At 38.2% G+C, this 72,089-nt stretch overlaps 3 protein-coding genes across 6 annotated transcripts; 1 reads left to right on the top strand and 2 right to left on the bottom strand.

Moving 5' to 3' along the window:
• Positions 1–17,039: 17,039 nt before the first annotated feature.
• LOC103720393 (B3 domain-containing protein Os02g0683500) lies at positions 17,040–18,928 on the bottom strand. The gene has a single exon (XM_008810075.4). It carries the CDS (start codon positions 18,469–18,471, stop codon positions 17,455–17,457), a length of 1,017 nt encoding a protein of 338 aa, XP_008808297.1. The 5' UTR covers positions 18,472–18,928; the 3' UTR covers positions 17,040–17,454.
• Positions 18,929–40,065: 21,137 nt separating this feature from the next.
• LOC103720380 lies at positions 40,066–57,381 on the bottom strand. Of its 4 annotated transcripts, none has more exons than XM_008810053.2 (7): positions 57,008–57,381; positions 56,786–56,929; positions 49,459–49,596; positions 47,760–49,363; positions 41,926–42,144; positions 41,672–41,834; positions 40,066–41,586 (listed from the first exon to the last, which is right to left on the bottom strand). In XM_008810053.2, exons 1-7 carry the CDS (start codon positions 57,279–57,281, stop codon positions 40,271–40,273), a joined length of 3,858 nt encoding a protein of 1,285 aa, XP_008808275.1. In that variant the 5' UTR covers positions 57,282–57,381; the 3' UTR covers positions 40,066–40,270. The 4 variants fall into 4 exon arrangements, with proteins under 4 accessions (XP_008808275.1, XP_008808276.1, XP_008808273.1 ...); XM_008810054.2 differs by having other exon boundaries at positions 49,483–49,596; XM_008810051.3 differs by having other exon boundaries at positions 56,786–57,381.
• A 7,293-nt stretch (positions 57,382–64,674) lies between these two features.
• On the top strand, positions 64,675–65,926 carry LOC120109891. The gene has a single exon (XM_039123503.1). The coding sequence runs from the start codon at positions 64,917–64,919 to the stop codon at positions 65,097–65,099; it is 183 nt and encodes a 60-aa protein (XP_038979431.1). The 5' UTR covers positions 64,675–64,916; the 3' UTR covers positions 65,100–65,926.
• The last annotated feature ends 6,163 nt before the right edge of the window (positions 65,927–72,089 follow it).

Below are 72,089 nucleotides of genomic sequence, written 5' to 3'. Positions count from 1 at the left end.
GCCCTAATCTTGGGCTAAGCACAGTCTCGTAGAAGAAATATTATCATGTCAGGGGCCAAGCTGTCCCTGGAAATGCAATGGTGGACATGGTCTCATCCACGTGTAACTTTTGTAATATGCGATTTTAGTCTGTGCCGTTTCATAAGGTTGGTTAAATCTACAAGGAGTAGGATTGTAAGTTGAAGTAAAGATCCAGGCTTGAACTTCTGAATAGCTTTGTGGACCATCAAACAAAGTTCGAAACATGAAAGATTATGTGCTTGGCCCATATCCACTGAGCACTGGATCAAGCTATGGATAAGATATGCATCAAGCACGGCCCAAACTTGAACTGATCCCGACTATTTTTCTCAAACCACTGAGTTCTAGAAGGCGCTGTACGATCTTTGATCAATAGTGTGGGAGGGGAAACATACAAGTTCAAATGGCAATCTATCATCTCATTCATAAAAAGGTGATGCCGGCGGCGGCGTGCAACTCCTTCATTGGCCATTTTGTTAGCCGTTGTTTCCGTGTGAGGTATGTTCATTGCTGATTAGTGGTCCAATAAGGGAGTTAGGCATCAATCGTGTCACTTTTTTGACATGAGAATTCTCTGTTACACAGAGGCATTTTCCTTCATAATAGATTCACAAGCGTGGACCCAACCCTATACCTTCCCCATATTAACATCCACAAAAGGTGGACATGTCTAAATCAACCAAGAACAAGACCTTTTGCTCTAAAGCAAATAAGCGATAGCCGGGCATCCATGCACACCGACTCAATTCACAAAATCATGCTCATGATCATGCTTCTACAACACCACCACGACCCTCATTGATAGCACCACCTCCATCATAAAGAAAATCGAAGTTAAATTCCCTGGAATCATCTTGCAAGGAATCCAGCACACAAAAACCTCGCTTTAGGTGGCCGGTGCCAAACCAACTAACCTGCGAATATTAGGCTATTAAAACTGCACTTGACCAATGAATTTAGGCCCACACCCCTGTTTCCATCACGTCACAACTACAGAGTTTACAGTGCTATCGTTTTGTGGATCGAGACGAATCCAAACTAGTGACCCAGGATATGGTCGGCACCTGCCAAACAACAGCCAATGGAGTTCCAATGTCTTGCTCAAGCCCATACCTCGCTTTTCACTCTCTCTCACTCTCTCTCTCTCTCTCCACACATGCGAATCATTGGGACTTCCATTGGCTGAAAATAATGGGAGACAAGTTGGGATGTTGAAGGCATATATATCTGGACTCGTTTGATTCAAAGCCTTGGAAATAGACCGTTCACAACTCCAAAAGCTAAGGGATAACAAAAGAGGAAGAAGAAGCAGTGGTGTGATACCAATCAAAGTCTCCCGCAGCTTACTTTTGACCGAAATCCGGCGGAACAAATTCGCAGAAGGCTACAGCATGCATGTCGGCATCAAAAGACTTAGAAACTCGGGAACCCATCCATAGCAAGCATGTTATTGGAACAGTGCTTGTCACTGTATCTTTAGTGCTTGGGAGCTTTTTGAAAGTCTTTCAAACTGATCACTGTTCTCACCACCTGGCAAACAGTGTTCTCACCTGGGCCCTGTTCCCCCAATGCCAAAAGAATACATAAACTGATCTACTTCGAAATTTTAATCGAACTTGCGGACTATAATTTTATAGTGTAACAAGTCGAAAATTTAAAATAGGTCTATGAGACCAAGACTGAGCCATGATTCGTTAAAACTACCTTGCTGTTGTTCATTAGTTGGATCTTGCATCACCATGGCGATCATAAGTAAGAAGCTTTATATAGAGGTTCTCAACAACTCAGCGGTCAAATTTATCGCCAAGCTTTTTAACATTAGCAACTGAAATCTTATTGGATGTCCTATGCTCTTCCGCCCCGCATCGGATGTCATATGCCTAGGATTGGGAAATTAGATGAAGAAACTAGTTCCACCGATATCAATGAGTCAGCTACAACTAATCTAAAACCACCATGCCACATATGATAGAGTATCAGAAAATTTGTGAGATATACCTAACCACATCCGACACAGAGTGAATTCATAGGGGCACATTTTTGAATTCGATGATAATTATGTAGGAAATATGACAAAATAACTAGAAAATCTTAAAAGAAATTTTCTGACAAAGAACTTACATATTCTTGTATGTTTCTACTGAATAAGTTTCTTCTTCCTTTCCCTCAAAAAAAAAAAAACACACAAAAAAGAATTGTCCAGGCTACTCTACAAATTCTTGATCTCTGTAGTCGGACAAAGGCTTGGCCAATCTTGACAGATAGCTCTTGCGAGTATTGCGGGGTGATATCTCATAGGGATCCACGAGAGCCGGTCGGCCGTAAAGCACAAGTGCGGCTTATGGAATATCGGTCGGATTAGATGTATGCCTTAGAGCTGGGCCAAGGATCAGGGTCCTAAAACCTTCAGTGTATATGCTGCTTGTTTTTTTAATCCTCGAAATAATTTCATACTTGCCATCAATCATGCAACTCATTTCTATTCTTTTATTATGAAATACCAAATCTGAAAAATGCTCCAATTCTTGAGAATATAAAATAAATACTATACAAGTACTTGTTAATTAGCCATTGGTACAACCAAAAGTAGAACCCAAGTCATTGTTGAGACTTCCTAATCTAGACATCCCTAGGCAAAGTACAGCTTTTGTAGCCCTTCCACGGGCTATGAACCAAACAATAACAACTCATTCAGAAGAGTTCCTGCCGGCCCTTGCGGGCCACTAAGCAAGGCCTTTTGATCAGCAGGGTCTACAAGTTACACCAAGATGGAAAAGAAAAGAAGAGAGCATCCAGCGCTCGTACAGCCCAGTGGGTGGACGTGGGAGCCCACCCACGTCCCAAAGGTGCCAAAATCCTCCTCCCAGCCCTTTTCCCTGGCCCCTACCATAAGGCTTTCAATGCCGCAAGCGAGGGTACCTTACCCTAGATGGGGCCAGGCTTTTGGAGACGGGCCGCGTTTCCACTGGTTGGATCTATCTCCTCCGTGCCTCTGTGCTTTATTTTGAAAAAGAAAAGTTTTAGGTAGTTATATTTTCGTTTTTTACTTTTTCTTTATCACTTTACGGCTCAGACGTGGGAGCCATCATGGTGCATGAAGGGTCTCTATCGCATTATGGGATCGGCTGCCATGCTGCACTGCCGTTGTTGGAGCCGGAGGAAAAGTAGAAGACTTATTTAACTAAGATTTCTACATAATATAATAGTGATGGAATATTATATTTCTTTTTATTGTACGTAACAATATATTCCTTTAGATAATTGTTTTGACTATATGGAAATTGTTGGAAAAAAAAACTAATTACTAGATTTTTTTTTTTTGTAACCACTCATAAAAGTTTTTGTTAAGTATGAATTTAATTACTTGTCTTGAATGCACATTTATTTCCGATATATGTGCATTGACTAAGACAAATATGCATTCATTTAAGTGTAAGAGCATGATGGTCCAGTAAAATTCTAAACATATCATTTTTGCTATATATATATATAAAGACCATAGCAACAAATACGAAAATAAAATTATTTTTTATTGAAAAAACACCCATATGAGTACCCACTATTATATATATATATATATATATATATATATATATATATATATATATATATATAAGCTTCAAGAATGTTGCACCCAGGCCAGCAAAATTTACTAGTAGGCAAGTTAGCACCTTAATTATTTCATTCCTTTTAAATTGCATAGGTTTAGAGGCTAACACCTTAGTTATTTCTTATTAATGATCCATATATAATAGTGTATTTTTTCAGTATGGTGCCTTTAATTTGAGAGTTGCATGTAAGATCTAGTTCTAGTTTTATGCATAGTAACTAGTGTGAAAAAAGAAAAAGAAAAAGAAAGTACATAGTTAAGCTTAAAACATAGTTAATAACTTAAATTTTTGGATTCAATTAGTGTAACCATCTAAGACTTCATCTTAAAAAGTTAGCTAAAAGGTATTATTTGGATTCTTTAGTCATGTATAACTATTTGAGATATATCCATTGAATAGTTGATATGGGATTAAACACATGCCTACATGAGATTACACATATTTCTCCATTTAAGCCCTAGCGTTTTCGCTAGCTTAAGAAAATTCATTTGAATGCAATCATGAGTACCGTAGATGCAATTATAAAACATGACAATAGGCCTACGGCCATCAAAATATTCTCGTCCTAGAATATTTTCTTAATCTACATGGACTATAGGCCGGATTTGCTCTAATACCATTCGTAACAATTCAATATATTACCCAAAAGATTATCTGAAAAGTGTTATTTAGGTTCTTAGTCTTAAATAAATATTCAAGATCTGTCTAATGCATAATCGATGTGGAATTAAACGAAAACTCCATATGGGCCTTATAGTTAGATTATGATACATGCATCATATTAAGATTTTCAGCGTACAATTTCTATTTTTATATAATGAGCGCTTTCAGAACAAAGACACTAGGACATTGGACCGAAAGGCTTAAACTTCTGACGCAAGCCATATATCTGTGAAAGATGAACTTATAAATGAGGAAATCACTACAGACAAAAAGTACTATAATCATGAACCTATTAGCCCAAGCTTTTAGAAACCATAAGCGGCAAAAATTAATTTCTATATAGGGAGAGACCGGTTAAATTCTTCTATTAACGGGGGAGTTGATCATAGGTCAAACTTGGGGTCAGAAAATATCAAATTTTAAATAGGCACGGCTCATAGTATGATTAAAAATAAATATAATTTAGGTCCGAAGTTCGGCTTATGATCAGCTTTACTTGCAATAAGTTAATAAAATATGTCCTATAGTTTTTTCTAAACATTAAATACAAAAAAAATATATGCTCAAAAAAATATTTTATAATTGAGTTAAGAAGAAAATAATTTTTTACATTAAATCTATTAATGAGTTTTTTTTCTCATTTAAGAGGCAAAAAAAAATCCAAGTCGAGAAGCATCTGAGATTTATCCTCATCCCTAGAAGTCTGATATCAGGCTGAATGTCCGGGAGGAAGGATTTCTTGATAAAGACGACCAATAAGAATCCACTCTACTTTGCGTTTCTTGGCTCATTGAATCGTTTCGTCCCAACTTGCTTGGTTCTTTTTTCCAATTCCGTCTTGCACACTACTTTTTTGTTAGCCGTACGTGTGGAAAGGGTAGGCTTTTCCACAACGACGTCGAGGGATGAAGCTGAAGAAGGGGGAAGGAGTGTTTCAGACGCGTTGGAAAATTCAACGTGGTCCCATGCAAACCCTCGACGTATTCATATCGATTCGCACGCCTTCCCTTAGTCCCTCCATTCCGGTCCACTTCTTTTTTTAAAAAAAGGTATGGAAATATTACAATAAAAACAATATAAATGTCTGGGAGAGACAAAAGCCAAATGCTAAAATCCCAGCTCTCTCTCGTCAGTGTTTGTCACAGTGTGGAGAGAGAGAGAGAGAGAGAGAGAGAGAGAGAGAGAGAGAGAGAGTCGATTAGGTCTAAAAGGAAAAAGTAATGGTAGTCACGTTACCCACCTCATCCAACAGTATTAAGAACGGTCCCATAGGCATACCCTGTCCTGCAGAGTCATTATGTACGAGCTATATGTCGTTTTTTTTATTGGAGAAAGAGTACGTCGTTATAAATGGCCTGTTACTAGGTTTACATCATAATTTTACTTATCATACCGTGGTAGATACCATAATAATGATCAGCAATAGTACGCATTTATTTATTAGACTAGATATAGAGATCATTATAATGATTCTTCATGATGCTGTTCTGTATGCTATGCTGCATGATAAAGGCACCACAAAACCGATACAAAAGATTAATTTCTCAAGACTCTGTCTAGTTTATATTCCACCATAGACTACTATATATATGTGGCTGTTTAGATTATAGATTGACTTGCCTTAAACATGCATGGAAACTTGTGAGTTGTGAGTGTTAAATGAAAAGTTTGTTGTGATTGTTGGTTTATGTACGTAGCTCTCCAATCACTGCAGACTTTTTTATATAATCTGCTCCATAGCTATTGGTCTAATAGCTAAGTATATGTATTAGCCCTTTTTTTTTTCTTTTGGTTGTGCACTAGGTCAAATATCTCAAAGCAGATAGGACAGTACCTTCGCAATGGATGCCATCACGCACTGACTTGGGCTATTAGGTTCCTCACTTTAAATTAGATGAGCCATAGAGTTCAAGAGTTAAGATTGGATGGTCCCTACTTAACAAGGCTTGCAGGTGGGAGATTTTCCACAAAAGTCTGAGAAATCGACTTCATGCCCTAGAATTCTGACTTATGACCTCTGAATTGTTACCTCTCTTTTCTCTCCCACGTTTAGAAAGAAGCGCAATCGACAATTCCTTGAGAAGCGTGTTCTCTGCGCTTTACATAGGGTAGTGTGTTGGATTTTGAGCTGATTAAATGTCAAGTAAATGATACACAAAATATTGGTATAGTTGAGAAGCGGACGAGAGATGGTAGATATAGACATCATAGTCCATATGTATTACCTCATGATCACTTGGGCTCCATCTGGTTGATTTTTTTATTTAATTTTTTGGAGCAAAATACTCTTGGAATATATAGCTATCCTAGTTTCTGTTTGGCCAAAAATTCTTGCCTTTGATTAGAAGACCATGTCTAGGATTTGAGAGAATGCTAAGATCAGACTGCAGCTAGCCTCGACTTTTTGTGAGGTATATGGCTTGCAAGTGATCATGATTGATGCCAAATCTCTTAATGGGAGATGTGAGATAAAGCATAGGAGATAGTGCTTCACATGCTAAGATTAGGGAGTTGATGCTAACCCCCACATTGGAAAGGGAGAGTCCTTGTCACGAACATGTGGGTGGAGAATATGGTGGGTTCGACGGAAAGGGAGGTGCAGGCATCAGGCGGTGGGTGGGGGGCCCTCGCCCGAATGCTCGAATGCTCGAATGCTCGAATGACATTTCCCTGTGATGGACGGCAGAGAGGCGTGAGATAAGAACGGGTGCCAAGGCTCTATCCCTCTATAGGTTTAGGACAGCACATGTACCACCTACCTTAATGACAAGGACAGACTCACGAACCCTGTGTCTTTTCTCATCAGCGTGCACAGATTTAAGGCTCCAGGTGTCATGGAGATGCCACATTGTGGACCTTGATGCTATGGCATATATGTGGATCGACTTGTAATTATGCTTGGTAAAACTTTGTATTGCTATGGTAAAAATTACTGTGTTATCTGGTTACTCTTTCTCTGAAAAATAGAGGAATTAATATATACAGCATAAAAAGTTATGCCAGGATGGAGGCATTACAATAATGGAGGCTAGTATTTGGCATGCACCTTCTTGAACATAGCGAGGAGCCTCCTAAATTGCTGTGATCTCGGAATTATTTGTTGATCCCATTTTATTAGAACCATTTTTCTTGGAGAAGAGAAGCGATGGGACACTGGTAGGATGTAATAATATTATTGGTCAAATACAACGGTGAGAGATTAGCAAGGAGTTAGAGATCGGAACCTCCATTCACATTTTGAAGCTATACTGTTCTTTTCTCTTATTTAGTTGCCTTAACTCGAAGACTTCTTCTGATGGGAGAACAAGAAAAATGAAAATAGGAAAAGTTACATCTTTGAGAATAGTTAGGCCATGAGTTATGCTAATTTTTATTTGGTTCTTCCGGTGAATAGCAAAAGGTACCTTTTTAATTTTTGGAATAAATTTTGAATAATAACTTTTTTATTCATACAAAGGTAAAAAAAATACGCATAATGGTATATATCTTTATATGAACAAATAGCTTACGTCAATCATTTCTTGGAATAGGCATGTCTGTCATAAATAACTTTGACCAGGACAACTATTTCTTGGTTATGCGTCCTTCTCTAATACAATTTGGCAGGTTCAAGGCTTACTATAAGCCTTATGCTTATTTTAGACCTGGACCAAATGCAACTTAGGTGCATTTACGGTTCGATTAAAAAAAAACAGAAATTTTTTTTTTAACCTACTCAACTCAAATTTTTTAAAAGATAACCAGAAGAAAGTAGAATAATTGCAAAGTAGAACTTAAAAGCTCTTTTATTTCATTGAAGATTAAAAAAAATTGAGATGCATAGTTTCTATTTGTAATGGTAAGGTCCGCTCTTACATAATTTGAGTTAGATTTCTGTTCCTAATTCTAGTAGGAATTTATTTCTTAAAATAAACATTACTATTAGAAATCTTCTAGAAAAAGCTAAAAAATTTGAGAAGGTAAATCTCTGACTTCTACATCAACTCTACTTTTTATTGCTCCACCTAATTCTTTTTGGATAGAGAGCTATGCTCGATCAAAGTCTTACTCGAAAAAAAAAAAAATTCGGTTTAACCGACCCATTTCAGGCTCCAAATGATAGAATTTGGGACGGATTGCTAGAGGCGCTGCCCCCTAAAGGCGGTGCATCACATCGTCAATCTTGAAAAACTCTTTGATTTTAAAAAAAAAGAAGATCAACTCAATTGGATACAGTATGACTAAGTTATGGCCTCTAGAAGTTTAACCTGTGATTCGGCTTTTCAATATAGCAGATCTTGCTCCTGGACCCTCTCAAGTCGTATTCGTAGTAGCCAAAGTGGTGCACATCGATCTGAAAACTACTTAGATCAATTTAGTTAATGATCATAATCGGAATGGATTGAAATAAAAATCAGGATGACCATATTTCTTGACATGTTTGGTTCATGATTAGAAAATTAATTTTTTAAGTAAACCTACTGGAATGGGATTTGAATACTAGGATGAGAGACAGAATTGGGTTTTGGAAGATTGGGGCATTCCTATTCCTCTTGAAATTGGAATGAAAATGGAATTTCTTCCAACCAAATAGGTATAGTGGGAGTCATATATTTCTCTTCCTATTCTAGAGTCCAACTCCCCCCAACTAAAGATATCCTTAAAGATTTAATTACAAACAAGGAGTTTGGTCAAACAAGGCTGTGTTCCCATCTCAATCAAGAGATATATATTCTTTTATCTCTTAGCATGAAAAGGGCAAGGTGCATGAGGAGTTGAAGAGTAATGGTAAGGTCCGCTCTTACATAATTTGGGATAGATTTCTATTCCTAATTCTAGTAGGAATTTCTTTCTTAAAATAGACATTACTACTAGAAATCTTCTAGAAAAAGCTAAAAAAATTGAGAAGGTAGATCTCGACTTTTACATCGACTCTGCTTTCTATTGCTCCACCTAATTCTTTTTGGATAGAGAGCTATGCTCGATCAAAATCTTACTCGAAAAAAAAAATTCGGTTTGACCGACCCATTTCAGGCTCCAAATGATAGAATTTGGGACGGATTGCTAGAGGCGCTGCCCCCTAAAGGCGGTGCATCACATCGTCAATCTTGAAAAACTCTTTGATTTTAAAAAAAAAGAAGATCAACTCAATTGGATACCGTATGACTAAGTTATGGCCTCTAGAAGTTTAACCTGTGATTCGGCTTTTCAATATAGCAGATCTTGCTCCTGGACCCTCTCAAGTCGTATTCGTAGTAGCCAAAGTGGTGCACATCGATCTGGAAACTACTTAGATCAATTTAGTTAATCATCATAATCGGAATGGATTGAAATAAAAATCAGGATGACCATATTTCTTGACATGTTTGGTTCATGATTAGAAAATTAATTTTTTAAGTAAACCTACTGGAATGGGATTTGAATACTAGGATGAGAGACAGAATTGGGTTTTGGAAGATTGGGGCATTCCTATTCCTCTTGAAATTGGAATGAAAATGGAATTTCTTCCAACCAAATAGGTATAGTGGGAGTCATACATTTCTCTTCCTATTCTAGAGTCCAACTCCCCCCAACTAAAGATATCCTTAAAGATTTAATTACAAACAAGGAGTTTGGTCAAACAAGGCTGTGTTCCCATCTCAATCAAGAGATATATATTCTTTTATCTTTTAGCATGAAAAGGGCAAGGTGCATGAGGAGTTGAAGAGTAATGGTAAGGTCCGCTCTTACATAATTTGGGTTAGATTTCTGTTCCTAATTCTAGTAGGAATTTCTTTCTTAAAATAGACATTACTACTAAAAAAGCTAAAAAATTTGAGGAGGTAGATCTCGACTTTTACATCGACTCTGCTTTCTATTGCTCCACCTAATTCTTTTTGGATAGAGAGCTATGCTCGATCAAAATCTTACTCGAAAAAAACAAATTCGGTTTGACCGACCCATTTCAGGCTCCAAATGATAGAATTTGGGACGGATTGCTAGAGGCGCTGCCCCCTAAAGGGCGGTGCATCACATCGTCAATCTTGAAAAACTCTTTGATTTTTTTTTAAAAAAAAGATCAACTCAATTGGATACCGTATGACTAAGTTATGGCCTCTAGAAGTTTAACCTGTGATTCAGCTTTTTAATATAGCAGATCTTGCTCCTGGACCCTCTCAAGCCGTATTCGTAGTAGCCAAAGTGGTGTACATCGATCTAGAAACTACTTAGATCAATTTAGTTAATGATCATAATCGGAATGGATTGAAATAAAAATCAGGATGACCATATTTCTTGACATGTTTGGTTCATGATTAGAAAATTAATTTTTTGAGTAAACCTACTGGAATGGGATTTGAATACTAGGATGAGAGATAGAATTGGGTTTTGGAAGATTGGGGCATTCCTATTCCTCTTGAAATTGGAATGAAAATGGAATTTCTTCCAACCAAATAGGTATAGTGGGAGTCATACATTTCTATTCCTATTCTAGAGTCCAACTTTCCCCAACTAAACATATCCTTAAAGATTTAATTACAAACAAGGAGTCTGGTCAAACAAGGCTATGTTCCCATCTCAATCAAAAGATATATATTCTTTTTTCTCTTAGCATGAAAAGGGCAAGGTGCATGAGGAGTTGAAGAGTGAATGACACCTCCTTGTTAAATCACTAAGGCATTTTTCCCCTTTCCTCTTCTAAACTCTGGCCATATGTAATCTAAAAACTTCAAGTGGATAAAAGGGTCCATTCGTATTTTATTAAGAATTCAAAAAATTATCTAATTGTCATTCATATAAGAGAGGTAATGCATAAGTAGTTTTTATCCGAGAATTGTTAAAAGCAGTTAACTGCTGAGAAAAATGGCTAATGAGAAAAAATCACCCAAAATAACTTATTCTCTAAAAATGCCTTTCTCTCCTTCCACTTTAAGATAATGCAGTATTTATCTCTCAACATATTTAACTGTACTGGCATAGTCATCCTCTATGTTAAGTTAGACATTCCTCGAACAATCTTTTCTACTCCAAGAATTTCAGCAAGGTTAGTCTTATACGAACATGTAATGAGAGTGATTGCTCATGCCATCAATTACTCACTACATAGGGTTTGTAGCCTTCCCAAAGAGTACTATCAAGGGAGCGACTCAACCATTGTTTATAGGATAGATCTCTAATTTGTTTAGTGTGGGGTTTTAGAAGATCCAAGTGTCAATTTTTTTCTTAATTTGTATACACCATATCGTACCTTCCAAAGAGCAGCTCCTATCATGCTAGTGAAGTTGTTGCCAAGCACACTTAGATGTGAACAACTCTTTTGCAATTCAAATGGATGTGTAACATTTTCCTTCCCTACTAAGATTGAGTATAATCTTTAAATGTATGTTAAGGCTTAATTACCATTGTTGATCCCTTCCGAAATAGCGTAAGCTTTTGGTGGCTAGTAGATAATTAACATGGTTAGAGCCAAAGACTAGAGTTAGGTACAAATCTCCATATTGTCGATCCCTTCTTTTTAATATAATACTAACAAAAGGAGCTAGTCTACCTCTTTCTCTTTCTATATATGTGTGTGTGTGTGTGTACACACACACACATACATATGTACATACATATATACATACATACAGGTAAAGGATATGAAGTGAGATTAATTTATAGCATTCAAAATGAATCTTGTCAAGTTTTTCCTTTTTCATGAAATATTGATTCAAATTTCTCTATGATATAATTCAAAGATAGTGTAGGACAATTATTGATGAAAATACTACAACGAGTATTTTCTATTAGTTGCCCTACCTATTGTTCTCTCTAACTCTCGATCCCATGCGCCCACAACTTCTATTCTTCATCTTCTATGCCATTCTCTCTTTATTTTTTTTCTTTTAAATTTGTCAAGCTTTTCCAGTCGCTTGCCTTTTCTCTTTAGCTCAACAATTATGACACTGCATATAAGATTTTTTAAAGAAATGTAATTCGTAAATCTTCCATGATGAGATATATTCAAACAAAAAAAGGATCACAGTTTAACAAAACCAAAAATATCATATCTTTCTCCAAAAGTGAATCATGCTTTTCTCAAATATCTTTATCCTATAAATAGAGAGTGCTTAATTAATTAGTAGTAAAACTAGAGAGGTTGGAGGAAAAGAAAATTAAAATTTGACTGGATTAAATTTTTCTCAGTTTCTCTTTCAAGCCAAAATATATACGTGGGGTCTCTGTGCATATATGTTTAGTTCCACATCAGTTGTGGGGCGAAGGTTTTGGGTACTTAACAAGACCGAGCTCTTATTAATAAATTACTTGCTAGTTTTTCTGGATGACGTCCTATGTCATTACAATTTGAAAGCTTTTTACTTGTGCGGTCCACCTTAGGATTTCATGTCCATGATGAAAATTATCACATTGGTAGGCGATCGATAATTTACTTTACATTGTTTTGCGTGCAAGCTACTAGAATAATCCTTCCAATGAAAATTCTTGCTAACTAGTTACCTGTATAAGACAACTCAGCTAGCACCCTTAATCTTTTCTAATACATTTCAAATCTTAATTTCATGCTTATTGCTCAATACAAACTGTAAGCATGTTAATAACAATACCCATGGAAACAAACAAGAGAAAAACTTTGAGATAGAAGTTAGCTTCAGCATAAGTTTTCACGTGCACCGGTTCGACGGGTGAGTCTACAGAAAGATAATTTATATTTCCAACAAGTTGACTATAAAGTGCTATAACCCCAACTTCACAAAAAAATAAATAAATCTAGTTGTTGAATCATTTTCTTGTTTATGAAAGGAAATCATCCTTTTTATTACTGTTATGAAAGAAACAATACAACTTAAGTTCAAAAGACGGACTATACTCGTTAAGGTCTCACAATAATCATTTTTACATTCATCATCATCATTATCCAAGCTTCTCCTATTAAATATAGGTCGTAATTTGGAGCAAATCTTCTAAGCTTAAAAGGATGTTTGAAAGGAATGAGCTACAGATCTTATGACCAGCTTTGAGCTTGACGTCAACCCTTCATTAATTGGTGAAGGATTCCTATGTACGGCAAAGTTTAGTAAGAAAAAGTCCAGTGAAACCTATTCAGCTATTCAGGGAAATCCATTTTTCTGGTCGCATTTTAAGCTCATGCAACCAAAAAGGCAACTTTTTTTAGGGTTTCTCTATATTTATAGAGAGTTCGAATGGAAGGATAAGATGATCATTTCAACATAAAGAGCTATCTTCATCTAAAAGGCATAAACAATCCAAAGAGCAACATGGAACATGGTTCCCACAAATCCTTCTAACACCTCAAGTCAAATAAACAAAATCACTTCAATATCTGATAGGCTAACATTGAAAGGTCGATCGTACTCCCTAACACATACCACATCGGTTCTTTACGTGCACCCATTTGATTAGTGGTTTCGGAATTACCTACTTAGAAAGCAGACATAAGTTCTCCTACCTACCTAGTGAATAACTATGATGTGAAATAGCCTAATATTCCATCTTTATCACGCCATAAAATTTTCATCTAGATAGTAATGTCTACTAACTTCCCTACCTTACTTAAACAATTTGTAGGGTAAATCTGGTGGGCTTCCACTTTCAATTTTTATTTGTCAACTGTCTCCTGCAACAAAATATTTCATTAGTTAAGACTGATTGATGGTCTTGCTGCAAAAAGAAGCAACCGATCGATTTCCATCATATCTGAAGGATATGATCTCACCTTCTCACTCCAACTCCAGCTTCAAGCATTATTCGATGAACATGGCAGTAAAATGTTTCAGTAATTTAAAGGAAAAAAATGTTAAGTTTATTATTTTTTTGGTGCTTTTTCCTTCGCATGGAGCTATAGAACAGAACATGGAAACTACGAAATACAAGCCAACCAGGTTATCAGTAGAGGAAACCCACCTCGGGTCTTGGTTCAACCTAAAAGACAGCAAGGGTATCTTTGCTTGTATGATTCAAACTATTACCATCTTATGCGCACACTTTGACCCAACTTTTTTCTACAGAATAACAGATCATGAAGCAACTGAACTCTTAAGCGTCATAACTACAAAAGAAAACTAAACACGCAAGAGAAGAATTACACGTTTTTTTTTTCTGACTGAAAGGGAAGCAGTGCCACCCAACTAGTATTATAGCATAAGATGGCATATATAATGCAAAAGGATAATTAAGTTGTAAGTTTATGTGATAATCCAGGTAAGGATAAGGGATTTTTCTCGTCTTTTCGAGAAATGTTATGTAAACTATGTGATAGTCCGTCCAAGTAAACGAATGGAACGTGTGAGTACATAATGGACAACAGATGAAGTATATATATTAGACATATACTCATATAGAAAATTCTCTGAAATGGCACCCCGAAAGCACTTAACAGAAGCTAGGATGTAGAAGGGTCTCTTCTACCTATATTTTTTCTTCTTTTCTTGTTGAAGAAGTACTTGGCTAATGTGCTCTAATCAATATAATAAGGTAAGATGATTTTGAGAATTGGACATATTTATCTCAAAGCAACTTAATTTTATTAACATAATGTTAATGAAAATGGTTTAGCTATACTCTGATTAACATCTACCCACCTAAAAAAAAATTAAGATATTTTTTCCCCTCTTTTCTGGATGCAAAAGATGGGATAACTATCATCTTTCAATATTTCTTAAGATGTCCTTTCTAAAAAAATTTTTTATGATACATGGCCTATCGTAATAAGATCCAAACTGATGATCTATATTGTACTAATGAGTGAACAAACTCTGTAGATATTATCAATATTCTAACGAGTTAATCATCTACATACGGGATGAATGAGTAAATTTTTTGTTCATTAGATGTAACTAAAAGAAATAGCCAATCCCACTATTGGCAGCTTTAGCCTTCTCTATCTTTGAGGAGCACCCTACGTCATGGCAACCCTGAGGAACAGTTTCCAAATATAGTGAGGTATAGTGTCATGTACAATGACTATTTGACCATCACAGAATTGGTGCATTCAAACAATGTGATAACTAATTTATGCACGGATTCTAACTCTAATGTTCTAAATAATGTGGATAAGTACATCCAGAATTGATCAAAAATACAAGGAGCTTGCTAGATCAGTGTCTAAAATCTTTGAATGCTCTTCTCCTCTTTTTTTCCTAAAAAAAAAGGAGAAAAGGGTCGAACACCCTTCTTATATTCAGTTTTCATAATTAAATGCCTAAAAAATCTTTTCTCCTTCTAGTTGTAATTCCATCAGTTCCACCCACTGTTTTGTTCAAAGATAACAAATTCTATCAGTGTCTTTACTCTCTTATCACAAGATGTACCAGATGTTATTTGCACAAAATTATCTTGCACATTGGAGTATGACTTAGTACCCGACTCCAACTAGTTTGAGATTAAGGCTTAGTTGAGTTAACTACATTGGAGTATGACTTAGCACTAGAGATTGAAGACATGGCAGATATGGACTTAGTTTCTTGAGACATCTAAGCCATCCAACTCAGATGATGTGCAGATTTTTTTTCCCCCAGAAGGAATACTAAACTTTTAAGGGAATTATTCTGAATTAATGGTGTTCAAATTTGTAGATTATCAAGAAATGGGCACAAAAAAAAGGCAATGAAACCTATCAATACGAAAAGGGATAAGGAGAATTTAAAAGAACCGAGTCTAAAACATTTATATATGTCGCATTTTGGATTTTGTTGCAAACAATATTATGTTGTAATAACAGCAGTTTAAGCTCACCTAACATGCCTGAAGATAAAATGAAAAAAGAACAAGGAAGATTCAGTATTCAAAACCAAACTAAATAAGAGAAAAGAGAAAAAAAAATGACTAATAAAAATAAAGGGTAATCTTTTCCTTTTCCCCCCCTTTTTTTTTTCAGGACAAAGCCATAAAAGAGGGGATCGGGGGTTTGGCTAGGTCCCTACCTGTCTATAACACGGGCAGTCATGAAGAATGACTTTTTTCATTCGAATTATATTCTATCACAAAAAAACAATGCCGTAATCATATAAGCACCGACTTTTCTTGTGCTATTCTCTATATGTTTTATTTATTGATCGATTTTCTTTTGTTTGGTTTCTTCGTATGTGTTATAAGTACATGAGAAAACCAACTGAACCTTGCATCGAAAATTCTATGTCGCTCATTCCCTATTATGGCCTGGTACCTCTCACTGAGCCTGCTGCAAGTGCACCCAGCAGCTTAGCTCGTGCCACATATGCCTCAGTACAGCTAGATTACTACATGCAAGCTAAAAGCTTAGCCAGTTTTGACCTTCAAGTTTCTTAAATGAAGTACATGAGCATCTTGGCACCAATCTTCTTTACTCTCTGCCACCTTAAAGAGCTCTTTGATGGTATTCAACACACATCCTTACAATTCTTACGACACATTAAGCAGGGCGTCCCAATCTTTACAGCAGTAGCTGTACTCTTCTTTCATGAATTGGAATTCGTTACTAGAGCTTGACCACCTAAAAGAGTATAATTTCTTTTTTCGAAAAACAGAAAAGAGAATTCTGCACATATTACTCCTATCATAACCCATCATGTATGAATGACAGCATACGAGGTGCTGGCACAGCAGGCAAAGATAAAATCCCGATGCACAAGAGATAGGGAATGGATGGAGAGGGATTGAGATCTGACCTCTTTGGCTCCATAACTGTCTGTCCTCCATTTTTAAGGCATGTCCAGTGCTTTGGAGCTATGCGAGGTGGATGTAGCTGAAACAACCTAACATAACACTGAGCAATCTGAAGGCGATAATAGCTAGCAAAGCATGAGAGCTTATATCAATGCATGCAACCAAACAAGAGCAAATCCCCAAACTAATGTGGGTTCCACGGATGGAAGACGTTTATCATATGTAGGGCGTGAGGGGGATCTGTACCTATATAATATATTTACAGTTGGAATAGGGAATTTAAAAGAAGGAAAAGGAAAAGAAGATTGGTTTGGATACATCCTTCCCTTCTTGCCACGCCCACTCGTGCCAAGTAGCCCAATGCTGTTTGATGCTCCAACCAGCCAAGTAAGCGCAAAAAAGGAAAGAATCTTTGAACCTTCCTCTCATTCAGTTCAGTATCCATCCCAATTCCAGGGATAGATCGAGCTCATGAGGGGTATGATGATGTCCTCCCTTCGCATTCTCCTGCTTTGGAGTCTCAGATGTCAGGACCCAGTGGTTACTGCTGCTCCTTGCCCGGCGAGGAGGTGGCCCTCGAAGAATCGGGGCCGCCCTGCGACCGTTCGAGGAGAGGGAGCGTTGACCGGGGTCGCATCTGGCGCATGCTTAGAGATGGACCACTGCCGCTGTCGGCACCGCCGTCCGATTGAGGACAGTTGAGGTCCACCCCGAACAGCCTCACCCGCTTGGGCGTCGCCTGGGCATGGACGAGCGGCACCGAATCGAGAACCATCGGCACGCCGGCCACCGCTCGATCCCCGCCGCCGGGTTGCACCCCAAGCTGCGGCGGCCCCGCCGCTGACGATCGAAAGAAAAGGAACTGCCCGCTGCCGGGGCTCGCGGCATTGTACCCGTACACCTGGCGGCCGTAGTCGTGGACCGTGCCAGCTGGGGGGATGAGGAGCCGGCTGCTCCACGGGCCCACCGACCGGGCCAGCGAGACACCCGACAGGGGGACGGGGAGGGGGAGCGGGAGGGGAAGGCGCGGCGGGTCGTGGGCCTCAGGCCGCCGCCTCCAGTCGATGAAGAGGCGGTCGCGGCCGGCTTCGCCGACGCCTCGGCAGAACGAGACGGTATCCCCGGCATCAAGCCTCTTCTCTTTGACAAAGCGGCTCCACCCCTTGGTCATCACGTAGCTCTGGCTGCTGTTCCAGTAGGAGTAGCGGAACCGCCATGACTTCCCGGTGCGGTCCTCGAAGCACAGCAGCAGCCCCTTCTCGTTGGCCGACGCATCGAGAGGGAAGTACCTCTCGGCGTGCTGCTTCGGGATCACCAGCCGGTTGAGCTTGCCGACGTCGCTCGGCGTCACCACCTTGTCAAACATGTGCTCCTTCTCTACATTAGGAGCATCGCCGCCGCCGCCGCCGCTCCCGGATGCTACGTCGGTCCATCGGGAGGCGGTGCAGGAAGAGGAAGGGGAGGAAGAAGAAGAGGATGAAGGAACAAAAGGAGGGTGCTTGGAGTCATCATCATCCTTACTGTAAAACCCATCCCCTCTTCCATGTGTGAACTCCATCTTATCTTGACTTTGAGGTCTGAAACACTTGAGGAACCAAAAATAAAGCTGCTACTGCTACTACCAGTACTCACCTGTGGTATAATAGATCTCTCTCTTTCTTGTCTTTCTTGCTGTATCCTTTTCTTTCCTTCTCTCTACTGTGGTTGATGATTCCTCCTGCGAGTGAGATCTGATGAGAAGCCAAGGAAGAAAGAGTCAAAGGAGGGTCGGTGCCTTTAGATTTGACTACAAATCAGTGAGGCCCGGAGATTAGGCCGGCTTCCATTGACCCCTTGGGGCGATAGATGGGATGCGGGTGGTTTTCTGGCGCTGCAAACCGACTGCCCTAGAAGGTTCCCCGAAGAGGGGTGGAGTGGGGGGTAACAAACGAAATAGGAAGATGGAGAGAAGCACGGTTGGAGAGAGAGAAAGAGAGAGAGAGAGAGAGAGAGAGGAAAGGTCGGATAGTATTGTAGCTTTATAAAGAAGAGGGGGAGGGAGGGAGAGAGAGAGAGAGAGGAGAGGGGGACCCATGAATTATCTGGTTGGGCTCATGTGAGCTTGTCCTTTTCATCGTTTGGGGATTTATATATGGCTCGTGATAAGCCCCAAAAAAGCCAGTTGTTCTAGAGAACATGAGCTTAACGCTGATTTGGCATTGTGTGTCGGAAAATTAAAAGAATAACATTACGCACACTTATACTATTATAAAGAGCTTTACACAAACAAAATTATATAATAATAATATCCCAACTAGTATATTATGCTGGTTTTTTTTTTCTTTTTCTTTATGTATACAAAGAGAAAGAGAAGAGCAGTGTATATACAAAAGCTGATGGGAAGCAGTCCGAATGGTGCTACTCGAGGGAGAAGCCAGGTTTGTTTCCGGGTGCTTTGACTTTTGGAGAAGGGGAGAGGTTAATTTGTACTAACGTTAGCTAAGGAGTGTAAACTAAAGGGAGAATGAGAGGGCGGGGAGTATTTTTCCCACCCACCTGACCACTTTTTTTCTTTTTTAATTTAAAAAATCTTTAGCTCTCCCTCTCCGCCTGGACCCATGGTGGAAGAAAAGATTCCTCGAGGTGGAGGAAGAGCAACATGCGATTTTGTAAAGATGTGATGCAATCGAAACATGTGATTTTGAGATGGCCACAACACCAAATGCAGAGTTTAATATTATTATCATTGATGGAGAAGGAGATCAGCATCCCCGTCCGGTGTACTCACCCCCCCCACTGGGCCTAGCCCTTCTCCCTTGCCCACTTGGTTTGGACGGCAGAGCATTCTCACCTTTTTGTCCATGATGAGTTGTTGGGGCTTTTCCATCAGATAACTTGGACAAGGTCAGATGATAGGCCTCATCCAAGAGATCGTGCAGGAAATAATAATAAAACAAGGCATTCGGTGGTTGCGAGCATTACTTAATTTGTTTTTGTTATTTGAAGATTGGAGTTTCAATTGAGGTGTGGAATATGTGCCGGTATTTGCAACCCAATGCTGTCGTTTGTCAGGGTGTTGTGGGTTATATTTGAAATTCTATTCGATGTGTGTCGCCTTTGCTTTTTTCCGGGGAAATGCAGCTGTTTAACTACTATCGTCTTCAACAAGGGTGCCATCTCCTCATTGGACATCTAAATTTGCTGAATTAAGCCTTCTATGGATCAAATATATCTCTAAAGGACAGGGGTTGTATGTTTGGGTATTGCATGTCTCTAAAGGACACGGGTTGTATCTTTCGCACGAAAGAAAGATTCATCTTCCTTTGAGCGAATCCAGCGTTGGATCACACAATGATCTCTTCAAGATATGTGTAAGTAGTTTACGATAGTATGGGTCATTTAGGGTTAGTTCTGAGTCAATCTGGGTGTGTTTGTGATTGAACCCTTTTAGTAGAAAATTGGCTTAAATATTTCAGTAGGTAAAACCAAGACTTGAATATCAAAGATAAAATGAGTGCAAATACTAGAATTTTAGTAGAAAATTAGCTCGAACATCACCTAAGAAAAAGTCATCGCATGCACTTGACACTTGCAAGCTTCCAAAGAGGCCATAACAACTAATGTATATTGGGAAAACATGATGAAACAACCGATGAAATGCCATCTCTATCTATAGATTTTAGTCGGTAATGATTATGATTGAAGATCCTTGTTGCCATTAGAATTGTAAAGTTGGTGTTGATTAAAGAAAGCTCAAGTATCAAATGGATTGTTTTCCTATGTTATTTTTGAAATTGTAGAGTCTAACATTTCCTTCATTCTCTCATTTTCAAGCTTTTAATATTACTTGGCCTTATTTAAGGTATTCTTTACATTATTCTTATGTCAAAATAATCTAGCTCAACCAGAGAACTCCTCCACCTTAGTTATACAGCACAGATTGGTATTGGTTTTTTCTTTTATTTATTTTTTTTTTGTTTGAAAATAAACATAGAGCGGTACTGGTCAATGTACTATATTTAGCATAAAAGGAAGGTTAGTAGTATTAAAGTACATGAGAACTTTAGAATGTCAACATTTACTTTGTTATAATGTAGGGATGATCCTCATGTTCGTATAGAACTTATTCTTCTTCAAAAGATACTTCTTTCATCAAGGCAACATGAATTGATTTTCTTTTTTTCTAGCAAAAAATTATTGTTCAAGTTGTCATAATCCAATAGATTTATTTAAGGAGCTAGAGATATCCCTTCTTCTCCAACTTCATTACATAAGATAGGATGCATGAACCGCTATCATTGATCATGATTTTGAAGAGAATACCCTAATGATGATGAAGGATGTAATAGTTTGACTCACTTTTGTATGTTTCTTTTTTTGATACAACTTTTCTTTTTGATACACTTTTGTATGTTTCTTCAAGTAACGATGATACCAAAAGATATTATATTATAGCTAGAATGCACTCTAAATCCAAAATCGATAAAATAATAAAGGAAAGTTAAAGTTCAAAGTATAAACTAGCAAGCAATGCAATTTGCCCCATCCAAAAAGTAGTTGAAGGAGTTCTTCATAAAGTAAAATGGGATTTGGGCACCCCAATTCTTAATGCAAGAACTAGCTAGATATTCCGCCTACAAATTCGACATGTGGCATTACCATTGTTTTTATCAAAATGATGAAAAAAGTGAGAAACAATTTGATATTGCAGTAAAGGTTAAGACCATTGAATTGGTACTTGAGCAAGCTTTTGAGTGCTTTTTATTCAGTCGTGCATATCTAGAAAGGCTAAGCCTTGTTAAACATTTGAACCAAGTCATGCACGAGCAAGTCAAGTTTGTAATTTTGAGTCTTTCATATATGTCATCCAGTAGAGCTTTGGGATGAGTTCTAAAATGGGGTATTTTGAGATGTAATGATCTAAGGTTATTGCATTATGAGGGTCGTCACTAGATCTAGGCATTTGTCAACAAATATGACTATGGACTAACCAAGAAACCCAAATAATAATTTGGGGCTAATCTCACTAGGATTTGCTGGAAATGAAAAATAGGTTTTCCACATGCTTTCTGGGTTAGAGGAATTTGGAGGAGACATTATCTCTATTGTGGTTTACGATTGATGCAACTCAATTAAAATAAAAACATTCTTTCTTGTAGTTGCTTATCACTACATTACAAACCACAAATATATGGAGGAGACCCATCAACTTGTTCACTTATTAATCTAGAAATTAAAGAAAATCAAATTATGTTTTGCAGAGCCAGGATAGAAGGAAGCTTTGTTGAAATTGAGATGATGAGTTGGATTTCAACCTAGGTTACCTATATCCAACAACTAGTAACTTTACCAACTTAAGTTGCACCATCGTCAAAGAAGTGCAATTTACAAAAGTATTAAATTTATTGTCACACAACCATGTCTTGTACATGTGAAAAATGCTTCGTGTACCTCATAGCCCTTTGGCAGGCCTCAACCTGTTTTTTTACGAGTTGCCAAAGGTAACATGAATAACAAAATTCTGTGTGAGCCACCTACCTTATGCATGGCGCATACAAATCCGGTTCGGTACTGATTCAAGATATACTCAGCGTATGCGAAGCAATACTCTTTACATATACAAGTACCTTATTCGAGGCTATACCTTTAAGATTCTCTGCAAGATTCGCACGCGATCTATTTGTTGGCCTTAATTTTCAAAACTCCAACTGTCAAACCAGCCTGTGGATGGCTGTATCTTCCTCTTTTATTTTGTCTTCAGCTTCGGTGTTTGCTGCCCTGCACCACTTGGTTGATCTGTATGACAATTGGTGCTAGACTTCAAGTTGAGCCTTATAAGCCAATTCGCCTGTTCTAGGCTTCTAGCAGGTGCATTTAGTATACAAATTAATACCATCTAGTCTTGAAATAGATTTTTTTTCTTTCTATATCAGTCTGTTCCTTATGCACTAGCAAGTAGCTCGTCCCTTGCTCCTTCCTAGGCTTTAGAGTGGTAGATGTAAGCTAGCTCACATATGCGAGAAAGCCAGCAGTGATAGTCGGGTGCTGACGTAGAGAGCCAACTAGATCCTATTTGTGGGCCCTGTGATGTGTACTAACCACATCCTTTCCAGGTGTCAACCTTGAATATTTTGTTGAAGCCAAGCTGTTTAACTGGGTGTGTTTGCCATGATATTCATGTTTAAGTTAATTTTGGGACAAGCTCTAAACGTATCACAACTTTGATGCCTTAAAAATTGGGCACTGCTAGCCTGAAGCCTTGTAACTTGTGTTGCAAATCGACGGGTTTATGAGATTTTCAGCACCTGATGAGTTAAGCAACTGGTGGGTCGTGCACCAATTTCCAATGTGTTAAAGATTATTTATGCAAGTTATGCTCATTGTCACAAACGTGTGGGAAATCAGGCTTCATATGTTAATTTGTTATTGTCATTGTATATATGAACTTGTAACTTATTCTACAGCATGGCTCGTAGCACACCTTCTAAAGGTTATATTTGTTTCCCAATTAATTGATATTTCAAATGAGATTATTTCGACTCTAATACTAGCTAGCGAGTTTTAACTGATAATATTTTATACCACACAACTCCACGAGTTGTATCGTTTCGATCAATGGTCAAATGTTGCATCCTTGGACCCTACAATAAAATGACATTGCAGAAATCTTCAATGCACACTGCTAATCATTAAATGAGTTTTGTATCGTTTTAAAGAACCGGTCCTTGCCAACCAAATAATGCTGCGCATTAGATGACCCTGAGTTGACCCATCCTCGGGGCAAAATTATCTCCTGCACGTTCACATGAGAAGCACATTAGCGTCCCCTAAGATGCATGATAGCCAATGTAAAACCAATTGAGCCACTCACCTCATATCTTCCATTTCTACAACGTCCAACAGTCAATAGTTTAACAAGTATTGGCTTCGTTAAAACCACGTTACCTTGTGCCTTAAATGAGCTGTACCAACTTGCTCTTAGGAGATGTGCTCCTTATTGTCAGCATCCTCATGCTATGGTCCAAAACCAAGGAAATTAACAGCTAACCCTTTGCCATTCGGGTTTCAACGAACTAATAAGCAAGTGATAGGAAATTAATCTCGATCCGTACCACCTACCACCCACACGGAGAAATAATACTTTGCATCGAGATGAAAGAGATCTACCGAAATGAAATGAGGTGATTGGTATGGTGCACCGTCTCATGGTGCATATAACGTAAGACATAAACTTGCGCCAACCTTGAGGCCCCCACACAAGCACCCACTCTTGGTTGGGGCTTTTATGCAATTTACCCCCTTCGGTCTACAGTTACCAGTACCGTAGGTTACAATGATTTTTCCAAAGTCTAAACCAGGATAAGTGCCATGGAAACATGAAGCTCAGAGTTGGCCACGTCACTCCGGGCACCCTCCTTTGTCCTTAACCTCTTATCGTGTGCCATCTGCCATTGCTTCTTACATGAAGCACACGAGGGGGGCCCACGCATCTATTTTCCTAGATAAAAAATCTAAGAGGTTCATGTAATCGGATCATAGTTTTGTCTCTGCCGAACTTTAACGGTTGCTGAGGAACAAAATCCCGGACCACCGACGTCAGTGGCCCAATCCGGTCTGACGTTGGTTTATGGGAGAAATCAAAGGGCCGGAAGACGGAGGATTAGTTTAAGGGGAATAACAGGCAAATTTCTTAACTCCATAATCGGAGGGGGAGGAGGCTTGCCTTCGGCCCTCGGGGATCGCAACCAGCGCCCCGCACTCCCATGAAGGCCGCAGTGGCGCTACTTGTTCCCCAGCTAGTTTAAAAAATAAAGCATTGTGTCGATTTATTTATATTATAGAGAACCTCAACGTCCTTGTCTTCGTATTTCTTTTTGAGCTTTTCTCTTCGAAAGCAATAATTTTTAGATGGAGCACTGATCAGCCGCCATTGTTTTGGACTCTAGTGGGATTAGTATAAGGAAGGATTGGTGTGATATTGGGGGCAATTTTTCTGCTTGGCCCTTGCAAAATGCCATTCCCGATGTATAGGAGCCTGAACAACTTGTTCCAAATTAACCTAAAAGCACAAGCAGCGCCTAGAAAGTGTGTTCGAGCAACTTAAAACTTTTTATAGGGACAGTAGGTGTGAGGGATTTGTAAGCACTAAGCAGAGATTCTTCTCAATTTGCTCTCCGGTCTATTGCTTTAATTTTAAATTTCTAGCCTTCTGTGGAGAATGTGTCGTCAAAGGAGTAGGATTTGTGGCAGCACCGATAACACTTATCTCGGATTTATATCTTTTAGATACATGGAGGAGTGCCCATCCATTCATCCCCCTTGGATGGCTTTCTCAAGACACAGCTTGAAAGAGCACATATAGGAGTAGGTCTAAGCTTTGACCTAATAACGCATGCTCAAATCGTACACATTTACTGGCACAAATATGCGAGCATGTCAAGCTTTTCTGATTGAACATTCGGTTTATTCAATTGATTAGAACTTTAATCGGCATTATATTTTGTAGAAACATAATCAATTTGACCGAAGAAAATAAAAATCATAGCGTGGTGCAGAAATCTTATAAAAAATGTAACACCACTTAACATGCGACTTTCTTATTGCATCTTTTTTTGATAGCCTGCATTATGTCAAATACTAGTAAGATTGGACTTCTGCATTAAATGAGTAATTTCTTATGATTTTTTTTTGTGTTACTAAAACATTTCTCAAAGGATAATTTAGGTGGTTGAATGACTAGATGGATGGTTCGATACTTGATATAAATTGAAATAAAATTTTTGTTCTTTCTATTTAGATTTTAATTATCCTTTTTGTGGTGTTCTAGTAGATTAAATTTCAAAAGATTTTAAACTTCATATTTAGAGAGATCCTTAGTTTCTCTATTTATGAGAAACAAATTGACAAAAACATTATAATTCAAGGTTAGTACATTGTTCGGACGAAATGGAGAAGTCAATCAAATTGTAGCTTGTTGCTACTCTTGAATAAAGAAAAATTTTCTTATATTTCTTGAAAGTATTAGCTGTCACCACGCTACAAAGGACATGTAAATTAGTTAAAATTTAGTGCTAGATAATGACTAGCCATCTAATCAATTGTACAAACCAATGAAGTGACTGTATAGATAATTAAGGTTCTGATTACAGAGTCCTATCCTTTTCTTTCTTCAATGAAAGATAATATAAATAAAACTAGATTGTAACAAAAATTTTAAAATAAAAAAAGATAATGATGGAATTTAATAGAGAACTCCCACCATCATATGATGCAGAAAAGGACAGCATAGTATCCGCTACCTCACACAAGATAGGACACCATAGTATCTGCTACCTCACACAAGATTAGAGCACATAGCATAGCAGAAACTTAAATTAGAGGCAGAAAAATAAATTAAAAAAAAAAACGTAATAACTTGAAGTTAAAGCAAGTACACAAGGCTAAAGTACTAAAAATTAGATCTAAGCAGAGAATAACTAGAAAGCTTTGTACCTCTTCTTCATGTTGGACTTTCAATCTCGCACCACCGATCTTCATAGGATCCCGCCAAAAGAATTCCAACCTCTCACAAAGCCTCCTTTCAAACCATAGCCACATATGACAAGAGCTCAAGTAGCTTCTCACCGCTCAAGAATTTGAGAAGAATCTTTTTGAAAATTTTTTATTAATACTTCAATGCTTGATAAGAGTACATCGGATAGAGGTATTTATAGGTTTCAAGACCCTTGCATCAAAGAAAACTCACGAGGGTCTCTTAGAACTCATCCATAGATCAGAAACTAAATTTCTATGTCATCTTAACTAAGAAAACTTAACTAAAGAGAGTTTTTAGAACAATTTCCGTCTGGTGGTGAGAAGGTTGCATCAGAAGGATTTGGATGGTAATTTGTTGACTGCTAAATATCTTCTAATAGTAAGCAGCCTAATATCAATTTGTATGGTCTACATCTTCGACTCAAGCTTAGCTTCTAAGAGAATGATAAGTGCTCCATCTAATAATTTTAGATAGAATGGATTTTTGAGCCCATATTGGAGGCCTTCTAGTAGATTTCTAGAAAAAAAAACTTATGGTGGTGACATGGGCACTATTGATTAATTCTTCTAACAATAGGATAATAACCGTCAACTATTTATTCAACCCGGCGATGCACTGACCATTATCAATTCATTTTGATGGCTTATAAGGTGCTGTCAAATTTTATACTAAGCATGCCTAGATCTAGTACTACTTAAGGGTCAAGAGTTGCCATATTGAGTGCGTAGCATTCACCATATTATTATGCTATACTATAAAGCACTCATCACAAATGAGTTTTTTAAGGCTAGCTTAATTTGGCTAGAATTAGCATACTTCCTTAGTCTAGCCCATGTTTCTTGAATTTGGACCTAGATCAATTAAATACATTTGTTTTCCAAAACAAGATCGAATGAGACTAATTGGTCAAAATGGCGGACTTCTTTCCTTACTAACTTGGGCAAAACAATGTCCTTTTTTACTGTCATTGGATAATTTGATGGCATTTTTATAATTCTTGCATGATGTGTTACTTCATATGTGTGCTTAAGTTTAATTAAATAAAAAAATCAAGAGGGTTTATTAAATAAATATTTGACATGCAGAAGATTTGAACTCCCCACCTCTAGAAAATCTGAATTTAATTAAATAAAAAAATCAAGAGGGTTTATTAAATAAATATTTGACATGCAGAAGATTTGAACTCCCCACCTCTAGAAAATCTGAATTTAATACCGTATTAATTGATCATCAAACCTCAAAAACTTAAATTATCAAAAAATGATTCAATAGCACATAACAGGTTTAGTATTTCTGAGTAGAATGTTAACAATCAATTTTTTATGTATAAATAAAAAAATAACTAGGATTAGTGGTGTAAGAGCAAAAATATGGTCATGTAATTTATCGATTGAATCATTCTATCGTTATTAGCACAATGGCATGTGAAGCGTGACAAATTTTCTTGAATCATGCTATATGGCGCACTTCAAATACCTAACTAGCAGCAACCTAAATAAGTTTTGATATTCCTATTATAATAAGAAAGTCACTCAATTTTTTCTTAACAAGCCTCAATATACAAACCATGAACTGCCAACAAGATTTGCATGTGTTGCCCCTTTCTAGGATGAAACACTGTTTTAATTGTTGATGATGAAAATTGATATAACCTACAAAAATTTGCTACTAGGTGAATTAATTCGCAATCCCGACAATTGGACCGGGACTTTCAAAACCAATTTCCATCACTTATGATTGTCAAGCCAACCATCTTTTTCTTTAGGCAAATATGATGAACAGAATTTGTTAGGAATTGTTGTTAATGTAAATAAATATGAGTACAAGATTAGGAGAATGTCTAAAAAATTGACTAAAATACCAAAAAGATTTTAATTAATTCATAACGAGAATTATGAAAAACAAGATAAAAGGCAAATCAACAACATATGTATGATATAGGTACAAAGGGATCAATCTTTTAAGAAGCTTCTCATAAATCTTACCCGAAAAATGAAGTTATAACAAGCATAAATATGATTATGTTAATTTCGAGATGATAACGATATGATGGTTCTCTTTATCATACCTCTTAATTAATGTCAACATGTCAGAAATACTTAAAATCTTGAATTAGGTTATTAGAACGAGGAGTTATTCTCTTTGTGCTCGTTATTTAAATTTTAAGTTGATAATCATGGTTCTTTTGTGGAAGTTCTTTAATAACGTGAGCGAGATCTTACGTATCCTTTGGTTTTATAGATTGCTAAGATAGCAGCATTTTTTTTTTTACAAAAATGGTTGTTTCTTCAGCTATGATCAAACTAGATTAGGTCCTGCGAGGATCACTAATGTTAGGAGACATATTATACTATTTCCCATTTGGAACTATTTTTCCTAGTTTGAATTAAATGGAGAGCAAATCTATTTCATCATTCTCTTCCTTTCTTTTCTTAAAATGAGAAAAGAGAACCACTGAACTATACCACTAATTTCTCAAATAAATTGTCAAAACACTAATTATTTTATTTATTGAAAAAATCAATAGGGCCTCTTTTATATACATACATATATATGCTTGTAAGCATGTTGTTTGTACATATTTGTGGAGTAGGTAGTTAGACTCTTTGAATGAGAAGGAAATAAATGGGGGCAATTGGAAATGTGCTTTAGTTTGTAGCCGTATTGTTGGATGAATAATTTGCATCCATAAGAAGTGTCGGAGTGTCTAAGTTGGAAGAGATAGCTCTAGGTTAGGTGCTTCACAAGGCACTCTCACTTCTTTTATAATTAGGTTTAACTTTTAAGATGTCATCAGTACTTCCCCACAAAAAGTATCGCGGATCACTAGCAGGATGGTTAATATTGTCCCAATTAATGCATTTACTTGTATACTAGCTAGGATCTGTACATGCATGGTTCCTTATTGAATTTAAAAAATATAGGATGGTAATGTTGAGATCGTCATTGGAGAATGATAAATATTGTATTAACTTACTTGGTATGGTGTTTTTAAGTTGTCATATGCTCATGATGAACTGCCTCAGCAACGACAGCACCAAGTCTACTGGTGATATCAGTGGAAACAGGATGGCAGTTTGCAGAGCTTGATAAAGCTGGAGGAGTAGGCCCGAGGAGACATACAGTCATGATGCTTAAGCATTTATGCGCGCATAGTTGGAAAGATGGCCAAAGATGGGTTGCGCTAAAACGGCAAACAGGAAAAAGGAAGTGATCTTAAATGAAGGCAGCAGACTTTTATCATGGAACTGCAAACAAAGAGCCACTTTCCAGCAGAGAATAGAATAAGAGCTTTCCATTTCCATGTAGCCCAAAAGGGGCCTCACGCCCTCACCTAAATGTATGGCTCCCTTCAATAAATAATCTCCCATCTCCCATCCCCAGAACCCAGAAAAGAAGACTCTCCCCTCTTCCCTACTACCCTGCAATCCTTGGGCCTTTCCAATTGCCTCTGCGCTCATAAGAACACAGCAGTGCCCCATATCGCCTAATTTCGCTATGCAGCAAATGGGAAGCCAAGGAGCTGCACCACTGGCATAGATTGCGACAGGCCCTGAGCGAACCTTGGCCGTCCGATGAGACCACCCTAGGGGTCCCCTGTGATGCGTGCCCTTCCCTTATGGAGGGGACCCTTATAGGAAGGTGACAGCTGAGATGGAGAGATGGTACGTACAGTGGCACGCCTCATCAAAGAGACACCCTTGATTAGCCTTGCACCCACGTTGCTGCTGCTGCTGCTGCTGCTGCTGCTGCTGCTGCAGCTGCTTCTGCTGCTTGGGGATGATTGATCCTGTGTGAGTCGCCTGTACTCCGAGTGCGGACGGCAGCGGAGGGGACCGCCAATCATGGCCAGAGAAGGTGTGAGTCTTACACACCAAATGGGGCTGGGCGAGATTTTGGATGCCTCTGTTAAAGGTGTGGGTCCTCTGATCTCCAGCTATGTGGCTAGAGGCAGGAGATATGGAGTTGGGAGCCCATGTAGTTGGTGCAAGGGGCCATGTTATCCTGGTAGAAATTGGGGAGCCCCGCGCCGTTGGCCTGGGAATCTCAATGAACTGCGATTGCCATGTGGGTGGTGCCACTTGGAATGTCCCCAGCCTCCCCCCTATGGAGGAGGGCCTGGCCACCAACCTATCTCTCTTTCTCTCTCCCTCTCACTCTCTTCTGGATGTCTGCAAAATGATCATGTAGGATGTGGGGACAATCCTAGCCAAGCCACTTTAAGCGAGCGAGCGAGCGAGCGAGCGAGAGAGAGGCCTTCTAAAGTGGACACCTATGAACCAGATGGGGGATGGTCTTAAAGATAAAAGCTGGCTCATGGGGGGGGGGGGGGGGGGGGGGGGGACCTCTCCTATACCGCCGCGGCTGCTGCTCCTACCATCACTCCTCTCCCTCTATATTCCCCTCTGTCATCATTTATTCAGATGGGAGGGCCTTGTCTTGTGTATTAGCATTAGTGTATATATGAGCATTATTGCGAGCTTTTACACCCATTAAATATAGCACGCTAGTAGGCCTCGGACCACATCTCCCCCTTCACCCCCCTAAAAAAAAGTCCCCAAAGACTCTATCGATCCCCCTCCTCAGTCCTCCTCCCATACTTCTCCCCTCCGCCGTTTTCACCATCCTCTCTCTCTCTCTCTCTCTATCTCACACACACACACACAAACACACACACACACACACACACACACACACACACAAATGATACAATTATGGCAACTTTCCTCTCCTTTTTTTATTCCCCTAATTCCATGCCGAAGGAAAAAAGAGGCCTGAAATCCCAAATTTCGAGCTTGCCCGTTTAGCCCATGCATGCCATATTTAGCTGATAACGAACGCACGGTGCAGCAGCCACATAAAAAGGGTCGGCCTCCAGGACTGGCTAGCTAGAAAGAAAGCAAGACCTTTAGAAGCAAGCAGTTTATTATAACCAATCCTCCCGTGTATTTCCACTCGCATAGCTACAAAAAGCCAGCTGCACATGTGAAATGCCTGCTCTCTTCTTAATTACTACGTGCCACATATCATAATACACCACCAACTTTCGGTAAACCCATCCGTATAAACAATTCAAGGCCCATCGGAGAGGCATGGGGTGTGGGCCTGGGAGTTGCCACTGCTGGCGGGCGGGAAGCCCCAAATAATTCCTGCCCGTTTCCAATATTCGGGCAGCCCGGTCAGCTCCGCCCCCTGAGAAAACCGTTGAGCCTTCGCTGTTGGGTCGCTTTCTGTCCTCATGGCCAGCTCGAGAGGGCGAGAGAGAGAGAGAGAGAAAGAAATAAACTCTCTGCACACAGAGAGAGAGAGAGAGAGGCCATTAAAAGATTCACTGCTGAGGGTGGTTTCAGAGTTACTTTGTTCTTCGATGCAAGTAAGCTCTTAGGTAGGTAGTGGAAGCCGAAGAAGGCGCAAACAAACTGCATGCCTTTGCTGCTGCTGCTGCTGCTGCAATGAGCTAAAAAAGTACGGGAGAGATCACTATACCAGCAGCAGCCCAGCTGTCCCCATTTAGTAAGGCCAACCCACCCTTATTAAAAGTCCAAACTACGGCTTAAATGCCTCTTTCCTCTCTCTCTCAGCTCCGTGACAGCTATTACTATCCATGTATTATTAGATTAATATATGTACGCATGGATGATCTTGTGGAAGCACCTGTGGCCGCTGGGGATGGCGTGTGTGGAACTTAGGATGAGGCATATGGTTATTTTAACGGGTTGTTTGATGTGTGGACGTACGGAAGGGGAGGAGGAGGAGGAGGAGGAGGAGACAATTATTGGCACACTAAAGAAGAATAAGGCGGCAGGGAGGTTGAGGACTTTTCAGAGGTACGGGCTTGGCTCGGTCCTCGGGTCCAGTAATGAACTTAGTTGTGTTTGGAATACATTTTTTTCCTTTCTGGTTCATGGGCCTTCTGACGACTGTGAGCAGGGCCCGGTGGGGCTTCAGAACAGTAGCCCACTAGTGAATGTCGAAGGTTTGCTGTTTGATGGGACCAAACTTTCTGGCTTCCCTCGGTTTCTCTCATTCTTTGCACAGTCATACTCGAGGATCCAAGGTTTTGTCATTTAATAGTTAGAAAAGTAATATTGATTGCTAACCGGGTCCTTCTAGCAACCAATAGACATTGCATCGAGTTTCAGAATTTCACTTGATTCCTCAGCTGATTCTCATGTTTTAATTGCTTGCTAATTTGTGTCAACAGTGGATTCATTAGCTCTGACAAAACAGCAAGAAGTTCATTATCTACACCTTCGATTGATCCCAATCACTCCCTTAAGTTACCAACTTGGTGTTTCATGCATGAGGCTCTCAATTGATAGAGTACTGCACCTTGACTCGAGGCAGTTCTATAAAGATACAGTCCCATTGTAAGCAAAAGACCATATGGGAAAGGGGGATGCATGTGGAACTTATTTTAAGTAGTATTTGTTTGTATGATATCTAAAAAATAAGACATGTTTAATTAATTCAATCTACAATATATGGAAAGAGCTTGTTTTCTAATGCACCTGGAGTCGCTCGGACCGGAGATCAGATGAGGAAGTTGTTTTTGTCTAAGAATCTCTCCTAATGGTAAGGAAATTACTGCTCCACCATTTCATCCATACGGATTATGATTTCTACTTGATTTCATCATTATCTTTTAGCTCCTCAATAATACTAAAATTCGTATTTCATAAGTGAAGATCTTGGTGATCATTCCAAGTTGTTAAAACAGGGCATTTCAATTTCTGAGATGATATTGTTGATTGGGAACAGACAATTACGTATTTGACTCCCATTGAAGTTGTTGACACTGAATCTGAATCGAGGATGAATCGCAGATCAGACGACCCTAAGGTCGGCTAGAGTCGAACTGAACAGGCTGGTTGAGGTGTCGAGTGTCGGTCTCCTCCGCTGGTGGCCTATAAGAAGTCCGCTTGCTAGAAAACTTTCAACGAGACCCCCTCAGATGCTTAAGTCAGAATAGAAAGGCAATAGTATGTAAGGAAGAGAGTTTAACAGAGTTTTATTCTCTGTGAGTAATAAGGTATGCATACCTGAGGATCCTCGGGTTGCTCCTTTATATAGGAGAGTCGAATTTGTCGTTACTTGAGCTGACGTGGCGTGCACTGATGGCCAGGTATTGGCCAGTAATACAGCCACAGCGTAGAGTCAGTTCGCATGGGCAGCATGCAGCCTAGTTGGGTGTAGACTGCAGTGTTACCACGACTGCAGGCTGCCATGGCTGACGGTTATTAGGATTGTCAGTCCTTATCGACACATGTCGAATAGGCTTCTCAGTCGAAAGCAAAGTTGCTCACTTCGGTCGATTGGTTCCTCGGTCAGGACCAAAGTCGCGCTCCTAGGTCAAGGTTGAGGCTGTCGAGGTCGGTCCGTTCAAGATTGAGGTGCTCTACCATTTCATCCATATGGATTATGATTTCTACTTGATTTCAGCATTATCTTTTAGCTCCTCAATAATACTGAAATTCGTATTTCATAAGTGAAGATCTTGGTGATCATTCCAAGTTGTTAAAACAGGGCATTTCAATTTCTGAGACGATATTGTTGACTGGGAACAGACAATTACGTATTTGACTCCCATTGAAGTTGTTGACACTGAATCTGAATCGAGGACGAATCGCAGCTCAGACGACCCTAAGGTCGGCTAGAGTCGAACTGAAGAGGCTGGTTGAGGTGTCGAGTGTCGGTCTCCTCCGCTGGTGGCCTATAAGAAGTCCGCTTGCCAGAAAACTTTCAACGAGACCCCCTCAGATGCTTAAGTCAGAATAGAAAGGCAATAGTATGTAAGGAAAAGAGTTTAACAGAGTTTTATTCTCTGTGAGTAATAAGGTATGCATACTTGAGGATCCTTGGGTTGCTCCTTTATATAGGAGAGTCGAATTTGTCGTTACTTGAGCTGACGTGGCATGCACTGATGGCCAGGTATTGGCCAGTAATACAGCCGCAGCGTAGAGTCAGTTCGCATGGGTAGCATGCAGCCTAGTCGGGTGTAGACTGCAGTGTTACCACGACTGCAGGCTGCCATGGCCGACGGTTATTATGATTGTCAGTCCTTATCGACACATGTCGAATAGGCTTCTCGATCAGTCGAAAGCGAAGTTGCTCACTTCGGTCGATTGGTTCCTCGGTCAGGACCAAAGTCGCGCTCCTAGGTCAAGGTTGAGGCTGTCGAGGTCGGTCCGTTCAAGATTGAGGTGCTCTACCATTTCATCCATACGGATTATAATTTCTACTTGATTTCAGCATTATCTTTTAGCTCCTCAATAATACTGAAATTCGTATTTCATAAGTGAAGATCTTGGTGATCATTCCAAGTTGTTAAAACAGGGCATTTCAATTTCTGAGACGATATAGTTGATTGGAACAGACAATTAAGTATTTGACTCCCATTGAAGTTGTTGACACTGAATCTGAATCGAGATCGAATCGCAGATCGGACGACCTTGAGGTCGGCTAGAGTTGAGCTGAGCAGGCTGGTTGAGGCGTTGAGTGCTGGTCTCCTCCGCTGGTGGCCTACAAGAAGCCCGCTTGCCAGAAAACTTCCAACGAGACTCCCTCATATGCTTAAATCAGAATAGAGAGTCAATAGTATGGAAGGAAAAGAGTTCAACGGAGTTTTGTTCTCTGTGAGTAATATGGTATGCATACTTGAGGACCTTCGGGTTGCCCCTTTATATAGGGGAGTCGGATTTGTCATTACTTGAGCTGACGTGGCGTGCACTGATGGCCAGGTATTAGCCAGTAATACGGTCGCGGTGTAGAGTTAGTTCGCATGGGCGGCGTGCAGCCTATTTGGGTGTAGACTGCAGTGTTACCACGACTGCAGGCTGCCATGGCTGACAGTTATTAGGATTGTCAGTCCTTGTCGGCACGTGTCGAATAGGCTTCTCAGTCGAAAGCGAAGTTGCTCACTTTAGTCGATTGGTTCCTCGGTCAGGACCAAAGTCGCGCTCCTAGGTCGAGGTCAGACCGTTCAAGGTTGAGGTGCCCCATATTTCTCCCATTAGAAGTTATCTTAGTTATGCATTTGTCTTTTAGATTGAATGCTATTTATCCTGCATCCCGGTGGCGTTGTTCCAAAGATCGATCAAATAATAAGTCAAGAGGCCCCTTAGAATAGACCGAGCAGTAGGCCTTCAAGTGGGTTGTGCAAAACAATGGTATAGGCCAAAATACCAAGGATATAGACTAAGTGACTGTGATGTAGATCAAAAAGAATGAGAGCTATTGGTCTAGGATGAAGGCTTTAGTAAAGCAAAGTTTGAGGATGGTGGTTGTCATATCCATAATATAGAAGGAGCAGTCAAACTATTCAAGAAATAAGAAGAGTGGTGGTACTACCTACTATGCAAAGGAATAGTGGGTCATAAGACACACTAACAAGGACAAGGGGCTGAAATGATTAGTAGCACTCATCTTACCACTATCTAGAACATGAGTAAAGTGGTACCACTGCCTTTCGCTCTTAGTAATAGTGGCCCATATAGCACTTAGTGGCAGGGACAAGTATTTAGATAGTTAATAAGGGTCACTTATAAATAACATATTGTAATGCTAAAAGAAGATCTTCAACACATCAATCAATCCAGTTTTATCTTAATTATTTTTACTTTATCCTAGACTTAGATTACTAGTAGGATTCTATAGTAGGAGTAACTGTAACGTAATTTTTCTCTACTGTAGTCTTGGCCATACCTCATTCAACCTTATCCATCTTTAAAATGGTAGTATGATCGGTAACAAAAGTCTTTGAAGATCAAGGCATCCGAACCTAAGCTACTTTCATTATCGTATCTTCGATTATTCTCTTTTCGGCTGCTCATACATCAGTGGCATGCCCCACATCTACTAGTCCCATTGACGTATAACCCTTGTCTCCCGATGGAAAAATGTGTCAACAAACCCCTTGTTTTAGGTTAGTGTTCCTTTAATCCGACTCCCCTTGATTCAAATAAAATTCTCCTTTCTGTAGAAATTCTTTTTAGTTACTTCTGCACATCATTTTAGACTGTGCTGATAAAGGGCTGTCTGAACCCGGCACAACTGCACTAGGTTGGAGTACTCTTTCTTTTCATTAATATTCATCCCATTGTGCTTAGAGTACATAACTATATAAGTAAGTGCAACAAAATCTAAATATTTGATGACAAATAAATGATCGTTAGGCCATACATGAAGCTCCTTTATATTGCAGAGAATGTAAATGAAGACGCAAGAAAGCAAGGTCATGTATAACTCAGTTGCATGTACCTTTATGGCATGAACTACTAGGGGGCCAAATATGAATAGAAGTTTGAACTCCATGTGGTTCAATGTCTTGCATATAGATAAGAGTGGCTTGCAATTTGGCCTAAACTTCTTGTGGTACAATGTCCTTGCAAATGAAAAGGAGTCACCTCAAATAAAGTTTTGTCTATCATTAAGTGTAAAGATGGTAAATTGTTTATATTCCTCTTTATGTTTCCCTTCCATAGGCATATGTACAACTTTCCGAGACAATAATAGGCACATAAAATTCAAATTGACTTATTCTTTTTGTTGATACTCCTTACATTGTCGTACTCCTATATTCGCTAAATCTAACTCATTGGCTAATTATGAGTTAATACAATAATCAATCTTTCAAAGCAATGCGCAATAGTTACAAGAAAAAAATAGCAATTTGCAATAAGTTACCATCTGGCATCATAATTATTTTTAAGTGGAATGCATTAAAAGACATTGATCTCCTAACCACTACGAGAAAAAAGTTGCAAAAAACTATAACTGCATAAATTTTTATTTCACTTTTCAGGTAAATGATAAAAGGCATGGCATGAAGATTACCAGCATCCGCGCTCATAAAATATCTTATAAAGGACACTTGTTACATTTTCCGGAATAGCTATTAAGGTCCTCATGTTAAGCTACAAGATGATGACTTATTATGACAGCAAGCCCTCAAGGATTGCATTATTAAAGTTCTAAAATATATTGTAAATAAGAAACCATTTTTTTTAAAAAAAATAAACTGATTTCAGATAGAATACCAACCAATTTAAACCATTGCCTTTCAACTTATCATTCCTTAATATGTTACACCCTAAAAACACTGTGATATGATGTCAACAATTAAGTGGAACTCAAATATAAACTGCATGTACTTCAAAAACTGCCTTCTTCTACTCTAGTGATCAGAATCAGGTCCGTGGTCGGTTGCATGCTTCTTGTTGCTTTATAGTTGATTAGATGAAAGAATGGGTTGAAGATATTGCTGGCTAAAGCTTGCCTTCTGCTTTTTATGAAAAAAAAAGAAAAATGTCTTCTGCTTGAAATTAATATCAGTACTATATATCTTAAGAAACCCAGAAACGATAATAATAATTTTTAGGATTGAAGGAGATGTCGTATTTGTTATATCAATCATTTGTTTCAAATATAAACACTTAGAGGTTGCGCGCCGCATTTCCATGGGCCTATCTTCTTGAAAAATTATCACATCCGGAGTGCCTTCCTCTCTTTCTACCATGGCTTGGCATGTTTTAAGATATCTTGTATCCCCAATTCCGAACAAACGGGATCAAACCATAAAACCATCGAAAAAGTGAAAGCCAAGTGCAAAATTCGAGACTGCAGGTGTGGATTCGATTTTTGGACCCAAACGGAGAATATTTCCGGCCGAAAAGGAAAAGCCAGGTGCAACTCTTTGAGCCTACAGGTGGCTTATTGCTTATAAATAATTAAAAAGATATTTCAGATAGATTTAGCAGCTCCAAAATCCATGCATCAAGGTTTCATGCTTGGTAGTCGAGATAAATTCAAGCGGCCCTTGGTTTTTCTTTGTTGACTTTGGCTAGTGGAAATTTGGTGGTTGATGTGTTAACGTTGTAGCTCCTCAAAAAGTTTTAGGTAGCATTTATGACGACGGAACCATTTTTCACGCCTATGGCTACAAATGATCAATCCGTGTAAGTGGTAAAGCTACATTATTTGTTGATAGGATAATTCTTAATCTACCTTCTTATATTAGAAGATTATCTAACATTATGTACAGCTATGGTCAATCCCTAGGCTCAACTATTTATTCTGTATACAAGTGATTACAAGTTACGCTTTACATCCTACTGATCCTCAAGGCTATTTACTAGTGGATACAGCACATAGTACAGCCTACAAAAGATCTCCTTATCTGAAGAAAGCATTCGGTGGACAAGTGAGAGAGTTAACAATCTTGGTTCGGCTTTGGACCTGTTGAGTGGGCCGGATCTGAAGACATGCAGTGAGCACCCTAGGAGAGGGGTGCACATCGCGAACCCTCTCCCTTTCTGAATAAGGGCTGCATATTTTGTGCGAAAGAAGGATTCTCATTCAATCCATCATTGGATTATGTAATGACCGTTTTAAGATCCATGCGGGCGGATGAATTGAAGAATTTGGAGTACTTTGAGATCATGCAGAGCACAATTTAATGGCCGATCTTGTGAAAGAAGTTCAATCATTCTTTTGTGCGAATACAACCCGAATCCTTTTTCTGCAACCCTCCTCATGCTACAACTTCTATCTACAGCCAATTTGATGGAGTAGATAGCAACTACCCTTCCTCTCTTGAGTGAGTCGTAATATTGTCAGCGCTAGGAACCACAGCCGTCATCACCATCTTCTCCTCCACCCCCTTTTTGAGATTTCTTTGTTCATGGCCGCAACCATGCCACAATTGATTGCATCTTTGGATGCCCACAACCTCTCCGACTCTCTCCCCTCTCGTCTGCACCAACCACCCATTGCTGATGCTAGCGAAGGAAAAGTATCTCTTTTTCGCTCTCCCTTGTTTTGTATTCTAGTCCTTGTTTTGAGATTGAGGCCCTTTCCCTCTCTGAAGATCTCCCCTTGATGCCCTGCGGCCAATGTTGGAGCTCGGCTGCTGACAAACGAGCTAAGGCTTGGCCAACACCAAGCCCCCACCTTTGGCCATTATCTCCTCTACCTCTTCCTCTCTTCTTTTCTCCTCCTCTTCTTCTCCAGCCACCAAGTAACTAACTAAATGAGCCTCAGATAGAGAGCTTCCTTTTCTCATGATTCAGGCCTCCCAATAGAATTCAGACCAGCCCACTCCAAAACCACTTCTGAATATCTATGAATATACATTTAACCCAACTTGTAATTTTATCATTTTGCTGGTGGTACTAACTTAACCCACAAATTTCATAGAACTTTTAACCCAAACATCCCAACAAGCCTTGGCTTGTAAATTTATCCGGAACACCAACAACAAAAAAAAAGGAAAAAAAAAAGACCTGAGATATGTGGATGACAGTGCCTGTAATGAGTGATGCTTTGCAACTGATTGTGATATGACAAGGTAGACCTTATATGAATTAGTGGCAAAAGATTCATAAACAAAGCACAACAAACAAATATTTGGCAAAAGATTCATAAACAAAGCACAACAAACAAATATTATGCAACTTTCTGATCAATGCTAGAATTGTCCATGGCCTGTGATGAAATATCAGGAAAATGCTGGAAATTGGCATGTCCACCTACTTGACAGAAATATGCCACATCTCATGCCCCGTCTGTCTCACATAGCCCTGTTCCCCAAAAGCAACAAACTACAACAAATCCCATGCTGCAACGTGGTGCTCAACCTACTCACAAGCAAGCCAGCATGCAAATCTCATTTCATAAACATCCACCTCATGAACAGTTGAACGTTCAGATTACAATATCCAAAACTACAAGCAACTTCAAATGTTTAAATGGAGCATTATTTATTACTTAAAGTCTTGCTATTTACAGGTAAAGTTGTCGAAGAAATTTTCAAGCAAAAGCAGGATAAAATTTAAACCTTGGTTCATGCGCTGCTGCACCATGTGAGCTCATCCTTCAGCACATGCTCCCATTCTGATGATGGGCTACCCGACCCTTCTGTAACATTTTGTTTCCACTGCTGATCAGGCATGACTAGGTCATTTGCTCTGCATACAGGAGATTCTCTGGCCATTGACTCTGAATTGTTGTTTAGATACAGTTCATTTTCATCATTGGAATTTGCACAAAGATGCTGAATGTTGGAACTGCTATTTAGTAAACAACTTCTTTTGCTGGGTTCATCTTCAGCATACAGCTGTTCGTTCTTCTGCATGAAGCTCAAGTCAGCAAGCTTCGTTGGCATGAAGCTCTCTGACTTCTCCCTAGCATTATTTTCACCACTTGAATTGCACATGGCATCTTTTCTTCCCAAGCAACCTTCAACATCTACAGAGTCAAGAAGCTTTGGATGCTCTCCCAAGTTGTCAGAGTTTACATTGTCAATCCGTCCTCTTAGAATACTGAGTCTAGCCATAACAGAGGAATCAACCTCATCTGTCCTGTTTGTCCTTACCTCACGAGGCTTCCAACAACTGATAGGTTCATCAGGATTATATGACTGTTGATTCTGCTGAAAAAAAGCCAAATCAGCAAACTTTGCTGGCAGGTTCTTCACTCCAGCAGTATTTTCACTGTCTAAATTAATGCTGCCCACAGTCTCTTTTGTTTCCAAGCAGCCTCCAGGATCCACAGAGTCCAGTTTTTCTGGATACTCCTCTGCACTAAGAGAGTTTGAAATATCTCCTCGTCCCTGTAGAACTCTGAGTCTTGCCACAACAGAGGAATCAACCTCGTCTGTCTTGTTTGTGTTTACTTCATGAGGTTTCAAGTAACTGCTAGGTTCGTCAGGAGTACATGATTGTTCGTTCCGCTGACTAAATTCCAAATCAGCAAGCTTCGCTGGCAGGTAATTCAGTCCAGCAGCATTTTCAATATCTAAATGAGGGCTGCATACAGCATCTTTTGTTCCCACACAACCTCCAACATTTGTGGAGTTCAAAAACTTTGGATGCTTGTCTACACTACTAAATTTAACATTATAAGAGCAACTTTTTAGAGCTTGGAACCTAGGCCAAACAGAGGCATCAAGTTCATCTGCCCAGTTTGTTTTGACTTCATGAGGTTTCATAGTACCATGTTTGCCTCCATAAGCCTGCTGCGTTGAAGTATTGCACAAGTTCTCTTCAGCTTTGTATCTTGGTTCATCATTCCCATTAACGTAGTTCACCGAATTCAAACTTCTTAGTCTAGTCAACTGTGAAAGCTTCCGTTCCATATCCGATGAATCATAAGAATTTGCTGCAACGAGACAAAATTGTCAGATATCAAACACAGAACTCCAATAAATGGCCAATAAGTCTTCAGTTAAAATCAAAATTTTAACCTCTTTGGTGGCACTTGTCATTTTCCATCTCAAGCTTCATGCGCGCAAGTTCATACTTCATTGAACACAGAGCAACTTCTGTCTCAATCCACAGATTCTTGTACAACAGAGTCTGAGGGTCCTCTTCCTGGTCAAAACCTCTCTTTGAAACCTTATGTAAGGCCTGCAGATAACAAACAGGCATGCATGATACATGCTGATGGGAAGAAAAGAGTTTACACAGATAATGGTGCCATCTTGAGTTCAAGCAGTACCTGGGCCATGCGCGTCCTGCAATCTGTATCAAATCCTACAGAACAAACATTGTTGACCTTATCATTGTCCACATCAAGCCCACTACAGGGCATCCTATGCTTCATGCCTTTGGCACCTTTATTGTTGCTCGTTTTTAGATCATCACCAATCTTTTGAACATCCACTTCAGATGGAGAAGCCTCAATCCCAAAAACATTAGAAGTTTCCTTTGTAACGTCCTGAAAACAGTCATTATATGGAGGCAAAATTCATCGAATGGATTTGATGAACATAACCATGCGACAAGAACATAATTCTGAAGCATTAAATAAAGCACAGAAAATTTATACCGAATATAAGAACCTTTTTGACTACATAATTCTTAAGGAAATCTGTAATGAAAATTTTCAGCAAAAGACAATAATTTAAAAGATTAACCATGATGAGGAAAGAAAAGTAGAGTTGAACAATATACAGCAGACAATAAAGTCAAACCTCTGTTTGGTTGTTGGAAGATATGGATGTGGTGTTACACCTCTTGTGCTTTAATTTTCCCTCGCATGTAAAAAAAATGAGGAAAAACAAAAAACAAGACGGAACTAGGAGATATAAAATGAGAATTATAAAATTGGTTCCATTTACATACATGGACATATGAGGAATGCTTTGCTAGGTAGAAAGCATTCAACAGTGCAACCAAGTTCTCTGATGTAAAAGCACAATTAGATCGAGCATGCAGTATATATAGATCGTGAACATTATCATCAACATCCATGAAGATCTTGCATGCCAAACTCATTAGAAAGAAAGACATTGATTCTAATAGGGCTAAAAGCGGGTCAGCTTATATCCAACCATATCCATTTCCATATCCGATTCGGTTCAGATTCATATATTGTTTGTTTCTTTTTTTTGGTCCAATTGGATTCAGATACGGATCCGAATAATCAGCTCTAAAACTCTTGGATACGGATATGGATGCGGATACACCTAATTTTTTTGAATTTGGATCTGGATATCCATATAACAAAGAAAACAATTAAGTGATGAACCAAATCTAAATTAAAAGAAATCCGGAAATCCAATATCTGTCACTTAAGTAGTACCCGAATATGGAATATCCGATTCGAATAAAATCCTTCAAATCACCCTGTACGCTTGAAAGGCTCAAACCTCTCATTCGTCTGTTTTGTCCCACTTTTCTTTTCGTCGTCTTCAAGCAACTAGAGTTTCGAAGATCCCGTGCACCTCCTAGTTTCCACCTGATGATTGCAATCAGTGACGGCCGTGAGATGCCTTGGAAGTACCATAAATCCCGTCTACTTTGGTGATAAACAACCTTAAACGGTATATCCTTTATGAAATTGTTAATTTTTATTATTGATGAATGCTTGTTAAAATTATTTTTTTTAAGTGATTTTTTTTTATGATCATATCTTTATTGTTAGTTTTCTTCATTGAATCTTGCCCAAATTTGATTAATATCCAAAAAAGTATCCGATTTATATCCATATTTGGATAAAAAATATGGATATGTTTAATATCCGATTCGTATTCGTATCTATATCCATTTATAACAAATATGGATATACTTAATATTCAATTCATATCTATATCCGTTTAGAACATATATGGATATTAATTTTAATATCTGTTAATATCTGTATCCGTATTTATTGAAAAATATGGATACAAATATGGATATATCAATATCCGATCCGTATCTGATACGTTTTCAGCCCCTAGATTCTCACAAATAGAAATTAAATAGTTGAGATGAAAGGGCACCATCTTATTCTAAAGACATTTTCACATCAATCTGCAAAAAAAAATTCACCTTTTAGACAGCTAACAAAGGTATGTTTGCATTTGATTATATTAATCATGGTAAGCTCTCCATGTTTTGCTATTCACAAGATGTCCTTATAAACAAAAACTTGCCGTAATTAAACCCCAGTTGTAATGTTTCACTACTGTAAATGGATCTAGATTGGATATCTTTCTTCGTTTTTTTTTTTGGGGTTAAAAAGGATATCTTTTTTGATAATAAGGATATCCTTTTGCAAATTATGGCATGGAGAGAAGAAATGACTTGGATGTGTTATCTCCCAGTAATGGTGCAGCTGAGGCTACTGCATGTCTATTACCTTTCATTGCTGCAGCCACCACAATGGTATTGACACTAAGCTTAGCAGGAACCAAATCACTTGCGGCCTACTGCCCTTCCATCATGACCACCACCCATCCAAAGCAAGACCTTCACTATCGCCACCCATCATCAACTATCACCAGTATCACCATTTCCCTATTTCAGCACACATATCAAACATCTGCAACTCCAGACGAGCTCTGTAAAGGGGGATGAGACAACTAGGCTGATATGGAGGACCAACTTGGTCTCCAACCCACATCTTGGCCTCACCGATATAGAATCAAAATATCATGCACAACTGATCGAAGGACTTTGCTTAGAGAGTTGAAAGCAACATCAATGACGTAAGTGTCACCTTTAATGCCCATCTAGCAAGCTCAAGGTCAAGTTCGTGAAACATGAAGGAACATGAGACCAAGTTACAGAAACCAAGTGCCAAGGTCACAGGCTATGGAAGCCTAGGAAAGACCACTAACTCTTATGGAGAAGGTAGTGGCCTTCCAAAGTCTCAGAATAATGAAACACCCAAGAACTGGATCCTAGAATTAATGAGCTCCTATACAGAACAGCCAACAAAGTTGAGAATCTCATCATGGATGCAATGCTTGGAGCTATTATATCAAGATAGAGATAGGTGTTTGATCCACTAGTTTGGGGAAGATGTAGCAGAAAATATAGCCCAATTGGTTAAAACGTATGACCAAGAAGATTCAAAAGGATTGGCTCTTCTCCTTGGATGGCATGCAAACATGAGTGACTCAAAAGTTGCAAAGTTATGTGACCTACAAGTTGAACATTGTCATGGCTATGGTCCAGAGGTAAATTTGATCCTCTACTTCCCAAACACCAATATTATACATAAGAACAGCTAAGAAGAGCAAAAAAGCTGGTCACTAAAAAGGATTTTGTGAAGACCAAAGTAAGGATAAGTCATCACTTACCGTGTCTTTACCAAGTCCAAACTGAGTGCACAGGCATGGAGGACCCCAAGATAGGTGCATTTTGGCTGCTCAACATCATGAAGTAGCAAACATGTACCAGAATGCCTCTTACGAAGTCATGCACTTTTTCTTATGAGAAATAAGGAGAATGTACAGCTAAATTATTATAAGGCACCGGTAAGGAAACGTGTTCATCTTCAGAGGACGTAGAAAGTGGAAGGAAAGGCTTTAGCAACATAGACTGAAGTTGTAAGAGAAGATTCGAAACAGCTTAAAATAACATCAAAAACAGCTTTTGATATGAAATATTGGCAAATTTGAATTCTTAAAGCTGACCCCCAATAGTTGGACAAGTCTTAATGGTCATGGTAGTGGTTTGCAATCATAAGATTGAATGTGGAGAATTGCATGGGCAGGATGACACTGATTAATTATGCATAATGGCAATACAATGCTATATTCCAGAAAAGATCACCCGAGGACACAATGTATGTCTTCTACAGTTTACACTTTCCTTGTATTAACTGCCCACTCCCACATGGACAGAGCCAATGGTATAAGAAAAAAAGTTGGTTGTGGAACATGCACACCCTCATGCACCAATGACCAAAAAAGCATCATCCATCATAAAGTGACCTCCAGAAGAGAATCAACTAGAAGAAGTGCCACTGCAGATTGCTATTCCATCAAATTAATTAATAAATTCAAGGTTATCCTCAAAATGCATTTCCTTATCTTGATAAAGTAGCTCCCATTCAATAATTGGTAACTATGCACATCATGGAGAAGTTACCATTAACACAAATTGATGGTGTGTGAAAAGGCTAATGAGGATCATTCAAACTCACATCTAAGGAAGGGCCTCAAGAAAGGAGAAATCACATATATAGCTATGCCTAATCAAATTGAATAGCTTATGGAGGAAGATCTAAAAACAGGGGCATTCTTAAATAGTTCAAGGATGCCATGCTGGCAAAGTTGGAGCTAGATGCAAATCGCTCAACCTAGCACTTAGTGACTCCTGAAACCTCTTACATGTAGCATTCATGCATCCAGCAAAAACCGAGTTAGGTCCATGTACACCAAATAATCAATAAAGCTGCCAAAAAAAGGATATTTAGTTCTACATAGCTCTTTGATTAGATGCTTCTTTTTCAAGCTCAATCTAAGTTGAGATAATCTTGAGCGGAGACTGTGAAATGCTCAAGTCAAAATGCATGCAAGGTTCAGGATTTTGTGATCGTGTGATTCTAGGTAGCTTTGACTTCATCTACAAACTCATGTACAAGCTCTTTTGACCCCGTATGGCAAATAAAAGGGCATATTCAATATCTAATCATGTTTAGACAATGATAGAGAATCCAAAACTACAGCAAGAGGGAGAAGTGTTTCCTACAAATTGTCATGTCGAATTGGGCAATGATTTGGAATGACAAGGTCTAGTCATTTAGTGGAAAGCTCCTTCAAAGGTGACTAAGCCAATGTCTTTTCCAGGACTTGTTAACTAATATGGATTGTTCATCAAGCTTTCGGCCTTGACCCCAACAAGGTGCAAGACACAAGTGGAAGGAGAAAGTTTGGAACTAAAGAAGGCCATGATAGAGAAGATAACATTGAGGTTGTTGGAACACACAATCTGGAGCTGTGAACAAGCAGATCTAGCTTTACCGCAGTTGGATTATTTGTGCACGATAGGCAACCCATGGGACTACAAGTTCCAGAAGCTAAATACAAATGAGAAACTTTGAGATAAGGAGATGTTACAGTGTGTCATCTACAAGAATTGAGCGACTACCTACTCATCCTCAGATTAAACTGTTGCTGAAATCTATTTCCATACTTGACAGGATAACTAGCACCACTAAACAAATGTACTGATAGTGAACCTTTATAACAGTGCCATTAGTTTAAACCGTGATATGCTGAACCGGCCGGTACAGGCCGGTTCAGCCCGTACCGAACCGGTTCGGTTTGGCTCTGAAAAACAGTTCTGGCCCCAAAAGGGCCGGAACCAAGCGGTAAATCCATTGCACCGGTGCGAACCGGACCGCGCTAAGCCTTTAATGCCACAAAGTAGCATTTAAGCCACTCTGTGGCATCTAACGCGTGCGCGCGCCCGCGGACTCTTTTTTTTTTTCCTTCCGTGCCCCACTGTTTATCGGTTCGATACCGGTTCAAACCGGCAGAGCGACCGGTACCGGTACGGCGTATCTAGGTTTAAACCACATCTTCATATTTTTATCTCAATGCTATTAGAAAAATCATTCCCACCAACTTATTCTCTCATTTTATGAGCATTGGATCTCAATCTTGATCAAGAAAGTTTAGCATATAGTCATAGACACATATATTTATGATAATTGAAGCACAAACATTTTTGGTTACTTAACTAGCTTGATTATTTATTGTTATACTCTGAATTGATTATTTTAACAAAGAGCACTTGTTGAAACATGTTCATCAACATGCTTGAAATCACTCACTCTAAAAGTCAAGCATAGGTATCAGTGCCTTATGCAGCCTTGAATCCATTCTAAAGACTGGTCCTCTAATATCAAGTAAATTTTCCAAATGAAGATCTCAAAAGGAGACAACTACATCTAATACCTGCTGGTTATGTTAAGAGCCAAAGAAACAAACTCATACACAACATCCAGCTAATGTAGTGAACTGCATACATAGAGCCATAAAGATAATAAAAATTTACTTATGAAACTATGATAAGCTATGATAATAACAAAATTAATAAGACAATTAATACCTTCCCGTTCTTGACAAGGCAAGCTTTGAGATTGTCAATTACTTGATGCAGAAGTTCATGGTCATGCTCTTTCAATTCGTTGACCTTTCTGTCGTAATGAGAGAAGAGCACTTCCGATAAACCATGCATAGCCTTAACAATAGGTTCAGGATCTTCTCCTGGGGGGGGACATATGCCAGAAGGATCAGATGAACCTAGTAGTTCAACAGTTTTACTAGGAATGGCAACTTCAGAAGAAGATAATTTCACGATGTGATCTCTAGAACAAGAACTAAAATCAGATGAGCCATCTTGGCCTGCAGCCTTAACATTCATCTCAGGATTTGCCATTCCACTGACCACTGTGTTATGATAGGCAGAAGAAACACCCTCTTCTCCACCTAATTGTTTCAAGGCATGATCCTTCAGTCCAGAATCTGTATTTAGAACTTTTGTAGCTTCATTATTCTTTTCTTCAAGAATGTGTCCTACTTGGCTGCTATTCTCAAAGCCAACCTCTGCACAACCTGAACATTCTCCTTTAGCATCTTCAAATTTTTGATGCATACATCGCAAACTAACCAAAGAGGGTTCTCTTGGATAGGATAAAGAAGAATCTTTCTGGTTCTCCCTGCAAACGGAACTTACAACATGTTCTGAAGATGGAGTTCCTGCATATTTGGCACTGACTAGAAGATGCTTTTGACCTTGATCCAAATCATTGTGGCCTTTTAATTCCTTTACTACAGGACAACCATCTGCTTTGTCTCCAATGCCAAATGGATATTGACGAGAAGATGGAGCTCCTTTCCAACATGGTGAATCCACAGCAAGGCTGTGCTGATCAAGTGGGTCTGAAGAAATTTGCATGGAATTATCAGGTTCAACAGAAGCACTAGCAGAGGCAGAAGAATTTGTGAGGCTCAACCGTGTATTTCTTAACCCACATTTTGCCTCTGAGTAACACTCCATAAGATTCCCAATTAGTGGATCATGGCCTGCAGGAAAATCATTTTTCATTGGAGAAGAAATTACAGAAGCACCAAATTTTCTTTTCATATTTCCAGCAGCAATGCTCCACTCCTTGTTACCGTCTTCACTAATTTGACCGACCGTAGGCTCCTTCTGCTCACTTGCAATATAGTCAAAATAATCAAGATTAATTCTATATGGATTCGCATGTTGAATAGTCAAATATCCATTTGCTGGCATAACAGAATCCATTGATGAAATGGTTCTTTCAGTTGACAGATCATATACTGAGGTCGAGGCAGAACATGCTGTAGCTGGATTGTAGAACATTGGATTGGTTGAACATGAAGCAGGTTGTGCAGTATAGTTATTGGTTGAGTTTAAATTAAAGGTATCGTGTGCTTTCATAATAGATGTTGACTCTTGTGACCGAGAATAAGACAATCTGTCAAATAATGCACTTGGATCAAGAGGTGAAGTTCCAGACTGATCAAAAGGCGCTCTTGGGTTATCCTTATAAACTGCTGGGTACTTATCACCTAGCCATCCAGAGCTTTCTGGTCCAAACTGAAAATTTCTTGCAAAGGAGGCAGCATTATTTCCCTGAACAAGTGAAGCATCTTCACGTATCATTAAACCTTCAGCAGCACCTCCTGCAAGATGGCATCAGCAGATATCAGAAAAAACATGAAGCATTGACAATACCACATATGAATATTATTGGTACTCAAGTATAGAATAGAATTACTGGAAACTGCTGGGTACTTATCACCTAGCCATCCAGAGCTTTCTGGTCCAAACTGAAAATTTCTTGCAAAGGAGGTAGCATTATTTCCCTGAACAAGTGAAGCATCTTCACATGTCATTAAACCTTCAGCAGCACCTCCTGCAAGATGGCATCGGCAGATACCAGAAAAAACATGAAGCATTGACAATACCGCATATGAATATTATTGGTACTTAAGTATACAATAGAATTACTGAAATGTAATGAAGGCAATTTTTAATGGTTCGACAAAACTATCACAAGAAACCATGATCTACTAGAAGTCTTTTTACTTTCTAGAATGCCACCTCCTGATTATGCAAGAGTATCAGACTAAGTTTAAACAAAAAAGTTAATCATGTACTCCACTAATGGAGGATAAGAATTTTCTGGTCAGCATTGTACAAATATATGCAAAGTTCGTTGTCTCGATACTAAATCCAGTACCAATGCCATCATGGTACAATATCAGTATTACCCAGTACGGGGGTCGATTCAATGTACCGACACTCAGTACGTCCCATAATGTGTACTGATTCCATACCGGTACAATACAATACGGTCGGTACACAATGGTACCAATTGGTATTGCAGACCATGGGTAGATGTAAAATGCATGCAAAAATAGAAAAAAAAAGAAATAATTCCTCATATCCACATCAAAGCATCAGCAATTACCATCCGTCAAACAATATACCCAGTACAGGGGTCGATTCAACTTGCCGACACTTTATACGTCCCATGATGTGTACCAATTCAATATCAGTATAATACAGCAAAATTGGTACACAAAATACCAACCGGTATGGCATACCATGGGAAGGTGTTAAGTGCATGCAAGAATAAGAAAAAAGGAACAATTCCTCATATCAACATCAAAGCAGCAGCAATTACCATTCGTCAAACAATTCGATTAGCAGGAATTCGAAATTCCTGTTAATGGAGAATTTGATGGAACCTAACAAAATACATGAGATGTAATGTCAGCAGGTTTTTATAAAGTTATGATAGTTGGCCATAATGTAAAAAGTTCCATTTACAGCAGGTTTTTGGCATGTTTCATTGGCCATCCCATGTATTTCAGCCCATATATTTGTCTGATGTCCGTAGTAAGTAGCTCATATATTGCCAAGCCGCTAGTTTATTCTTGCATGTCTCTCTTTTCTATAAGCAGGTAACTTATTTTATTAGTAACAAGATGGCTAGGCCCCATTTATTGCCAATCTTCTTTTCCTTGTCTTGTCCTCTTGACTCTTCTTCTGTCTAATTGTTCTTTCATCTTCTTCATTTTTTTTGGGACTCAATTCTAAATGTGCCAAATACTACAATCCAAAAAGGCAGCAAGGTATAAATAAGATCACTCATTTTTTTGTTAGGGGACTGCAGTAACATGCTACACAAGCTTCACCTATTACATGGTATTGAAGTACTATAAGCATTCACATCTTATCCTTTTCTTTTCTAAATACATTTTCATCTCATTGAGAAAATACAAGCATGAATTTGATCCAAAACCACTTGCCCATCATTTTTCTTTTTCTTCTGTTCATAGTCTACTTGGTTATATTATAGACCTTATATTTTAAAAATGTTCATATACTGGATACAGAAAACTGCCATAAAGGGGATAACCATTCATTAAACCCAGAAGCATGAGTTTTGAAATTTGCCGTAATAAGGCCAGAGATGTTATTGTTTATATGTTTGCCAAACACTATAAAGTCATCTTATCTTGTTGCTAGGTCACCACCAACGGTTCTTACATCGTATTGGTATTTAAAAGGCGTGGTACTTGGCATACGGGCAATGACTACAATGATCTAAACAAAATTAGTATTAAGAAAGCATATCCACTCCCTTCCATTGATGGCTTGCTTCATCAATTGAAGCAAACTACTTTAGTAAATTTGATTTCAAATCTTGTTATTGGGCAAGGATATCTGAAAATTTGTTTTTAAGACAATATATGGGTTATAAGCATGGTCTGCCGAACCGCCCGGTTCGAGCAATGCCGAGCCGACCCAGTGCAAAACCGGATCGGTTCCCTCTTTTTTTGGTTCCAGCCCCGAACCAGCCAAAACCGGTACCGAAATGGCCAAAACCAGTCCCAAACAAACCAAAAAGGGTCCAAATTGGCCAGAACCGATGCAAACTGGCCAGTTCCGTTCAAACTTGGTGTGAATCGGCTGGTTCCATTCAAACTCGGAGCGAACCGGCCGGTTCCATTCAAACTCGATGCGAGCCAGCCAGTTCGCACCGAGTCGACCCGGTTCTAAACCGAGCCCCCTCTTTTGACTTGTCTGAGGTAATATTTGTTGTTGGAAAGGCTTGAAAAGGCCTTCCCGACAACAATTGAAAGCAAGAGAGAGGTTTTCGCTGCTCTCCCTTTCCAACAACTCAAAAATCACACCAATTCAGTAGTTCAAAAGGAATATCTAAGCCTAAATAAGATGTGCTTCCTCTCTCCTAGCTCATTCCCTCATTTTTTTGGAGGCTTGAAAACATAGCTCAAAAATTACAAAATAAGAAAAGATCATGCCAAAATTTTTTATTTGGGCTTGATTTTATTATATGTTGTAGATTTATGGATGATCTACACGATGACATAATTTTTTTTATATTTCTGATTATATATAATTTTTAAAAATTAAAAATATTTTTTTGATTAAAAAATAAATTAAATAAAAAAATATAAAATTAAAAACGTATTTAAGGGCATGCAAGCTGCCTCCATTAAAATTTGATATCTATTCATTCAAGTTTTGATGCGATCATGCACACAATGGCCCAAGCCTAAATTTGAAAAAAAATAAAAAATAAGTAGTCTTTGATGCATGCCCAAAGGCTTAGAAAAATAAAAATAGCATCCATTCATGGATTCTACATAGATCTGAGCTAAAAATAATTTTTTAAAATATTAATATTTAAAAATTATTTTAAATTCCAAAAATAATTAAAAATATATAAATAATATCAAAAATTATAAAAAAATAGTAGTGTGTATTACATAATTCAGACGTAATTTCTAAGGTAGAAATCATATTTTTTTGAATTTATAATATTTACACATATTTTAAAATTTAAAAATATTAAAAATATATAAATAAATAAAACATAAAAAATTAGTATTATGTATTAGATAAATCAGATGTATTTTTTGCAATAAAAAAAATTATCTTCGTCGTAATGAAATTTTTTTAGATTTAAATAATTGATAAACCGAGGTACTTGATAAACCTGTAGGAATGGAGCTATCAAGAAAAAAGGTTAGAGCTTGAGATTGGCTGGGATGATAGACAAGTGCTCTTGGGTCAGTTATCGGAAGTGCAACTGGTACAATACAAAGTTCAAGAAAAGAGTAACTAGATTGAAACAATACTTAGCTGATGGTAACCCCAATCTATCTATATGCCGACAATGCCCACAGGAGGTTCGGCAACTGATAAAAATGCACTTCGTTGATTCTAGAGCAACGAATAAGAGAATTTTTAAGAAGAAGATGGAAGTGGACCGCCAAGAAGAGGCATTTGTTCCAGATGACAAGGAGGCATAGATTCAGGCTATTATGCAGGCAAGCCTAAATGATCAGTAGCAACAGGATGAGGTGGCGGGCATGGCTCGATTTGGGCTCTCATACTACGAGTCAGGCTCCAATTCTGCGAGCAACAGGGCAGATGCAGAGTTCAGAAGAACCTCCTCAATCAGGAAGGCCATCAACAGAGCTGGTTGGATTGCATCTATGCTTGGGGTTTATGGTAGTAAAAAAATGTCATACAGAGAGATTCCACCGGGAGCAGCAAAGGAGTGAAGGACAGGAGACCACCGTTTATAAAATACAGCCGCTGGATGGTCTTCGATTCACCGGTGAATTCCAGTTTACACATGTTATACAGGATAGGAGCCACAGTGCACGATCTGATAGAGCCCGCGAGAATATAATTGCATATAGAAGATTGGCTCCTCGAGGTCATTCGGCAGGACACGATGCAGCTGCAGATGATCCCACACGTGGAGTAAGATCCATAGACGTATTAAGTTTCGAGTCATATACTGAATCCTATTGCCTACAGCCACATGCAATCGACCCATACGGATACATATATGGATATGGTGTGTCTAAGGCATCTTCTGGTGGCTACTATTCTATGCAGCATGGAGCATCTTACGTGTCAGATTTTACTGCCGGCATATTTGGATGGGTCCCTCCACAGCCGTATTATCATCTAGAGGACACCTCTCAGAGCTAGAGCTTAAGCGAGAGATCCGAAGCACTTATAACCCGGTACGTGTTTCTTATGTAATGAGCGTATAAGACTAAAACGCCGCTTGATTAAAAGGGTGGGTTGATGTGCCTCCTAACTATACTGATGATCCGGATATCTACGAAAGGCATCGCCACTCGATCCGATTTTAAACATCGGTATGTATGTTGTACTTTAAATATACATATATAATTAATTAAATTATTTTATAATTTTTACGTCACTACTTGATTTCAAGATATTTTATATTGTTCCTTGTAGCATGCAATATCACACTAATCATTTTATGATTTATATCATTTTAAAACAATAAGATACATCATTTAGATTAAACCGAGATGATAAAAACATCAAAAAACATCAAAAAATATTAAAAAATATCAATTTAAACTTAAAATTATTGACAAGGTTCAAAAAGAGTGCCAATTAAAAATTCTTGAAAACTCCAAAAAAATAGGCATGCCGGTATGAACCGGCATGCCCTATCATACCAGCACGCCCTACTCGTATCGACACACGGTACGGTACCGATCTGTACCGGCCGATACGGATCCCAGTACTGGTTTGGTGGACCTTGGTTATAAGAATGGTTAATGATGCCTCTCGGCCTTAATAATGCACTTGCTACTTTTATGAGCTTAATGAATGTTGTTTTTCAGCTTGTTTGGGTAACTGTGTCAGTCCTTGATGATATCTCATTTTGCCATCATACATGGGAGGACATATCATTGGTAATGCAATGACTCTATATACTAGCCAAAACCACATAAGAGACTGGCTTAAAAAGCTTGACTGGTGCAACACAGTATCTCAGAGAGCTTATCAAGGACTACACTCAAATAGTTATTCTATTGATGAGATAATTACAAAAGGAAAATGACATTCTACTGGGGTAATAGAAGAGGAGGTATTCTAGTTATTGAAAACTAATGCCATATTTGATATCTTCAAGTCATTTTTTGGTTGACTTTTGAATTTCTTCTCTACTACAAAGAATTATATAATGTACTACATGCCGTTAAGAAATGAAGACACTATCTTTGGGAGCAAGGAAACCACTAATGCATACAAATCATGGTCCCTTATCTCAATCTAAGTTGCAACAGATACATCATTTCAGGTGAATGGGATTCTTTCAAGGATTCAATCTTCTGACCAAATACATGGAGGGCTCGTTTGGTTCGCGGGAAAAGGAGGAAAAGTGTGATCAACAAGAAAGTAATGAGATGTCTCTTGTTTGGTTAGAGTTTTCAAAGGAGAAAGATGGAAAAGTTGTATTCCTATGAGAATATGATTCCCATATTTCATAGAAAAGTCTTTCCCATAAGAAACATGGAAAAATTACTTTCCCATGAGCCGGAAATCATTCCATTTTTATTTTTTCCCAAAAAATCCCTTCAGCATTAAAGAGGCATTAAAGACCTAATTTTTATTAAGGGTATAGTAGAAATTACATATAACTTTTCCAGAAAATTGGATGGTCAACCAAACATAAGTATTCTGAAAATCTGTCACTTTTCCATAGTCAACCAAACATGCCAAAAGTACTTTTACAGGCATCCTCTTCCTAGGAATCTACTTCCCAGTAATCATATTCATAGGAGAGAAAATGCTTCCCGCGAACCAAACGAGCCTGAAGAAGACTAATGCATAATCAAGAGCAACAAGCATGTCGTCTCAATGGCCAAGGAATTGCACTTTTTTATTTATGATGGCCTTGGTTAGGATTGATTACTATCACCCATGCACCTAGGTGACCACCCATAAAACCTTTGCAGTTAGCCGAGTTACTAGTAAAGCTCTATTTAAACACAAGTTTAGGGCCTGTTTGGTACTGTTGTTGGCTTTTTTGCTTTTGTTTCTCTACAAATTATTGCAATTTCATGTGGAGATCAATGTGGAAAACAGAGTTCACTCCAGACTTTTGCTATTTCAATTTCCACTGTTCACTCATTTCTGGAAGCTAAAGATCTTTGCTTCCCAAAAACCATGAAGATTTATAGAAAATGATCAGAAAAAGCACAATGGTTTCATTGTATGGGGCCTGATCCAGCACACTTTTTTTCCTTAGGTGTTTGAAAACAACAACAGGTAACGGAAGCAGTACCAAGCGGGTCCTTATTTGTTATGTGCTTCAAAGCCATTTTGGCAAGATGCTTTTTGGTAGTAACTTGAAGATGGTGATATCAAGCAAACAAACAACCAGTTCGAGGAAGAGGATAACAATGACAGATAAAATTTGGACTGTAATATGGATGGCTGTAATATGGATGGAAAGTTGTGTATTCCAAAGGACAGCTATCTGAGGCTTATCAGGGAAGCTCATACATCTTTATTTGCAGGCATTTTGGTGTACATAAAATTCCAGCAAATTTGCAGAGATATGTCAATTGCAAACATGCAAAATGAAAAAAAACTCTAATTTAGATGCAGAATGATAAGAACTCTAATGTACAAGATTTTGCTTGGTGCAACATTAATAAGCTGAATAACTTCCAGCTTTAGGCTGTATGAGAAATTCTCTATTTCTACTAGGCCACCATGCCTATGCGGATTTTCTTGGTGATTTACCAGCTAGTTAGAAAGCTTACGATTGCATCCTTGCAGTCATGGTTGATATCATGATTCCTTGTAAACTTTATATGGCATTACAAAATCAGACTTGTTCTTCGTGCATTTTGGATTGTGCAAAGAATATCAGTAATGATTGTGATGCAGGGTGTTTAAGTAGATTTTGATCTGCATTAGGGAGTATGCTAGACAAAAAGATGAAGACATCTGCCGGTTTGTTATCCACAAACGAAAGGACAAACCTTAATAAGACCACTATTCGAGTGTTAGAGGGCATTGCCCACTGCGGCTAAAGAGATGAGACAAGAATTTGCCATATGCCAAGCATTTCTACAGCCAGGACGATTTACTAATCTACCAAACCATCCCTTGAGGGGTTTTGCAGGAAAAAAAAGGCACTTCATTGTCGTAAATTCAAAACTTTTAATAACAATCATCAAATAAATCCAACGTAGTGTGTTAAAGAGGTGAGAAACCTTTGTAGAATGCAGAGTCCCAGTAGCTAGAAGAGGGATCCATCCAAGACGAACTACGATCGAAACCCTTATCTTTTCCCATTTCCTCTCCAAGAAAGGGTCCACTCCAAGGGCCAGAATCCATTCCTCCGTACCTCTCAAGACCTGGCAAAGGTTTTAAGCTATCATCGATGGATACCGGAAAGCCACCGCCGACCGGAGCATAACTAGGGTAATACGTACTGGCGGATTCGAAGACACTATTGCTCGGTATAGAGCGGATGCCGGAGGTAAGGGAGGGCAAGCGGGAAGACGTGGCGGCGGAAGCGGCAGCAGAAGCGGGGGGCCAGTCGCCGGCGGCGGACATCGGCTGAGGGAAGACGGCGTAACAGCGATCGACCGTGAAAGGAGGAGCCAACGGCGATAGGATGGAGGAGCAGGAGGAAGAGGAAGGAAGCAGTGGCGGTGGTCCGCCGTCGACGCCGGCGGACGGCCCACCGTCGCCGAACTGGAACATCGGAAGTTAGGTGCGGAGAGCCCTAGCGAGGAGGGGGTAGGATCAAGATCTCGAGAATCCAAGGTCAAGAAGAGGAATGAGACGGAGGAAGGGAGGTGTGGTTTTTATTGGATTGAGGGAACCGTCTTGCACAGTTGCACTCTTATAAAATGGGTTATGTTGGGCCGTGAGGTAGGCTCGTTGATGGCCCGTTCATATTTTTGGGCATATTCGTTGGAATTCATTTTTCTTCCTTGGATTGTGCCGGACTTTGCTCGCCAAATAAATTATCTTCCAATCTGCCTGGATATTTCTTTGTTCATTATCTGAAAAATCAATGAATTATCCATGGTCATAGCAATCATCTCTCTCTCTCTCTCTCTCTCTATATATATATATATATGGGGATTGATAACTTACTTTCAGTTATGGTAGGTTATCAATCTACCCATTTTTACCCTTACTTTTTATAACTCTTGAAGGTATTTTATGTGTTTTAACAACCTCACATTAACTCATCCTTTTAACCCCACAATTAATGTTCTATCCCTCTCTCTCTCTCTCTCTCTCTCTCTCTCTCTCACACACACACACACACACACACATATATATATATATATATATGTATGTATATATATATATATATACATACATACATACATATAGATGTATATACATATAGATGTAGGTATATATAAGTACGTATATGCATAGATATATCTGTATGTATGTATGTATATGTACGTATGTGTGTGTATATATATGTATGTATATGTATGTATGTATGTATGTATGTATATATGTATGTATGTATATATATGTATGTATGTATGTATGTGTGTGTGTGTATATATATATGAATGTATGTATGTATATATATACATACATATGTATGTATGTATATATATATATACATATGTATGTATGTATGTGTATCTATATATATGTATGTCTGTATGTATATATATATATATGTATGTATGTACGTACATACATACACACACACACACATATATATATATATATATATAATGGAGAGAGAAAGAAAGAGAGGGAGAGAGTATTAATTTGGGGGTTGAAAGGGTGAGTTAATGTAGGATTGTAAAAGATATAAAATATCTTTAAGAGTCATAAAAAGTAGGATTTTTTACATGAATATCCTTCTAAATATCGGATTTTGCATGAATACTCTTCCAAAATTGATATTGCATGTATACCCTCGTAAAACTCTGTTATTGTACAAATGATCTTAATATAACGGTTGTTCTAACGGTATTAAGAAAAATCATATTTATATTAATTAAAAATAAAATAAAATTTTAAAATTACGCTATTGTCCTTATCTTTTTCTCCTGCTATCGGGATCGCGATCTATTTGCATGTCTACCCATTAAGGGTATTTTAGTCATTTTAATTTGAAACCGTTATTTTTTTAACGTTCTTGGATAGCATGTATACATATGCAAAAACACAAATAAAAAGAGGATAGAATGGCAAAACAAGTGTTTTACGAGGATATACATGCAAATATCAATTTTAAAAGGGTATTAATGCAAAATTCAATATTTAGCAGGGTATTCATATAAAAAGTCCTAAAAAGTAAGGATATTTTTTATCTTAGAAAAAATGGATAGATTGATAACCTACCATAACAGAAAATTGGTTATCAATCCTATATATATGTGTGTGTGTGTGTGTATGTATGTATGTATGTGTGTGTGTGTGTGTGAAGATTGGTTCAAATGTAAAAAATATTTGATTAGGGTATATATTTTATGTAACTATATTAAAGGAAATCTTTTTTTTCTCTAAGATTGGATCCTCTCTAGTTCATGTTTCATTCTAGTAAGAACAATTCTCCAAGGCACTTGTAATATACCTAAAAGGTTCCTGTGGCATATGTAATATGGGCTTGGCACCTCATATATTGCACTAAAATTCCATGAATTATACCAACCTGCTTGTGCCATGTAGTAGAAGGAATCTTCTCTAACCAAATAGATGTCAGCATTATTGTTCTATGTAAATCACCTACTGATTCTTTAGATTGGTGTTGCTACTTATAACAAACTAGAGCTCGACATGCATGCATAGTTGGTTGCATGTATAATTTTCGAGTGAACCAAGCTCAACATGTAAGAGAAAAAAAATTGGTGGTATATACGATGGCCAAAAAGAAATGTAGTAATATTTTTTTTTCTTCTTATGCTTTTACAAAATTAAATTTAATTTTTTAAAAAATGAATAATTAAGAAAAATTTTTTTGTAGAAGTTACAGCTACTGTTGAAATAAGAGTAAAATAGTAAAAGAATTGGAGTGAATCCTGCCATCTACTCAATCACCTATTATTAGCCAGACACGGAAAATGGTAGATAGAGAAACAAGACCCAGCCGGAGAGAATCCAGTCCTTTTCTTTTTTTTGGTAACATTTATCATTTTTATTTAAAATAATATTTTTTGGGGCAACTAATAAATACCATGCACGTTGACTTGATCAAAGAAAAAAAATGATATCATGTTGACGAGAAATATTATATAAAAACTATTATTTGATGGTTACCTTTTATATATTAGATGCAAGTAATTATATACATCAAGAGAAATGCTTTTTGTGGCCGATCAATACTGAATGGAAGAAAAAACTTGCATCAACTAATATCTTCGTCATGGCTGCAGAAGTTTCGTAGAAAATTGCACCTAATTTTCTTGTCTAAACATCATTAGATTTTCATGTCTCATTGTACTACTCAAAAAATTTATTTTGATATTATTGTGTATTTAATTGGAGAAGAAGTCTCGACCATAGCTTTGAGTCTAAAGTAAAGCTAGCTCTGAGTCATGTCGAATCTAATTAAGCTTGGAGAGGCCTTTATCGTTGAATGATTAATGAATCAAGTGCAATGAGCATTTCAAAAAAAAGAAAGAGTTTCTTAACTTTTAAGCAACTTCGAAATAAATCCAATCAAATCCCTAACATCAATGCTCGACATGGTGCAAGTGGAACGTACTACTAAATTTCCTCAAGATGATTTGCTTTGTGTGTAGTATAGCATAAGCTATGTACATAAGCTCAAGGTAAGTAACGACCCTTGCGGCATCTTGAAAGGCCATGCGCTTAGGTGGCTCGCCAACTTTCGGCTTGACCGATCTCATGCCATAAGAATTATTTATATCAAATGTTCATCATTTTAAAATACCTATTAGTAATTAGAGAAAGAACGACAAGAGAGATTACACGAGGACAAAGTATCATTAATTAATGATTGTCATTAAGAGTCATGGTATTCATGATAATAAATTTTCGTTACAAAAGAAGGTAGGGTTTCCCTACAAACAATTCACGCTAAAATTGATCATTGTTCCTATACAATTCAAACTATTTATGGAGTATTAGGCATAAAAATTTGGATATTTGTAAACGAATTTGGATATTTGTAAACGAGAAATAATAGACCTTCATTTGTCTTGCCATTCTATCTAGCGACAGAACGATCCATTAGATAATGAACTATTGGTTCTAAGCCATCTCTGGCGATGAATCAACAATTCAAAATGCTTTTCTTGCGTATTCTTGATGAAACAATATTTATATATAGATGTATGAGGATTTATTTGGTAAGTAATATAAGTCCCTTTGATATCTCTAATCCGAGTCTTTCTTAAGTAAAGTAATTTTTTTGATTGGATTTTTTGTATATATATATATAGAAAGTTGAGGCTCTGTTTTATGATTTGTTCTGTAGAAATCTAATTAGTTCATATTAAATTAATAGCTAATAGCCCTAAGCTAAGATCCAGCACTTTCCTGAATTCCTATACACTAAAAATATCATAAATTGTTGTCAATAAAATTACCACCAAAAGATCGGAGTGAAAGTATTTGGTGCCACAAATTTGGTGACAAAAATTAGTAGCAGAATATAATTTTGTTGCTAAAAATACTACTTATATTTTGTCATTGATTGCCTATTTTCTTACAGTTTAGGCTGATTTCTGTGATCGGTGTTGATTTCCATAATCAACTTTTTGATTGATCGATCTCATGTCATAAGAATTCTTTGTATCAATTGTTCATCATTTTAGAATACCTACTAGTAATTAGAGAAAGAACGACCAGAGAGGTTACACGAGGACAAGGTGGTCAAAGCGTAGCTTTCAGGCAATACCAGCACCCTCTCCTCGCTAATCTCTGTCACGATCGATGCGTCATTCGAATGGATAAAGTGAAAGCTTCCTCTCGGAAAAGCCTCATCTCACCTAATCCACCAGCAAAATATCTACAAAATTAGTAAGGCTTCCAGGATTCGGCAGAAAATTCTAGAACACGGCTCCTGGAGCGAGACGGAATGGTAGCCGTTGTTTCATTTGTATTTGTCGAGTTTATGAAGCTTGTCCTACTCACATGACTCGCAGGACAAAAAGAATGGGCCCGTTTCTTACCAAATGCAAAGAAAAGAAAAGGATCGGCCCGTGACCCTTATCCCCTTCTTGCATCACCGTGTGGGAGACTTCGCTTGAAAGAGGAGATTCCATCGTATGATAGTGATACATGTATAACAAATGCATGGATGAGGATTTGGAGGGTGATTCCTACACCCTAATCGCTTGGATTAATGGAGAAGATTGCGTGAGGTGGCTTCCTGATCCTTTTGTTCCAGAGATATTTTGCAGATGAAGAAGGTTGTCGGGGATTTCAGGACCATTCATACACTCGGAGAAGGAGATCAAGCTGCTGATTTTGTGGCAAATGCAGTACCGAAGGAAGATGTAGGTTGGCAGCTGGGGCCAGAGCTACAAAAATTTATAGGTTTAGCCACAAAAAAATATTTGTTGCTAAAAAATAAATTTCTTCGCTTGAAGTATTTGGCAATGAAATAAATTTCGTCATTAGGTTCTTTGCCACTGCCTCATTACTACAAGTCATCTACGATAAAATTAGTAATTCGTCATAAAGTATTTAATGTTTTATGACGAAATGAATATTGTTATTAACACATACATAATTTACGACAAAATAATTCATCGCTAAAACTAAGTAAATGACATTGCCTAAGCATCTCGTGCATTATTTTTTGCTACAGGAGTAATTTTTTCATAACAAAGGTATTTTAGTCATATTTTGGTGATTATTTTTTTTTCATGATAAAAAGGTGTCTATTAGTGACGATACCATTTCATCGCTCAAAATAAAATATTAGAGATGAAATACCGTTTTTGTATCTATTCTAATACCATCATCAAATTTAATAATTAATTAATGATAAAAATATATTGTCATTAAAAGTCATGGTATTCACGATAATAAATTTTTATTACAAAAATATCATAAATTGTTGCCAATAAAATTACCACCAAAAGGCCAGGATAGAAATATTTAGTGCCACAAATTTTGACAAAAAATAGTAGCAGAATATAATTTTGTTGCTAAAAGTACTACTTAAATGATATTTCATGACAATATTTTATTTGGTTGCCTTATGGTACTTATTAGCAATAAAATGTAATTCGTAGCAAAATATTTTGTCCTTGATTGTCCATTTTCTTGTAATATAGGCTGATTTCCATAATCGGCGTTGATGCTTATGGCACATGTAACTTGGGACTTTAGTTTAGGATTTTGTCCCTACAGTACCAAAAAAATTAAAATAAAATAAAATAAAAACTATGATCGCCAATTCACCATCAATTGTTTCTCGCGCAAAGTATATTGGCAAAAATTTATCCCTGCTTCACAAATATTGGCATCAAAGGCATTGTTGTGCTACATGACATGTCGGATGTGAAGGCTAATTTGGTGTGATCTCATTTGGGTTTATTGGGTATTTTTTTATTGATAATAATTGTGTCAGGTAAGCCGCCTCATGCAACAAGTTGCATAAGATATTTGGCCACTGCTTCCACGTATTTTTCGTTCAAACTAATGTACGAAATTGTTGTCCAATGTATTCTAGGATCCACCAGGTCGATTGATTTGATTATTTCATAAGATTTTTCTTTAAATGTCTCTTGTAGATGCAATATTATTTTACCACAAAATCTCATCAAAAGATGATTTTGATTTGTTTTTCCCTAGATAAGTAATATGCAAAATCTCTCTCTCTCTCACACACGCATAGATTTTTCTCTCAGTCTATCTATCTTCTCGTGTGTGTGTGTGTGTGTGTATAACGCTAGCTTTCAAGAAATATTCTTATTTTCTCTTAGTCAAAACATTTCAAACAAAAATTGAACAAAAGATCATGGTACTTTTTTTTAAAAAAAATGAAGTAAGATAAGAAAAAAAGATACAAATTTGTAATATTAAAAAATTGCCCATTTAACATGCAATCCTTCAGTGGAAACATATGTAACGATAAGAATCTAATGGATCAAATTTTTAATTTCCGGTCCCTCCTCCATCTGTCACCATACTAGAAAGATCAAAAATTTTAAAAAATATGCTCGGTGGACCGGATGTTAAAAAGTTAATCCATATAGGAACAGGTCATCAAGTTCCTCTAAAAAAATTTGAGAAGCACTCCTAGTCATACTTCTGTATGTGATATTATATGTTATAGTTTCCTCCCCTCCCTATGTGTGACCTGCTGATGCTTATCCACTCCTGTTTTAGCTGTTCTGCCCAAGACGACGAACCGCTACTGTTTGATCTACCGTAGCGGATCAAAGGTGGCCAATATTATTACCCATGATGGTAAAAGTGCAACCACCCCGGGAAATATAAAACCGCAGCCCAATGCAGTAACCCTAATCCAAGAAGCACATGACATATGAGTATATGACCAATCTAGACTCACCTCCCGTGGCATCAAACGAACTCTCATCTTCTCATCATCCAATTGCTGTTTTTGGTTTACCTTTAAAATTTAAAATATTTTTTGTATGAATATCCTTATCAAAGTAATATTTACACATATATTCTTGTAAAATACTTATTTTACTATCTTGTCTTTTTTTAATTTTTATTTTTGCATACATACCTACGTCATCTAACGTCGTTAAAAAATTAACAATTTCAAATTAAAACAATTAATACCCTTAATAAGTAGATGTGCAAAAAAAAATAATTATAAGGTGATCATGATGAAGGACAAAAAAAATAATTTCAAAATTTTATTTATTTTTAATTAAAATAAATATGATTTTTATTAACGGTGTTAGAAGAACCATTATATTAAGAATATTTGTGAAAAAATAGTATTTTATGAGGATAAAAAATAAATAAAAATTTAAGAGAGTATTTATGTAAATTTGGATTTTTTAGAAGGATATATATAAAAAAAATCTTTTAAAATATTAGGAGCGGTGACGGGATCCACGGGATCGGATAAGGCCGAGGACGATCTCCCACGCGTCAAAGCCGGTCCCCGGTTCTGGCCGCGGCCCCACTTTTTTACCCGTTTTGCCCCGCGGCCGCCAAACCGCTCGCCTCTCAATCCCAGAAGCAGAGCCCACCGGAACCAACTGCACCCTTCTCACCTGTTAACATTCCTCATTCTTTATTAAATCCACGCGAATACCGCACAAGAGAGCCCTCAAAGAGCCCTCGAAACGTTCGCATACGATCCCAAATCTAATCCTTCCAAAGCAGCAGCCGCGGTTTCTTCCGAGAAAAATAAAAAAAAGTTCCGTTTCGAATCAGCAAAAGAAAGGAAGGATGATATTGGTGGCGATAGTGGCGGAGCTCCTGGAGGAGTACACGGTGCTGGTGGCGAGGGTTCTGGAGCAGCTGCTCCACGACGCGCCCTTCCCCCGCCGGATGCGCTTCCTCATGCTCAGAAGCCTCCCCTTCGCCTCCCCGCCACCCGACGCCCGCCCCGCCGCCGCAGCCACCCCCTGATCGGTACGGACGTTGAGGTTAGCGTTCTTTGCGGCCTGGATCTGTGTCCATGAGCTTGGTTTTTGTCTCTATCTTTTATTTCTAATTTTAATCTTTAATCAATGTCGCTCGCAGGTGAAATTTCTTTTCTTTTTTCTTTTTTCCTGTTCTTGTAAAAATATATTATATGAATCGATTTTTAGCTGTTTGGTCGTATTCTTTCCGGGTTCATAGCTTTGTTTCTGTTTCTTTTTAGTAGAAAAATATGTGAAAATAAGAGTGAGCAGGATCGGAGAAATTTTGGCGTGGCGATTTCCAAATTCCGAATTCGAATCTCAAATGAGAAGTAGGGAACAAGTGGAGATGGGGGATTGTGATGGTTCCTTGTGGAAAGGAAGGTTGTCATGGGGGTTGGTGGAAAGGGAAATCAAAGCCAGCTTCAGCGGGGTTGATTGGGAAAAGAGAGAGAGAGAGAGAGAGAGAGAGAGGAGACGGTGCTATGTGTACGAGTACTGGGATCAATGTCTCCCTTCTTTTCTGGCCACTAGATCTGCTTTGAGATGGAAACTGAATTTTTCTCGGCTTAGTCTAAGAGCTTAGGAGGTCAAAGGCATTCTCGAATTGTTAAGGCCAACCTCAAGAGTCTTGGACCAAACTTGAGCTGCAGCAGCAGCAGCACCTAATGCTTTGCCTGCCATTATGTTATTCGCCAGAATTTTATTTGCTCCCACTATTCACGCCATCTCATGTTCCACAGAGTCACTTTCGATTCTAAAGTCGAATGCTCCATGCCCACATAACATTTTTTTTAAAAATTTGTTATTTTCTAGAAACTTTTTGGGTATTTTCTGAGGGAAAAAAAAACTTTTCAGCATTTTTATTCTTTAGCAATCCTGCAGAGCAAGCCTCATATTTGCAATTTTATTTATTTAAGTTACTCATATTAAGTAGTTCCCGAATACTAAAGTACGAAAGATCCTGGTTTTCTTTTCAAGTTTTGAGCGTATTTAAATTTGATGCTCTGTATCCAAATTAAAAGATGACGCCTGTAACAAATTGGCATGCTTCAAATTACATAGTTCGCTTACATGACATATCAACTAATATTCCTTTCTCAAAAAAAGAAAAAGAAAAAAAAGACATATAAACTAATATAAAATATATATTATATGTTTCTTTGTTAGTATTAAATCATCCCTCAATTATCAAATCAGACCTGACTCCTTTTTTTTTTCTTTTTTCCTAAGAATGGTTGATGTATAGATATGCAGGTTTAGACTTCGATTATGAAAAGAAGACAACAAAAACCCAACACACTAGACTTTTTTTTGTAGAACTGCAACCCAGCAAACTTACCTTGTTCTGTGGCAACTCATTCCTGGCCTTTCGCCATTAACCAGGCAAAGTCAGCAAATACAATAGCAGAGCTTCAACAGTCTGAAGTACTCAATCTGGTTTGACCGAAGCAAGGAAATGACTTCGCTAGATTGAGGTAGTCTTTCTACAGATTGCTAGCTCATGGTGGAGTAGTCTACCCTCTAACTCCAGCCCTTTCGAAAGTCTCTATGCCTGGGCGAAATCAAGACAGATATATGGTTGGCTCTAAAAAGAAGAAGAAGAAGAAAAAAACTACGTACTGGTTAAACTCCTCAAAAAAAAGGGGTTGCAGCCAGAGTTCATATCGTTTTTGCAATAACACCACTGATGCGTGATGCCGGATCATATTCTGCTATCCTGCTATTTTGCCACCCATACCATACTAGGAAGACCATATTTTTCAATGCCTGTAGACTATAGTTTACCAACAAATTAGCTCTTAGAATTATCTGGTTTGGAATCAGGAAATGCCAGCAACGTAAGCATTATTTGCCTTCTTAGGATTCCCTTACCCTTACAACTTGCTTGTCAATTTGGAGAGAGAGAGAGACAACATGTTGATCTTTTATCCTCCTTGTAACTCGTCGCTTCTTCCTAAATCCCAAACTCAGCAATTCTCCACTCTCCAAAGTCTTATGTCTTCTCTATATCAAGGAAAAAAAAAAAAAAGTCTCCTTGTCTTCTTTCATACTCCTCCACCTCTCTCTTTTCTTTTTTTTTTCTTTTTTTTTTTTTTTGCTAAAACGAATGGATTATACCTGATGAGTATATGAATATATTTAATAAAATCAAAAAACAAAATATCTCGAGAAAAGTCTGACTGTATCCTATTCTCAATAAAACATTTTTTTTAAATATTAAGCATAATCTTAAATTTCAAATTTACTAATTTTAATAATAAAATTATTAATTATAATATATAGTTTTATAACTATTTTTTTCGCGCCGCCGCCTTCAAAGGGAGTTAGGTGTGGCAATTAGTAGTTTGGATCAAATATGGATCTACTTGTGTTTATATAGGCCAAGGGGCTCGACTTGAACACGTCTCGATATATACATTGATAATACGTATACATCTCAAAAATATACATATCTCAATAACATGGAAGGTGAAGAATTTTTGATCCAAATCTGGTCCAACTCGCCAGCAGGTTGGTGTTGAGCTAACCTATACATCACCCTCAAACTCAATGGAATAGAATTAGACAAACTTGATCTTGACACGCTTGATAAGGTAACCAAGTTTGGATCAAGATTACCATCCCTTGACAGCCTTGGTAAGTACTGTATATAAAGCTAGGGCTGTTCCTGTCCGTGGTTAATCAACCCTGTGAATAAAGCTAGGGCTGTTCCTATCCGTGCTGTCCTTGTATACAGTCATGGAATCTCGAGCCTTCTCGATCAAAAGAAAAGCGGTCATGTCACGCCATGATTCCTGATGCCATGTGGAGGCTGACAGGGATACGTGTACACCTGAGCGTAGCTTAAGTGTTTAGCTGATTAGAAATTTAAGTGTCTTGGTACGTGGCAGGCCACATATATTTCCGGGTCCAGTGTACCAGTAATGATTCCGACTCTGTTGACAAAAGCCTTTCCTTCATAAAAATGGCGTGTCACGTGGCATGAGGTAATTGGTGCTTGCCAGGTAATGCGATGGCACCTGAGACCTAGTCCACGTCACTCTTTTATTTCTGGGATGATGCTGATGACCAGAACTTGGGATGGTACACAGTGCTTTCCTGTCCAATCGCTGGCCCTACAATAATGCATGAACGTTTGCGAAGTTAGCGGTAGGCGGTAAACTATATAGCAGAATAAAATGTTTCAAATTATTCTAACCCCTAAACTTGATGAAGACAGGATTAGATGGTTAACTTGATGCAACTGCCAAAAATTTTACTAATTCGATAAACTAACACTACCAATTACTAGCATTATATTTTGAAATGATTTTTCATGACTTTTCTACTTGGAGTTGCATGAAGAATATGAATCATTGAATCTAGTAGTTTATGCTTCCCGTGTGTTTGTTCATGAAGGTAATTAGATTCGAATGGTAGGATTTTTATGTTGATATATCGGTCACATTTTATTTAGCTTTTGTGAGTTAGATTTAGGGAGTCTTTCGATACAACTGAAAATTGTTGCTTTGTATCATTGGAATGTCTAATGTAAATGGTAAAGTATGTGTGATTTAAGGGCTATTTCAAACTAGTTAGCTCTCTGGTGAAGGTTTTTGTCTACTTCTTATATATCTTCTCGATAAACTTACTTGCTTACTCAATTTTACCTTTTAGTTTCTCCCTCGAGTCTTGTTGTTTTAGCTATTTATAAAGAGAAATTTCTTATTTGTGTAGATTTCAAATTTAGTTCATAATGCATATTAATTTGATTACTTAGCCATAATGCAAAGAGGTTGGACGAGTCAATGATAAATTTTTTCTAGGGGCTAACTTTGAGCCCTTAATTGCTTACAATTTTCTATTCAGCAAAATAATGATATTAATGATAAGATATTCCTTCCAAATAAATGTGTTGTGCATTTTGTTACCGCGACGAATCTCTGTCTGAACTAATAAACTCAAGCTTGTAAACAATGCCAAATTAACCACATTAAGATATGAGATAAAAGTTAACATGATCCAACTTGCAGTTGTTCATAATATATGTGTTGCTGGAAATTGGACCCGGGGGCAATCTTCGGTTGAGGAGAGGGAGCGGCAGGTCCTCACAGGGGAGCGGCGATCCGTCGGCGAGCGGCGTCCTCCGTCCGGGTGCCTGCAGACAAACCGGTGGCCGGGTTTTCCGGCGCCGGCCCTCCGACGCTCAAGTCAGATAGGGGGCAAAATGTATAAAGAGAAGAAGAATAGTGTTTGTAGAGTGTGGAATTTTTTTCCAACCCCCCCTCTGAGGAGCAAAGGTCCCCTTTTATAGGAGGGTCGGTTTACCTGTGATGTGATGGGGCGAGGCCATTGTACGGCTCGGCATGTTGCTCAGATCGGCGTACGATCGAGTGAATTATTGCGTTGATGTCGGAGGTGAAGTCGTCGTACGACCCGAGCTGGCACGCAATCGGGCGAATTATTGCATTGGTATCGGGAGTAAGGCCGAGATCAGGAACTTATCATAGCTGATTGGACTCCGCTAGCCTGACTTGCCGTGGAGAGCTGTGAGTCCGTAGATAACAGGAGCCACACGCATTAATTGTGGAGTAAGCCGGAGATCCGCATTGATTGTGGAGTAAGCCGGAGATCCGCATTAATTGTGGAGTAAGCCGGAGATCCGCATTAATTGTGGAGTGAACTAGAGGTTTGTAGGGGTCGTGCGCAATAAATGCCGGGGCAGTGGCAGGATATGGCCCTTGGCCGGACCTCGGAGGGGTATAGCCGTGGTAGGTGGCTGACAGGAGTAGACCTCGGGTGTCAGGAATCTTCCGGGTCGGGAGTTCTGAGGTCGGATATGTTGAGGTCGGACGTTCCGAGGTCGGACGCCGACTTCGGCTATCCAGGGTCGGCGATTGTGCGACTTCTTAGGGGTACTTGCGTCACGGGGGGGGGAAATCTTATTCCCCCAACCATATGTTAATAGATGCATAATGTATTAGCTTAGTTCTTATATCTACTATTGCAATGTGAATATGTAGATGTTTGACTCCATCCCCAATCAATACTAGTTTGGAGATATTTATCAAACTGCTATTGCCTCTCTGACATGCTTCTATGGCCTTCAAGCAACTCATATCCATTTTATCTATTTAACATACATCATGTGTGGAAGAATCTATTATATTAAACTAAACTGCCAAATGCTTACGTACGCATTCATGTTTACATCTCTATTTTTCCATGCACTTTCTAAAAACATGGATGTTAACTTCACCAAAATTTCTAGTAACTCTAGTGAACAAGTGACTTGAGTGAGTTCATGAGTCAATATGAAAATATCAATAATGTATAAATATAAATAATAGGGATAGATAATACTGCTTCCAAGAAGAAAAGGTATCTAGTCCTCTTGATTCCAAAATAAATAATGGGGTATCTACATTGAGAACCATATCATTGATCATATTTTATATTACTTAGGATGCCTAAAACGAAAAATCAAGTATTCCGGTGGTCACTAACCTATTTATATGTAAGTGAAAAATGAATAGTTAAAGTAATATGAGTTCATATTTTACAGTGATCTAAACATTAGAATCTATTGGTTTATAATTCATGCATAATTTAACATGTGTAAATCATGATCAATGAGGTCCATTCTTGATTTAAATACCTTTTATTGTATTTTAGCACACGGGTCGTTAGAAATCGTTCATTTTTGTGTTTACATGGTGCATGGGTTAGAGACTATAAAAATATATGATTTTTAATTTATAGAAATTTTATCTTTTTGTGGTATAGGCCATTGTCAATGGTATAGATTTTCGATTTGAATACCCATTTATTGATTCTGGAGATGAGAGAAATTGATAGCATCTCCTCTTGAGAGGGATAATAGTTCATCTCTAAATAATAATATAATGATAAAGTATCAAATAAATGTAAAATACTTTAAAAGATATAAATGTATATATTAAAAAACAATATATAAATTTACTTGGCTCATTTGAGTTTGGGAATGATCTAATAATTGATTTAACTAAAGTTCCTACTAATTTGACCCCGATCTAGCAATCTTTTGGATGGATCATTGAATTTTTATTAAAACAGTCATCTTGTTCGATGGCTATAGATTTTAACGACGGAGAGCGAGCATATTCAAGTTGGATTATAGAAGCATACTATCCATCATATGATATCTCCTTGCACGTATTGCACGTACTAAGTCTCTGAAAAAAAAAATCGTACGGTCGAGCTCTCACCCTATTTCTACTTGTCACATATCTAGTGAATGGAGCTGAATTTCGTCGATCGCAAATATTGTTGGCATGGACTCAATGCAACAATAACTCAGTTTGTTGCTTAAGGATCTGCTTGGAGGGAGATTTTACCATTATGATATCATGGATCACAGCAGTTGATCATAGAAATTCTATACCATATCATCCTATTCATTATGGCATATGGCAATTTACCACTTCTATTCTGGATTTCAAAGCTACCCATGTCTACAGAGAACAAAACAGGGCGCGGATTGAATTGTGGGCAGATTTGTTACTTCAAATGAAGATTTCAGTTAGACCTTAGGGGTCTCTTGTTTGCTGATTACACAAGGGGAAGTCAGTTCTCTCTTCTGTACAGAAAAAGCTGGATTACATATTTATTGCATGCTCAACGTAGTAAAAATTTAGTGATTTCGAAATAAGTGATAGGCTATCCAAATCAAAAATCCAGACATTCCGTATTACTGTGCACATCCAAATATGTAAAGAGAAACATCTTTTTGGAGATGATTTATATATCACATAGGTGCCAAAACTAATGACTTTCATTTAAGAGCACGACATGATGATTTGATTCTGATAATCTAAACATATATTGAATTTGCGTATTTGTATATTTTAGTGTATATATATCATGATTCATGATATGAATTTTCAATTTGCATACTCTACTATATATTATAGCATTATTAACAGAGAATTTCAACCACTCGGTTTGCACTCGCTTGATATAGGAGACCTTAAAA

Source organism: Phoenix dactylifera, chromosome 2 (genome assembly GCF_009389715.1).
Source record: "Phoenix dactylifera cultivar Barhee BC4 chromosome 2, palm_55x_up_171113_PBpolish2nd_filt_p, whole genome shotgun sequence".
Classification (NCBI taxonomy): Eukaryota; Viridiplantae; Streptophyta; class Magnoliopsida; order Arecales; family Arecaceae; genus Phoenix; species Phoenix dactylifera.
The sequence above is the reverse complement of the archived record's forward strand: the minus strand, read 5'-3'. Positions and strand labels throughout refer to the sequence as shown.

Excerpts from the sequence above, each read along its gene's own strand:
- LOC103720393 (XM_008810075.4), bottom strand. The coding sequence starts at position 18,471 with ATGGAGTTCACACATGGAAGAGGGGATGGGTTTTACAGTAAGGATGAT.
- LOC103720380 (XM_008810051.3), bottom strand. The coding sequence starts at position 57,281 with ATGTTCCAGTTCGGCGACGGTGGGCCGTCCGCCGGCGTCGACGGCGGA. Across the intron at positions 42,145-47,759 it reads GCCTTGTCAAGAACGGGAAG|GACGTTACAAAGGAAACTTC; the intron begins GTATTAATTGTC and ends GACTGTTTTCAG. Across the intron at positions 41,587-41,671 it reads TGACAAGTGCCACCAAAGAG|CAAATTCTTATGATTCATCG; the intron begins GTTAAAATTTTG and ends GTCTCGTTGCAG.
- LOC120109891 (XM_039123503.1), top strand. The coding sequence starts at position 64,917 with ATGATATTGGTGGCGATAGTGGCGGAGCTCCTGGAGGAGTACACGGTG.